Source organism: Telmatherina bonti, assembly GCF_933228915.1.
Source record: "Telmatherina bonti genome assembly, chromosome: 14".
NCBI lineage: Eukaryota > Metazoa > Chordata > Actinopteri > Atheriniformes > Telmatherinidae > Telmatherina > Telmatherina bonti.
In genome coordinates this window covers 10,926,133-10,998,221 of record NC_136612.1, presented here as the reverse complement: position 1 = coordinate 10,998,221, position 72,089 = coordinate 10,926,133, and the positions used below count along the sequence as shown (strand labels likewise).

The window sequence follows — 72,089 nt, the reverse complement described above, 5'->3', positions numbered from 1 at the left end:
GAGTTGCAGTAATTCAGACTGGAAGCAACAAAGGCATGGACTAGTATTTTTGCATCTCTCTGAGACAGGATGTCCCTCATGTTTGCATGATTACATCGGTGGAAGAAGGTTTTAGAAACAGGAAGTAATTAGACTGAACTGGGTTACGAGGAAAAGCTAGAATAATCAATCAGAAACTGTGAGGAAGGTCCGGGAGGGGGGGGGGGGGGGGGGGGGGGGGCACTGCTGCTAGGGTGAGATTGACTGAGAGCCTGGTGTTCAAAGTAAATATAACTAATCTCAGGTCTAAGTGATTGTGATTGGTTGTCTTCTTTAAGTTATTCATGTGCACGAGAAGAAAGCTGCGTACACCCGACTTCAGTGCTCAGTGGGAGGCAGAAGAGGCTGCTGGCATGTTTTCATGTCGTACGTAATGCTTCTTCAGCTCTGAAGAAAGATTTATTTGTTCTATTCTCCTCATGAAGCAATGACTAGATGGAGTTTGTTTTTGGAAGCTAGCCAAAGTGTTGCAATAACATTTTAATTTGGGACTGGCAGTGAATACTGCTGGATAAACAAGGCCAGCATGACGGGGATTTACTACCAGCGGTTTGCTGAAAGGAGGGTTTGTTCCTATAAAGGACCACGTTTCCCATCCTGAGACACAAGCGCTAAGTAAAACCGAAGTTCCCAAAAAATGTTAGTTTTTGTTACAACCCCTGTGGCGTCTAGGGGTAAAAAGGGGGTGGCAACATAAAACAGGACAGGTAACTAAAAGTTCACCAATAAATTTATTTACAAATAAGTGATTTCACCAGAAACAATAAGGGACAACTCAAAACTTCCCACGATGGGAGAGATAACTTTGTTTCTTCATACATTCATTATCCTAACCAATTAATCCAATTCAGGGTTGCATGGAAGCTGGAGCCTATCCCAGCGGTCTTTGGGCGAAAAGCAGAGTACACCCTGGACAGCTCGCCAGTCCATCGCAGGGCCACACAGAGACAAACAACTACTCACACTCACTCCTAGTTGCAATCTTTAGAGTGGTCTATTAACCTAACATGCATGTCTTTGGACGGTGAGAGGAAGCCGGAAACCTGGAGAGAACCCACGCATACACGGGGAGAACATGCAGACTCCACATAGAAAGGCAACTGTCCAAACCAGCGACCTTCTTGCTGTGAGGCCACAGTGCTAACCAGTATGCCACTGTGCAGCCCAACTTTGTTTCTGAACAAACCAAACTCTGTGATCACAGACAGGGTCCACACAAGGACAATACCGAAAGGAAATCCAACACTACAGGCTCTGTAAGTCTACAGCAATCTAAAGTCCCAGAAGCCACAACCACAGACAATCGCACACGAGTGGCAAACTGTGTCACACTCAGACACAGCTGCCCTGAATGAGGGTGATGATGTCTCTTAGATAAATTGGCGGGGGAGGTAGCCAATGAGCTTTGGTCCTGGAAGTCCTCCACCAATCCTGAGGCACTGATGGTAGAGATGAGGAAGACCAAGTCGTGAACTTGTGCAGGTGCTGGAAACATCCTCCTCCACATTCCAGCCGGCTTGGGCCGTGAAGGTTTTGTTTTGATCAGGCTGAAAACAGCCAGTGATGAGCTATGTGAAAAGCGAGTTTTACCAGATATTCCCTGATGGATCCGTTGCTGAGCTGTTCACTCTCACTTTTGTGGTTTGCTTCAGGCTCGAACATGTACAGCTGTGTGTTTAGTGTTGACATTATTTCGAGAGCAACTACTTTATTTATTTATTTTTTTTTTTTTTACTATTTCTTCCTGTGTTTCTACAGAGAAAACAGCAGATGTGCATGCTCCCAACAAATACTCACAGCAGTTGACCAATCAGGTGCAGGGAAAGGCAGAGCTCAGGGCGGAGCTTTCTCTGTTCGCTTGTTTTGCTTGGCAGAAGCATTGTCACGAAAGCAGTGGAGATGTGGTGTGGACCCAAACGCGGAGACGAGGGAGCAGGGATGCAGGTTCAAGACTGATTTATTTTTAACCCAGGAAACTAAGAACAGACAAACTAACTGAGGTACAAAATGATCCAGCAAACAATGAGTGAACATGAGTGGTATAAATACACAGGAAAAACCGAACGAGAAACAGGTGAAACAAATGAACTAAATGAACCCAGGTGAACCAAATCAATGAACAGGAAATCTAAGAAGCTAACCAAGAACCAAGACAGGAAAAACTACAAAATAAAACAGGAAGCCTAAAAACAAAGCACAGAAAAACCCAAATCATGACAAGCATATCTTAGAGCCTACATTAGATCTCTTTAAATCTGACCTTTTTCATCAAACATATACAAACTGATATTATTCCCGTTCTCCAAGGTCTAAACAAACTAACTATATCAGTTATTTTGGTCCTGGACCTTGGCTATGCCTGCCTCATGAGCCATGTAGTTTTATTGTAGACGTTTTTCAAAAACAATGCAAAATTTGGGACATTATGTCCTTGTTTTCATTGTAGCTTCCCAGAGGTTGATGCTGTAGCACTGAAAGTTGTACCAAATGAAAGCTAATAAAACGTTCTTGCATATGGTTGTAAACACATTAACAACAGTGTAAATTTGAACTCATATTATTTTGGTGTCAGCAAGAGTAGTGAGCCAGTCACATTTCACTTCAAGAGCATCCAACAAAGTGAGACTCTGGGGCTACCAGGTCTGTAGCTGTGTTGAGGACAGGAGGTCCTCAACAGGAGGTTCATAAGCTGGAGGTCATGGATAGTTGTGTCAGCAGACAGCTGCGTCAGTTGTGATGGTTACACAGTGGCCGGTGGAGAATAGTTTGTTTAGACCTTGGAGAATGGGAATAATGTCAGTTTGCATATGTTTGATGAAAAAAGTAAAATTTGAAGAGGTCTAAGCCTACATGTCAAACTCAGGCCTGATATCTGGCCTGCAAGAGGATTATAAATATGTGTTATGTCTGATCCGCCAATCCATTATACAGCACACGTACCACTAATGCTACAAATCCCACAATCCTGTCTTGGCGAGCTAGACTCCGGATCGGAAAACGCCCCCACCTCGTTGCGCTCAATCTGCAGCTTCGGGGGCGCATGCACATCATCACTACTATAATGTTGGAGGGCTTTTAGAACAAAGTTAGGCTTGTGGGAGAAGCAGATGCAGTGAGGAAACCTGGCTCATTTGTTGTGCTGCCAAGTCATGAAAGAGCAGACCTGTACCGCCGTGTTGCCTTTTGCAGAGTTTGCTGAAAAACTCAGTCTACTTAGCAATGAATTTACCAAACAATTTGCCGACTTTGAAGCCAAAAAATGTAGATTTGAACTTTTTAGCAACCTGTTTGCGGTTGACGTGAAAAGCGCACCAACCAATCTCCAAATGGAGCTTATTGAGCTACAGTTGAATACAGCACTGTATCTCAAAGATACAGACATAAATAATAGCTGTGACTTTATGAATAAAAACTGAGTTTGGCCCCCTTCTTTGTTCCTCTTTTCAATTCTGGCCCTCTGTGAATTTGAGTTTGACACCCCTGTCTTAGAGGATCAATGCAAAATGAATGGAGGGGTTTGTGAAAAAGGCTTGATTATTTCCTGCCTTTCTGGATTTGCATATTAAAAGAAATGAGCCTGAAATATGTAAAATAAAACCACTTATAGCGACTGATGATATTCCAAGATTTAAGAGCTGATGTGTGTGGGATGAGCGCTGTGGGTCCTAATTAGATCAGGTTTTCCTCAGAAGGTATTTGGATTATCTGTAAAGGCCGCAGCATGTTCTGGGCTCCACCAGGACGACCAGCAGTGGAAGGAACGCTTCATCGCTGATGGATTCGTCAGGGTCCGGAGAAAACTATGGAGCCTCTCATGGTTCTGTCAAAGACTGCGGTGAAGCCAGTCTCGTCTCACATAACGGCCCACGTTGTATTTCAACCGGTGTTTAATCTCAGCTTTTTGGTAAAGACAACCACCTCTGATTATTACTTCTGGATTTTGAAATAAAGCGTTTGTCTCTCTGTCTGTTTGTCCGCCTTGTGTCGCAACCCCTTCCGAAGAGAAGCAGCACGTTTTGTCAACGTCATATGAAATAAAAAAAGAACTTAAATAAAACCAGTTTTGTCCATAAGTCCCTGAAAACATGCTACTAGACTTAGTACTTAATATATTACTTGCACAAATGCTATAAAGCACTTTTACTGTGTGCTTTTCTAGTAATCCATTAGCATTTGGAAAAGTATTATATGAAGTACTAAGTCCTACTGCACAGGTTTTATGGACTATTTATGGAAGAAAATGATTTTATTGTGCTTTAGTCGGGGTCAAACGGACAAAGAGTTGGAGCTTATTCCAGCAGTTATCAGGCAAGAAGCAGGATACACCTTTGTTGCCATCTGTTGATCTGTGTGCCAAAACAAACGCCCATGCATCCCAGAGAGAATTTAGAAACACTGCCTCACGTAGCATGCAGGCTTTCTGGTGGTGGTGGTGGTGTTGGGGGGTTGGAACCAGGAAAATCAAACAATATGGCCAACCTTCACCCGGAAATAAATTTCTTGTTTATAAAAGAAAAAAAAAGAAGAATATACCAGAACATTTAAGTGTACGAACCCATCTGTTTATCCAAGAAGGGAATATTCAGTACTTCCACAGTACTTCCTTGTTGGATTAGACAAGATCCGTGAAAAAGAAAACTCCGTTGTGAGTTAAACATGGAGACAAATCTATGGCTGTTTTGGGTTTTTATTGTGTCTTATTTAAGTATACTGCAGAAATACACTGCAATGATGGACGCAGTATGAACACCAGATGATGCAGAGGACTCTTTGCTATTCATTTACCCACAATGCAATGCTAAGTCAAATGCAGGTAGTGACTTTTCATAGTCCGCTTGGAACGGGTCGAGACCTGCGTTTGTAGGCGGACCGAGTCACTTCTTTGATCCGAATCAGATTTCGTTTGGTGCATCCACATTTCCCCAAACGAAGTGGACTTTCTGAGCAAACAGACTCGGATTCGAATAAAAAAAGGCTGATGTGAACGCGTCCTTAGTGATACAGAAGCTCACCATGGAAACCCAACCATCAAGCTGTCTAGGCACTGCTGTGGATCTAATCTGAAGACCACACAAAGTTTGGTCTGAAGCGATCAAAAGTTGGCGACCTCTGCACACTATGCACCTCAGCGCCCGCTGACCTGTTCTGTCATTTTTCATGGCGGCTACTTCCTGGCTGAGCTGCTTTGTTATACATCTCCCGACAGCTGACTGTGGAGGAAAGTTCACTTCTGGGCTTGTTGAACCGGTGAGCATCCTGGCACGGTACCGTGGTTGAATTCACTGAGCTCCTAAAATCGACCCGTTTGTAGAGGCAGTCTGCACGGCGAGGTGCTGGATTTCACACACATGTGGCCTTGAAAGGGATTGAAACACCTGAATTCTATTATTTGGATGTTTGAGTGAATACTTCTGGCATCATATGGACCTTTTCCATCATTATCAGCTTGTCTCAACTTAACTCGCCTCGGCTTGGTTTGTAGGGTTTTCCACTCGGCTTTTGTACCCGTTAACCAGTATTTTTGTAACTCCTCAGCCCAGGTTCTAAGCGAGCTGAGTAGGGTTGTGTGTGACATCACCAGACTGCTATTGGTCAGGGGCGCGGCCAATCAGAGTTCAGGGACTGATATCACTGGAAGAGTGACTCCAACTCGCAAGTTGTTTACAATACTTGACAAGTAATGGTGCAACAAGTCTGTTCCGTGGTCCAACATGGAGGTGGAGACGTTTCTTTGCTTGGTTGCTGAGGAACGGATACAGAGGGAACTAGATGGAACGACACAAAATGAAAAAATCTATCAGGAGATTTTCGACTCAATGTCTACGGCTAGCAACGGAGTTTCCAGCAGCGTCGAGAGAAGCTGAAAAAGCTCCAAAGTGACTATCGGCAGGTCAAGGACCACAATGGTCGGAGAGGATCAAACAGACCAGACTGGAAGTGGTTCCAACAAATGGATACGATTTATGGTCAGCGACCGGGGAGCTGCAGACCAAGTAGCAGATTGGCTCTGCGTCCTGTGTTGTCATAGAGCTTGTCGTCCACAACGCTGACGTCACAGCGATTACACACAAACCCCGCCCATTTTAGACCTGGTACTAAACTGTAATGGAAAAGAAACGGGACCAAGCTGAGACGAGTTGAGGCGAGTTAAGTTGAGACAAGCGGATACTAATGGAAAAGAGGCAATAGAGCAGATTTCCCATGAGCCTTTGCTGTCTTCACACAGTTGGCTCTGTGCATTTGTGACTCTGGAGAAAACAGGGTGTCATTAGAAAACTCAAGCAAAGTCAAACTTTATTGTGGAAAACTAGTCTCAGATTGGTCCAGAACTTCAGATATGTTTCAGCACCGTGTGTTTGTTTTGTACGTGTAAACATGGATTCTAAGATGTAAATGTGCATTGCAATAATGTAGATATGATATAATATTCCTTTGCTCTTCCCAGCCACCGTAGATCTGCCTCTGAGACCCAACATTGATGACAAGCCATGACCCAAATTGATTAAAAAGTTTAACTTCCCATCCATATCATCTTTGAATTTCAGATTATAGAGAATTAATGGTGCTTACATGCACATTTATTCATTCATTATCCGAACCTCTTAGTTTGATTATGGTTGTAGGGCAGCTGGAGCAACTTCAGGCTCAAGGCAGGGTACACCCTGGACAGATTGCCAGTCCATCGCAGGTTTACATGCACAAACATGGAATAAAAAAGTGCAACTAAAAAGTAGTTTAAAAAAAACCTCTCCACTCCACTTGTTTAATGTGTAACAATCTCTGTACTAGTAAACTATTCAGTAAATCAATCTTTAAGCATCAGGCTGCCATAATGTATGTCTGTCAGAGCCTTGTTTAATAGTTTTAGGTGGTGTTTTTCTGCAGAAGGCACGACATAAAAAATGCAACTGAGGAGTAAATAAAACCTTGTTTTTATTCCGTCTTTAATTATGAACTGAAATAAGAATAGTCTGAATCTTTGACGACTAACAGCAGATTTTAACCACGAACTCCAAATAGATTAAAAAAAATTAAAGTTTACAAAGTTGTGGTTTTCTGATTATCTTGAACACATTGTCATTTCCAGATAATGGTGTTGGCGTTAATGTTGACATCATAGATCCTCTCCTCTTACCTGAACAGGGTAAACCTGGACTCCTCAGACCACATGACCACCTTCATATTGCTCCAGTATCCAAATGTTTTTGCTCCCCAGTAAACCGAAGCTATTTTCTCTGGTCAGCTTTGCTGATTAATGGTTTTCTGATGGCAACATAGCTGTTCAGTCCCAACCCATTCAGCTCTCTTCACATTATTTATGTTGAAACTACTATTAAACATAGGAGGAGTTCTACGACTGTTTTTCTTCCATCTGATTCTACCAAATGTTTAACTGATCACCAATCATCATCGTCATCACGGTTTTTTCCTCCTTAGGTGTTTTCTCAGCTTGAAGCCAATGACGTAACATCTCTTTCAACGTGGTTGTTTTGGGGAAAAAGCAGAAGCTCATTGGATTAGTTGGAATTAAATAACTTCCTGCCTGCTGAGATGACATCAGTCATACAGAAACTTTCCAAAAAAAGAAACCTGCTTTTTTGCTTAGTTAGATCCAGATGTTGTCCCTTTTATTGGCTAGTCAGTGTAAACCCACATCTGTCTGTTTTTAAAACCATATGTGGCACAAACAGAAGAAAGAAAATACACTCTTTTAAAAGTTAAATGTTTTTTGTTTTGTTTTTTTTAGCACAAACACATATTCCTCTTTTAATCTGCAACTTGAATCCTTATTTCCTAAATGGAAAAAAACACAAGTGACATAACACAATGGTAAACATATAACTTGACTTTTATTCACATACAGAAGTAACATTGAAATACAATCAAAGATTATTACATCTCTCTTTTCCAAACAAATATAAATGTAGTTTGTTTTTTTTTTTTTAAAAAAGAAACCAGTCTCCCTATCTACAGCGTTATAACCTTAATTCCTTGCGATCATCTTTGCCTTTAAGCTTATGTCCATGTTATTGGCTTTCATACACAAACAATAAGAAGTCATTTTGATTAGATTATATATGCATCAGCCTGCAACTGTAACATGTAAATGCTGGCTACAATCAGGGTCTGAATTACACAGGAACTTCTGGGGGGCTCATTTTCAAGTACAGCAACGTCACAAATCCCATGCACATGTACATGTATTAGAGCTTAGGAGCGTGGTGAGAAACTGTCACACACTGCTGTATGCTGATGACACGATCAGAAACATCCCATTTGGGCGCACATAAATTCTGGTAACAACCACTAAAAACAGCTAAGGACGTGGTCGCTGCACTCAGCATGCAAGACAAACAAACGCTGCCCGATGACGAAAGGAACGAAAGTGTCACGTCATTCAGTAAGTTTTAATGAATTCTAAACCAAAGACATGCGTGTTAGCTTGTTTGGTCACTAAATTCTCCCTCAGCTTGAGCATGAGCGGTTGTTTGCCCTGGTTGTTGGTCCTGTAAGGGACTGGCCTGTCTACAGAGCACCCTGCCGCTACACAGCTAACTGCTGGAATAGATTTCAGCTTCCTGGCAGAAATAAGGTTTGGGATGTACTTGCTGTTAGAAACTGGGGCTGTAATGATACATCAGTCTACATCAATATTGTGATGGGCCCGCCATCTTAGTTTTGTTTGTGACGATTGGGGATTAGTGGAGAATGTGCAGACTCACTCCGTTTTCTCTTGCGGGCCAGCCATTATCTCCACATCACAGTAATTAGGATTTGTTAAGCTTTTGGCTTTGCCTCTTTTTACAACATTGCACACACTGTTACACAACCATTCATAGCATTTAACCACTGATACTTAACATGTCCTGACCCCACCATAAGTTTATTTTGGTTAAGTTCTTTTGATAAAGTAAATGGTCATAACGCTTTTCCAACGTTGGTTGGTAACAACATCTTAATATGGTGAATGAGCCAATAATGTTGATCCAAAATGCAAACATAAAGTCAAGACAATAACCATTCATCAAATGGACTTTTATTTTGAAAATGGTTTAGCTTTGACTTCCTGTGGCACATCATTTCTGTTTAGTACCAGTCTTTCTATGTTATAAGAACAAATATTTTAATTTAAATAAATTAATTTACATAGCTGAGTTCAGGGAATCCTTTTAAATGATACTCTAGTTGCTTTTTGGGATTTAGACATGAATGGTAATAACTGTGTTCAGTTATCTGCGTAGTAGTTTCACATCACTAGGTGAATCTTCAGGGGAAATAAATTAAAATCTGCATTTGAGATTTCTTCAAACATTGAATCACTATCATGATCAAACTGGTGATTTGTGTTCCTATCAGCAAAATGTTTGCATATATATTGCAGCTATGACATGTTGCTAGCAACGAGAGGCCATTAGCGTTGATGCAAGCTAACATGTGGCGAGTGTGATTTTCAATACTGACTTAAATGCAAGGAGCATTATTGTGAACGAGAGCATGAACGGGGTGGTTAGTTAAAAGATTATGGTTATAATGATGTTTTAGAGTAAAACGCGATCCCAAGTCTGCATAACTATTTTTTTTCTCAATAATCGACCAGATCGACTGGTTTTCTTTGACACATTTCCTGCCTGAAAGATTTGCTATGCTCTCAACCAGTGATCCTCACTGTTAATTTAACAAGAGCCAAACTCAGTATACTCAGACAAGAGGAGAGTCACCATCCCTCCAAAAAGGGGTTTTTCAGATGTGTCTATATATATATATATATATATATATATATATATATATATATATATATATATATACACACACACACACACACACATATATATATATATATATATACATATACACACACACACACATATATATATATATATATATATATATATATATATATATATATATATATATATATATATATATATATATATATGTGTGTGTGTATATATATATATATATATATATATATATATATATATATATATATATATATATATATATATATATATATATATATATACACACACACACATATATATATATATATATATATATATATATATATATATATATATATATATATATATATATATATATATATATATATATATATATATATATATATATATATGTGTGTATATATATATACCAGATGGCAGCTGGAAGTGGCACCAGAGTCACTACGATGATTACAAGAGATTATATCAAACAGTTGACTTGTGTTGCAGGGCTCCGTTGGGGCTGAGACATTCATAGGTCACTGTCCCATTGGAATTTAGGCTTGTAGCTTCACAAAGCTGCAATCAAAGAGAAGAGAGAGAGGGGGGCGAGTTAATGTCTTGCAGCTTCATGTCTTACTGTACATACGGTGTCGGGCTGCCATGAGTTTCACTCAGCTCCTCTTTTGATCAGTACGTTGATTGTCAGACAATGAGGTTTTGATGAAAACCACTCGCTTTTTCCGTTCTGCTCGGCAAGATTGAGTCCACTTTTTAAGTGCAGTGAAAAGTTTGGATAAATGTACCAATCATTCAGCATGAGGTGCTCACGTCCAGTCCCAAGAGCTACGTTTTGGCCATCTGCCTACACCACAATGCTGAGACAGTAAAAAGCAAAAGTTTGGCTGTGTCACAAGGTTTTAGGTGGATAAAACCATAAAGATGTGAAAAGGACCTCCAGAGTGAAACTTTCCTGCTACGTAAGATGAGTTCAGTCAGAGAAAACTGGAACTGGAATCTTTGGACACACACTACTTTCAACTTGTCGTCTGCAAAGTGCAACAATCAGTTGGTGGTCTCTTAACAAATAACTAGTTGGATGAGGTCAAATTCCACTAGAACACCTGAAAATACTCATCAAATCAGCAGAAGTTGGTTTAGGAATCATTAATGTGACATTATTTACTGAACTTAAAGATCACACATCATTATTTATCAAGCATTGTCTAAGTTTCTCTGACTGGTTGGTTCCAACCATGTGGTTAAAAGGGGCGCTCTCCACAAACAAGCTGTCGGATGTGAGCACGTCACCTGGCTGATGCCCCGTGGGAGAACATGCAGACTCCACATAGAAAGGCAACTGTCCAAACCAGCGACCTTCTTGCTGTGAGGCCACAGTGCTAACCAGTATGCCACTGTGCAGCCCAACTTTGTTTCTGAACAAACCAAACTCTGTGATCACAGACAGGGTCCACACAAGGACAATACCGAAAGGAAATCCAACACTACAGGCTCTGTAAGTCTACAGCAATCTAAAGTCCCAGAAGCCACAACCACAGACAATCGCACACGAGTGGCAAACTGTGCCACACTCAGACACAGCTGCCCTGAATGAGGGTGATGATGTCTCTTAGATAAATTAGCGGGGGAGGTAGCCAATGAGCTTTGGTCCTGGAAGTCCTCCACCAATCCTGAGGCACTGATGGTAGAGATGAGGAAGACCAAGTCGTGAACTTGTGCAGGTGCTGGAAACATCCTCCTCCACATTCCAGCCGGCTTGGGCCGTGAAGGTTTTGTTTTGATCAGGCTGAAAACAGCCAGTGATGAGCTATGTGAAAAGCGAGTTTTACCAGATATTCCCTGATGGATCCGTTGCTGAGCTGTTCACTCTCACTTTTGTGGTTTGCTTCAGGCTCGAACATGTACAGCTGTGTGTTTAGTGTTGACATTATTTCGAGAGTAACTACTTTTTTTTTTTTTTTTTTTTTTTTACTATTTCTTCCTGTGTTTCTACAGAGAAAACAGCAGATGTGCATGCTCCCAACAAATACTCACAGCAGTTGACCAATCAGGTGCAGGGAAAGGCAGAGCTCAGGGCGGAGCTTTCTCTGTTCGCTTGTTTTGCTTGGCAGAAGCATTGTCACGAAAGCAGTGGAGATGTGGTGTGGACCCAAACGCGGAGACGAGGGAGCAGGGATGCAGGTTCAAGACTGATTTATTTTTAACCCAGGAAACTAAGAACAGACAAACTAACTGAGGTACAAAATGATCCAGCAAACAATGAGTGAACATGAGTGGTATAAATACACAGGAAAAACCGAACGAGAAACAGATGAAACAAATGAACTAAATGAACCCAGGTGAACCAAATCAATGAACAGGAAATCTAAGAAGCTAACCAAGAACCAAGACAGGAAAAACTACAAAATAAAACAGGAAGCCTAAAAACAAAGCACAGAAAAACCCAAATCATGACAAGCATATCTTAGAGCCTACATTAGATCTCTTCAAATCTGACCTTTTTCATCAAACATATACAAACTGATATTATTCCCGTTCTCCAAGGTCTAAACAAACTAGATATATCAGTTATTTTGGTCCTGGACCTTGTCTATGCCTGCCTCATGAGCCATGTAGTTTTATTGTAGACGTTTTTCAAAAACAATGCAAAATTCGGGACATTATGTCCTTGTTTTCATTGTAGCTTCCCAGAGGCTGATGCTGTAGCACTGAAAGTTGTACCAAATGAAAGCTAATAAAACGTTCTTGCATATGGTTGTAAACACATAAACAACAGTGTAAATTTGAACTCATATTATTTAGGTGTCAGCAAGAGTAGTGAGCCAGTCACATTTCACTTCAAGAGCATAAAACAGAAAGTGAGACTCTGGGGCTACCAGGTCTGTAGCTGTGTTGAGGACAGGAGGTCCTCAACAGGAGGTTCATAAGCTGGAGGTCATGGACAGTTGTGTCAGCAGATAGCTGCGTCAGTTGTGATGGTTACACAGTGGCCGGTGGAGAATAGCTTTCATTTGGTACAACTTTCAGTGCTACAGCATCAGCCTCTGGGAAGCTACAATGTAAACAAGGACATAATGTCCCGAATTTTGCATTGTTTTTGAAAAAACGTCTACAATAAAACTACATGGCTCATGAGGCAGGCATAGACAAGGTCCAGGACCAAAATAACTGATATATTTAGTTTGTTTAGACCTTGGAGAATGGGAATAATGTCAGTTTGCATATGTTTGATGAAAAAAGTAAAATTTGAAGAGGTCTAAGCCTACATGTCAAACTCAGGCCTGATATCTGGCCTGCAAGAGGATTATAAATATGTGTTATGTCTGATCCGCCAATCCATTATACAGCACACGTACCACTAATGCTACAAATCCCACAATCCTGTCTTGGCGAGCTAGACTCCGGATCGGAAAACGCCCCCACCTCGTTGCGCTCAATCTGCAGCTTTGGGGGCGCATGCACATCATCACTACTATAATGTTGGAGGGCTTTTAGAACCAAGTTAGGCTTGTGGGAGAAGCAGATGCAGTGAGGAAACCTGGCTCATTTGTTGTGCTGCCAAGTCATGAAAGAGCAGACCTGTACCGCCGTGTTGCCTTTTGCAGAGTTTGCTGAAAAACTCGGTCTACTTAGCAATGAATTTACCAAACAATTTGCCGACTTTGAAGCCAAAAAATGTAGATTTGAACTTTTTAGCAACCTGTTTGCGGTTGACGTGAAAAGCGCACCAACCAATCTCCAAATGGAGCTTATTGAGCTACAGTTGAATACAGCACTGTATCTCAAAGATACAGACATAAATAATAGCTGTGACTTTATGAATAAAAACTGAGTTTGGCCCCCTTCTTTGTTCCTCTTTTCAATTTTGGCCCTCTGTGAATTTGAGTTTGACACCCCTGTCTTAGAGGATCAATGCAAAATGAATGGAGGGGTTTGTGAAAAAGGCTTGATTATTTCCTGCCTTTCTGGATTTGCATATTAAAAGAAATGAGCCTGAAATATGTAAAATAAAACCACTTATAGCGACTGATGATATTCCAAGATTTAAGAGCTGATGTGTGTGGGATGAGCGCTGTGGGTCCTAATTAGATCAGGTTTTCCTCAGAAGGTATTTGGATTATCTGTAAAGGCCGCATCATGTTCTGGGCACCACCAGGACGACCAGCAGTGGAAGGAACGCTTCATCGCTGATGGATTCGTCAGGGTCCGGAGAAAACTATGGAGCCGCTCATGGTTCTGTCAAAGACTGCGGTGAAGCCAGTCTCGTCTCACATAACGGCCCACGTTGTATTTCAACCGGTGTTTAATCTCAGCTTTTTGGTAAAGACAACCACCTCTGATTATTACTTCTGGATTTTGAAATAAAGCGTTTGTCTCTCTGTCTGTTTGTCCGCCTTGTGTCGCAACCCCTTCCGAAGAGAAGCAGCACGTTTTGTCAACGTCATATGAAATAAAAAAAGAACTTAAATAAAACCAGTTTTGTCCATAAGTCCCTGAAAACATGCTACTAGACTTAGTACTTAATATATTACTTGCACAAATGCTATAAAGCACTTTTACTGTGTGCTTTTCTAGTAATCCATTAGCATTTGGAAAAGTATTATATGAAGTACTAAGTCCTACTGCACAGGTTTTATGGACTATTTATGGAAGAAAATGATTTTATTGTGCTTTAGTCGGGGTCAAACGGACAAAGAGTTGGAGCTTATTCCAGCAGTTATCAGGCAAGAAGCAGGATACACCTTTGTTGCCATCTGTTGATCTGTGTGCCAAAACAAACGCCCATGCATCCCAGAGAGAATTTAGAAACACTGCCTCACGTAGCATGCAGGCTTTCTGGTGGTGGTGGTGTTGGGGGGTTGGAACCAGGAAAATCAAACAATATGGCCAACCTTCACCCGGAAATAAATTTCTTGTTTATAAAAGAAAAAAAAAGAAGAATATACCAGAACATTTAAGTGTACGAACCCATCTGTTTATCCAAGAAGGGAATATTCAGTACTTCCACAGTACTTCCTTGTTGGATTAGACAAGATCCGTGAAAAAGAAAACTCCGTTGTGAGTTAAACATGGAGACAAATCTATGGCTGTTTTGGGTTTTTATTGTGTCTTATTTAAGTATACTGCAGAAATACACTGCAATGATGGACGCAGTATGAACACCAGATGATGCAGAGGACTCTTTGCTATTCATTTACCCACAATGCAATGCTAAGTCAAATGCAGGTAGTGACTTTTCATAGTCCGCTTGGAACGGGTCGAGACCTGCGTTTGTAGGCGGACCGAGTCACTTCTTTGATCCGAATCAGATTTCGTTTGGTGCATCCACATTTCCCCAAACGAAGTGGACTTTCTGAGCAAACAGACTCGGATTCGAATAAAAAAAGGCTGATGTGAACGCGTCCTTAGTGATACAGAAGCTCACCATGGAAACCCAACCATCAAGCTGTCTAGGCACTGCTGTGGATCTAATCTGAAGACCACACAAAGTTTGGTCTGAAGCGATCAAAAGTTGGCGACCTCTGCACACTATGCACCTCAGCGCCCGCTGACCTGTTCTGTCATTTTTCATGGCGGCTACTTCCTGGCTGAGCTGCTTTGTTATACATCTCCCGACAGCTGACTGTGGAGGAAAGTTCACTTCTGGGCTTGTTGAACCGGTGAGCATCCTGGCACGGTACCGTGGTTGAATTCACTGAGCTCCTAAAATCGACCCGTTTGTAGAGGCAGTCTGCACGGCGAGGTGCTGGATTTCACACACATGTGGCCTTGAAAGGGATTGAAACACCTGAATTCTATTATTTGGATGTTTGAGTGAATACTTCTGGCATCATATGGACCTTTTCCATCATTATCAGCTTGTCTCAACTTAACTCGCCTCGGCTTGGTTTGTAGGGTTTTCCACTCGGCTTTTGTACCCGTTAACCAGTATTTTTGTAACTCCTCAGCCCAGGTTCTAAGCGAGCTGAGTAGGGTTGTGTGTGACATCACCAGACTGCTATTGGTCAGGGGCGCGGCCAATCAGAGATCAGGGACTGATATCACTGGAAGAGTGACTCCAACTCGCAAGTTGTTTACAATACTTGACAAGTAATGGTGCAACAAGTCTGTTCCGTGGTCCAACATGGAGGTGGAGACGTTTCTTTGCTTGGTTGCTGAGGAACGGATACAGAGGGAACTAGATGGAACGACACAAAATGAAAAAATCTATCAGGAGATTTTCGACTCAATGTCTACGGCTAGCAACGGAGTTTCCAGCAGCGTCGAGAGAAGCTGAAAAAGCTCCAAAGTGACTATCGGCAGGTCAAGGACCACAATGGTCGGAGAGGATCAAACAGACCAGACTGGAAGTGGTTCCAACAAATGGATATGATTTATGGTCAGCGACCGGGGAGCTGCAGACCAAGTAGCAGATTGGCTCTGCGTCCTGTGTTGTCATAGAGCTTGTCGTCCACAACGCTGACGTCACAGCGATTACACACAAACCCCGCCCATTTACTAAACTGTAATGGAAAAGAAACGGGACCAAGCTGAGACGAGTTGAGGCGAGTTAAGTTGAGACAAGCGGATACTAATGGAAAAGAGGCAATAGAGCAGATTTCCCATGAGCCTTTGCTGTCTTCACACAGTTGGCTCTGTGCATTTGTGACTCTGGAGAAAACAGGGTGTCATTAGAAAACTCAAGCAAAGTCAAACTTTATTGTGGAAAACTAGTCTCAGATTGGTCCAGAACTTCAGATATGTTTCAGCACCGTGTGTTTGTTTTGTACGTGTAAACATGGATTCTAAGATGTAAATGTGCATTGCAATAATGTAGATATGATATAATATTCCTTTGCTCTTCCCAGCCACCGTAGATCTGCCTCTGAGACCCAACATTGATGACAAGCCATGACCCAAATTGATTAAAAAGTTTAACTTCCCATCCATATCATCTTTGAATTTCAGATTATAGAGAATTAATGGTGCTTACATGCACATTTATTCATTCATTATCCGAACCTCTTAGTTTGATTATGGTTGTAGGGCAGCTGGAGCAACTTCAGGCTCAAGGCAGGGTACACCCTGGACAGATTGCCAGTCCATCGCAGGTTTACATGCACAAGCATGGAATAAAAAAGTGCAACTAAAAAGTAGTTTAAAAAAAACCTCTCCACTCCACTTGTTTAATGTGTAACAATCTCTGTACTAGTAAACTATTCAGTAAATCAATCTTTAAGCATCAGGCTGCCATAATGTATGTCTGTCAGAGCCTTGTTTAATAGTTTTAGGTGGTGTTTTTCTGCAGAAGGCACGACATAAAAAATGCAACTGAGGAGTAAATAAAACCTTGTTTTTATTCCGTCTTTAATTATGAACTGAAATAAGAATAGTCTGAATCTTTGACGACTAACAGCAGATTTTAACCACGAACTCCAAATAGATTAAAAAAAATTAAAGTTTACAAAGTTGTGGTTTTCTGATTATCTTGAACACATTGTCATTTCCAGATAATGGTGTTGGCGTTAATGTTGACATCATAGATCCTCTCCTCTTACCTGAACAGGGTAAACCTGGACTCCTCAGACCACATGACCACCTTCATATTGCTCCAGTATCCAAATGTTTTTGCTCCCCAGTAAACCGAAGCTATTTTCTCTGGTCAGCTTTGCTGATTAATGGTTTTCTGATGGCAACATAGCTGTTCAGTCCCAACCCATTCAGCTCTCTTCACATTATTTATGTTGAAACTACTATTAAACATAGGAGGAGTTCTACGACTGTTTTTCTTCCATCTGATTCTACCAAATGTTTAACTGATCACCAATCATCATCGTCATCACGGTTTTTTCCTCCTTAGGTGTTTTTTCTCAGCTTGAAGCCAATGACGTAACATCTCTTTCAACGTGGTTGTTTTGGGGAAAAAGCAGAAGCTCATTGGATTAGTTGGAATTAAATAACTTCCTGCCTGCTGAGATGACATCAGTCATACAGAAACTTTCCAAAAAAAGAAACCTGCTTTTTTGCTTAGTTAGATCCAGATGTTGTCCCTTTTATTGGCTAGTCAGTGTAAACCCACATCTGTCTGTTTTTAAAACCATATGTGGCACAAACAGAAGAAAGAAAATACACTCTTTTAAAAGTTAAATGTTTTTTTTGTTTTTTTTTTTAGCACAAACATATATTCCTCTTTTAATCTGCAACTTGAATCCTTATTTCCTAAATGGAAAAAAACACAAGTGACATAACACAATGGTAAACATATAACTTGACTTTTATTCACATACAGAAGTAACATTGAAATACAATCAAAGATTATTACATCTCTCTTTTCCAAACAAATATAAATGTAGTTTGTTTTTTTTTTAAAAAAAGAAACCAGTCTCCCTATCTACAGCGTTATAACCTTAATTCCTTGCGATCATCTTTGCCTTTAAGCTTATGTCCATGTTATTGGCTTTCATACACAAACAATAAGAAGTCATTTTGATTAGATTATATATGCATCAGCCTGCAACTGTAACGTAAATGCTGGCTACAATCAGGGTCTGAATTACACAGGAACTTCTGGGGGGCTCATTTTCAAGTACAGCAACGTCACAAATCCCATGCACATGTACATGTATTAGAGCTTAGGAGCGTGGTGAGAAACTGTCACACATTGCTGTATGCTGATGACACGATCAGAAACATCCCATTTGGGCGCACATAAATTCTGGTAACAACCACTAAAAACAGCTAAGGACGTGGTCGCTGCACTCAGCATGCAAGACAAACAAACGCTGCCCGATGACGAAAGGAACGAAAGTGTCACGTCATTCAGTAAGTTTTAATGAATTCTAAACCAAAGACATGCGTGTTAGCTTGTTTGGTCACTAAATTCTCCCTCAGCTTGAGCATGAGCGGTTGTTTGCCCTGGTTGTTGGTCCTGTAAGGGACTGGCCTGTCTACAGAGCACCCTGCCGCTACACAGCTAACTGCTGGAATAGATTTCAGCTTCCTGGCAGAAATAAGGTTTGGGATGTACTTGCTGTTAGAAACTGGGGCTGTAATGATACATCAGTCTACATCAATATTGTGATGGGCCCGCCATCTTAGTTTTGTTTGTGACGATTGGGGATTAGTGGAGAATGTGCAGACTCACTCCGTTTTCTCTTGCGGGCCAGCCATTATCTCCACATCACAGTAATTAGGATTTGTTAAGCTTTTGGCTTTGCCTCTTTTTACAACATTGCACACACTGTTACACAACCATTCATAGCATTTAACCACTGATACTTAACATGTCCTGACCCCACCATAAGTTTATTTTGGTTAAGTTCTTTTGATAAAGTAAATGGTCATAACGCTTTTCCAACGTTGGTTGGTAACAACATCTTAATATGGTGAATGAGCCAATAATGTTGATCCAAAATGCAAACATAAAGTCAAGACAATAACCATTCATCAAATGGACTTTTATTTTGAAAATGGTTTAGCTTTGACTTCCTGTGGCACATCATTTCTGTTTAGTACCAGTCTTTCTATGTTATAAGAACAAATATTTTAATTTAAATAAATTAATTTACATAGCTGAGTTCAGGGAATCCTTTTAAATGATACTCTAGTTGCTTTTTGGGATTTAGACATGAATGGTAATAACTGTGTTCAGTTATCTGCGTAGTAGTTTCACATCACTAGGTGAATCTTCAGGGGAAATAAATTAAAATCTGCATTTGAGATTTCTTCAAACATTGAATCACTATCATGATCAAACTGGTGATTTGTGTTCCTATCAGCAAAATGTTTGCATATATATTGCAGCTATGACATGTTGCTAGCAACGAGAGGCCATTAGCGTTGATGCAAGCTAACATGTGGCGAGTGTGATTTTCAATACTGACTTAAATGCAAGGAGCATTATTATGAACGAGAGCATGAACGGGGTGGTTAGTTAAAAGATTATGGTTATAATGATGTTTTAGAGTAAAACGCGATCCCAAGTCTGCATAACTATTTTTTTTCTCAATAATCGACCAGATCGACTGGTTTTCTTTGACACATTTCCTGCCTGAAAGATTTGCTATGCTCTCAACCAGTGATCCTCACTGTTAATTTAACAAGAGCCAAACTCAGTATACTCAGACAAGAGGAGAGTCACCATCCCTCCAAAAAGGGGTTTTTCAGATGTGTCTATATATATATATATATATATATATATATATATATATATGTATATATATATATATATATATATATATATATATACATATACACACACACACACACATATATATATATATATACACACACACACACACATATATATATATATATATATATATATATATATATATATATATATATATATATATATATATATATATATATATATATATGTGTGTGTGTGTGTATATACATATATATATATATATATATATATATATATATATATATATATATATATATGTGTGTATATATATATACCAGATGGCAGCTGGAAGTGGCACCAGAGTCACTACGATGATTACAAGAGATTATATCAAACAGTTGACTTGTGTTGCAGGGCTCCGTTGGGGCTGAGACATTCATAGGTCACTGTCCCATTGGAATTTAGGCTTGTAGCTTCACAAAGCTGCAATCAAAGAGAAGAGAGAGAGGGGGGCGAGTTAATGTCTTGCAGCTTCATGTCTTACTGTACATACGGTGTCGGGCTGCCATGAGTTTCACTCAGCTCCTCTTTTGATCAGTACGTTGATTGTCAGACAATGAGGTTTTGATGAAAACCACTCGCTTTTTCCGTTCTGCTCGGCAAGATTGAGTCCACTTTTTAAGTGCAGTGAAAAGTTTGGATAAATGTACCAATCATTCAGCATGAGGTGCTCACGTCCAGTCCCAAGAGCTACGTTTTGGCCATCTGCCTACACCACAATGCTGAGACAGTAAAAAGCAAAAGTTTGGCTGTGTCACAAGGTTTTAGGTGGATAAAACCATAAAGATGTGAAAAGGACCTCCAGAGTGAAACTTTCCTGCTACGTAAGATGAGTTCAGTCAGAGAAAACTGGAACTGGAATCTTTGGACACACACTACTTTCAACTTGTCGTCTGCAAAGTGCAACAATCAGTTGGTGGTCTCTTAACAAATAACTAGTTGGATGAGGTCAAATTCCACTAGAACACCTGAAAATACTCATCAAATCAGCAGAAGTTGGTTTAGGAATCATTAATGTGACATTATTTACTGAACTTAAAGATCACACATCATTATTTATCAAGCATTGTCTAAGTTTCTCTGACTGGTTGGTTCCAACCATGTGGTTAAAAGGGGCGCTCTCCACAAACAAGCTGTCGGATGTGAGCATGTCACCTGGCTGATGCCCCGTCTGATCGCCCGAGTAAAAGCTCCGCCCACCCGGCTGGCAGAAAGATCATAAGGGTGGTAAATGGAGCGGACCCACTGTCTTAAACGGGCAATAATTCTTTATTTACACATTACATCTAAAATATATATATAATAGCAAGCAACAAGATAAAAAAATAATTTACAATAAATGTTTTTCTAACTTCAGAAGCTTTTCCAAAAGTTTCTGCTACTCATTGATGACATGCAGCGTAAATTCCAGCAGAAACAGCAGAACTGCTGCAGATTTGATTTGTGTTGTGGTTAAATGCGCATTGTTGTGGTTTGCTCAGTCATGTTGTGTTAAAAAGCAAAGCAGGAAAGGAATCAGTCAGAGAAACAAGTGTGAGTAGAAAGCATGAAGTAAACAGAAACAAAGCAGGAAACTTCTCCAAAACAAGAGTAAACAGAAAACTAAGAACCAAAGAAAAGAAAATGGCTAAATTAAGTAGAAGTAATAAATTTGCAACTAAAAAAAAAGCAAAACTTCACAACTTAGGACATATAACTTTCAGATAAATGAAAAACAGGAGTTTCTAATGGAAAAAAGAAAGTCAGCTAAAACCTCAATGACATCTTGATCCCAAAAATTACATATTTTATGTAACTTGATGCAAACTCTCCCCATGAGGCTTGGACACATTCCCAGTCGCTGCGCCGTACTTGTTCTCACTAAATTTACTGGAATTAAGCAACTCATTAAAGGTATGTACTGCCATAGTTGCCAGGACAGAGGTTGGAACCAATCCAACAAGCATCTGCAGGGAGAGGATCACGTTAAACTGCAAGAACGTCTTCTTGAAAAAGTCTGTTTTTCTGCCTTCTGTCTGGCAGCACAAAGTTTGTCCTTACAAGTGCTGAGTGCATGACATGTGGGACTGCTACAAAAGAGTCAGAATTAAGATCTGTGTTACTGTGTCAAAGTAAACTCAGCTGGAACACAGTAGAAAATGTCAATGTTGTCTCTGTCTGAAGGAAAACCAGTGAACAGGAACCCAGTTCGTCTAGGAATGAGTAAAATGATGCCTCCTGCTGAACAGAAGTTAAAAATGTGAACTGAGCAGTTATACTGCGGTTTTAACGGAGGTGATACACAGATAAATCTCTCAGAAACCCATCAGCTGTCAGGAGAATCCAGGGATGACCCTGAAATTCAGCTTAAAAGCCCCATGAGGATCCAGAAATGAGTGAAGCCCAAGAGAAAACATGACAGAAAGAGAAGATACTTCACTATAACCTCCGTGGAAACTCGAGTGAGGAATGATATAAACATGACAGCTTCAGTACAGTTAAAGCCACTGTTTTGCTTGGCTCTTCTGCACCTGCTGCAGATTCAGGCCTTGACATAGCAGGTATCTCACAAAACAAAGCTACTTTTCTCCAATTTGGCCCGTCAGCCACACAAAAACACAGATTTATGCAATCAAAAACAATTCTTTAAAAAAACCCTCAGATCAAAGTGAAGGTTTGCGAATGCTGTTTCCACGTCTGCATGTGGACATATATAACTGAGCTTTTCGGTTTTGATAAGTCATCGTCTGCGACAAAAAATACCATGATGTCACATGTACGACCTTTGTCTTCATCAGCATAGACGTCTTCAGAACTGTGTTGGCGTTATCTGTTGTCTAGGCGCTTTGTGTTTGTTTGCTTCTGTACAGCTCCACAGCTGACCAAAGGCGAAGGACAAGATTATGGACAGTTATTTTACGCCATCTAACGAGGCGTGTTTTGTGTTTTGTGGAAGTGACGTCATGAGGTAGACAAGGCATTAATGCACGGGCTTACCTGGGCTGAAAGCCCAGGGGCCCACGGAGTTTAGGGGACTATTATTTTTGGAACAAAACTCCCTAAAAAGTCTAATTGTTATGTAACTTATGAGTTCTGCTATCAATCAGCATCTTATGCACATCTGAGAGTGCTGATTGATCCAAATCAAACTTTATTTGTATAGCACTTTTCGTGCTTAAAAACAATACAAAGTGCTTTACATTATAAAACAATTTACATCAAATAGATAAAACACTAACACACATACACTCATGGTCCCCTTTCATCCACCCACAACCACCCTTTCTCATGCCCTATTAGCCCCTATAACAGTTAAAAGAAGATGAATGGCCAGGTGCATTTGTACCAGATGTGCACCAGATAAGGAAACTATATCCTCAGGGAGCCTCTACACAAAGGGCTACCCCCACCCAAGACCCCCCAGGCCATCACCATGGGGGCCACCCGGGTCCGGGCAGACAGGACCCACGCCACGACCCTAAGGCTGCAGCGCCGGATCCCGACCCACCAGACAGGGACCACAGCAACACCCATGCAGTCAGAGCAGGGGCAGCCCTTGGTGAAGAGGACCCCAATGAGGAGAGAGCTGGAGTGATAACTAAACAAAAGTAAAATCCATTTAAAAAATAATAAAATAATAATTCATTCATTCATTCATTTTCCGAACCGCTTATTCCAATTCAGGGTCGCGGGGAAGCTGGAGCCTATCCCAGCTGGCTTTGGGCGACAGGCAGGGTACACCCTGGACAGCTCGCCAGTCCATCGCAGGGCCACACAGAGAGACGAACAACCACACTCAAGCTCACACTCATTCCTAGGGGCAATTCAGAGTGACCAATTAACCTAACATGCATGTCTTTGGATGGTGGGAGGAAGCTGGAGTACCCAGAGAGAACCCACGCATACACGGGGAGAACATGCAAACTCCACACAGAAAGGCCACTGACCAAACCAGCCAAGGATCGAACCAGCGACCTTCTTGCTGTGAGGCCACAGTGCTAACCACTGTGCCACCGTGCAGCCCATAAAATAATAAAATTTATACTAATATGTAAATAAATATATAAAATAAATAAATCAAATTAACTAAAAAGATGTAAATAACTACATAAAAAATATAAATAAATCAAATTAACTAAAAGAAGAATAAATATGGGTTAATATAAGAATGTTAAAACTTAGTTATAAGCTAAACTAAAAAGGTAGGTCTTGAGCGTTTTTTTTAAAAACATCAACAGTCTCTGCAGCCCTGAGGTCCTCAGGCAGGCTGTTCCATAGGCGAGGCCCGTAATACTGAAATGTGGATAAAATCCTGTCTTTGTAACATTTCTGATATGTGGAATAAAATTCAGCTCAGAGTCAAAAATAACACCCAGATTTCGTACACACTGGGAGGATTTAAAACTCTGCAGTTTGCATGAAATGATCTCTCTCTTGTCTTCAGGACCGATGATTAAAACTTCAGTCTTGTCCTGGTTGAGCTGTAAGAAGTTCTCTGCCATCCATGACTTTATATCTAAAATACAGTTTAAAAGGGTGTTGACTGGCTCCAGGCCATCAGGAGACACGGCGATGTAAAGCTGTGTATCATCAGCATAGCTGTGAAAATCAATGCCGTGTCTCCTGATGACATCCCCAAGTGGCAACATATACAGGTTAAAAAGTAATGGGCCTAAAATGGATCCTTGGGGAACCCCACATTTTATTTTATGAGTCTTTGAGGAGCATGTATCCATACTTATAAAAAAAACTGTCAATCTGTGAGATAGGAATAAAACCATTTTAAAACAGTACCTCAGAGGCCCATCTGACATCTGAGTCTGTTTAATAAAATCTGGTGGTCTACTGTATGGAAAGCGTTACTGAGATCCAGCAGCACCAGGACAGAAAGTTTGTGTTTATCCAGATTGCATCTGGATAAGGGCCGTCTTGGTACTGTGGTTTGTCCTAAAACCAGACTGACACTTTTCTAAGATATTATTCCTGTTTAAAAACTCATTTAGCTGAATAAAAACAACTTTTTATATCATTTTACTAAGAAACGGCAAGTTGGATACAGGTCTGTAGTTATCAAGAATGTTGGGATCCAGATTACTCTTCTTCAGAAGGGGCTTCACCACCGTTGTTTTAAAGGCAGTGGGGAAGACACCTGTCTGAAGAGAGGAATTTATTATAAGTAGAAACTCAGACTCAAAGAAGCCATAAAATTTCTTGAACAGTGATGTGGGTATGGGGTCTAAAAGGCAGGTTGTTGGGTTCAGCTGGGAGAAAACTCGACCAAGCATCTTTGTATCAACCAGGACAAAACTCTCCAGCTTCTCCTCGGGTAAAAACAATGCTTCAGATCTGTTAAAATCAACACTGCATTTAGATAAAAGACCGGATCTGATAGCATTGATCTTACTTCTGAAGTGGTCTGCAAAGTCCTCACATGCTGTTTGTGATGGTAGCATGGAGGACTTATTAAAACCAGTGTTTATTAAAATATCAATAGTTTTGAAAAGGAACTTTGGATTGCTTTTGTTGACAGTTATGAGTTATGAGAAGTGATCAGTTCTTGCCTGTTTTATTGTGTTATTACAGATTCTTAGGTGATCACGCAGGATTTCATAGTGCACTACAAGTTTAGTTTTTCTCCATCTTCTTTCTTCTCCTCTGCATTTTTGTTTCAGCTCTTTTATTTCTTCAGTTCTCCACGGTGGCTTCAGTTTGGTTTTAACAGTTTTTAATACAAGTGGAGCTGCTGTATCAATTGCTGATTTTAATCTATCATTAAACTGATTAACAACTGAATCGCAGGAAGCAGGTAAGATCTCAGAAGGTGTTTGGTATAAAATTTCAATAAAATTCTCAGCCACTTCAGAAGTAATACATCGTTTCCTAATGGTTCTCACTGGGGCCCCTCGCTGGTTAAAACTGGTGACGTTAAAAAACACACAGTAGTGGTCTGATATGGCTAAATCCACGATAGAAGACACACTAACTGACAAGCTATAACTAATAATTAAATCCAATGTATGTCCTCGGTTGTGAGCCGGCTGTTTAGTATGTTGTGTAAAGTTAAAACAATCTAATAGACTTAAAAACCCTTTTGTCATTGAATCAGAGGGATTGTCCATGTGTATGTTAAAATCACCAGATATGATGATAAGATTGTGGGCGGCATGTATTGCTGATAAAAGTTTGGAAAATTCACTGATAAAAGCAGCATCATGTTTGGGTGGTCTGTAAACAGTGATGTAGAGGATTGGGGGACTGTTAAAAACAAAAGCATGATGCTCAAAGGTGGTGTACTGATCTAAAAGTATTTGTCTATTATTTAGGAGCTTATTTGTTATTGATGCAGTACCACCACCTTTCTTGTGACTTCTAAAGGAGAATAAAAAAGTAAAATTTGGTGGTGAGGCCTCAGTGAGAATAACTGGTGCATCTGTACCCAGCCATGTTTCAGTTAAAAATAAGCAATCAACCTTATTATCTAAAATCAGGTCATTGATAATGAAAGACTTGTTAAAAAGGAAACGTACATTTAAAAGTGCTATGTTTACAGTGACAGGTGACTTATGGACTGTAGGGTTGAATTGTTGATGCTTTGGAGGAGTTCTGAGATTATTAAGGTTAGCAGAGGAACTATGATGGAATCTGGTTTTATATCTTTGAGTAATGATTACAGGGATTGGATGATTAAGAATAAGAACAGAAGATCCAAGTCCAGGATTATATGTGCCAGAGGTGGAACTAAAAACATAGGAACAGGGACCTGGGGGACATCAATCGGTGTGGGACGGGTTAGTTGGTGCAGGTGTGGGAAGATGAGCGGAACGTGCATGCTGTAATCCATAGGCCAGGTTGGCGGACAAAACGCGGGTGCCAGCTCGGTTCAGGTGGAGGCCATGTGCACCAAAAAGATGTTGCCTTTCCCAGAAAACGTTGAAGTTGTCTATAAAGTTGACGTTGTGGGTGCTGCAGGCAGAGGAGAGCCAGGTGTTCAGGCTGAGCAACCTGCTGAAGCGGCCCACTCCTCTGCCGCAGGTGGGGGTGGGGCCGGAGATGAAAACGTTCCGCTGGAGTGATGGCAGTTTATTAAAAAGCTCAGTGAAATCACGCTTTAAAAGCTCAGATTGCTGCCTGGAGGTGTCGTTGGTGCCCACGTGGATGATGACACGTTTTACCTGAGGGTTGGAATCCAGCACGTCTGGGAGTTTCTCCGCCACGTCTGACACGGTGGCGCCGGGAAACACCAGGGTGAGAGCTCCCCTCAGACGGACGTTCCAGAAGATGGAGTCTCCGATGACGAGCGTGGCGGCTTGTTGTCGGATGGTTGTTGCTGCAGGTTCAGTCCTCCCGTCACCACCCACCCGTGAACCCGCTGCCACCACGCCAAATCCCACCCCCCCACGTGCAAACTCAGAATGCGAAGCCCAGCTCTTTGACATGGATGCGCAATGGCTCATGTAGTCACACGGGCACAGCGAAAGCCGGATCTGTTATGTTCCCAATCTTTGTGTGCAATCTAGAATTTTCTGTGGGTCTGACCCACAGTTTGCGGGTGATTTAGTGATTGTGTAAATGAGAGGCAGGTCCAAACGTGTTACAGACTCTAAATAAAGGTTTGCGCAATGTGGTTCACAGCTTTGTGTTGACACACAAATAATGGTTGTATGGGAGCAAATTTATGAAAAAGTTGATGATGACGGTTAAATGCAAACGGGATGAATTAAAAAGACGGAATAAAGACATTAGAAAGTGAATAAAATAAAAAATAAATCCAGCAACTGGGGAAAAAAATCTTTTTGGTTTCAGTAAATGACTGAAACCAGTAACCCTAAGCATCACATCAGACCCTGGACAGCACATCTGGGGGATCCAAGTTGCAACACGCAATATCTTTCATCTGCCCAGGTGTGTGTGTGTGTGTTTGTGTGTCTACTCTCCACATTCAGCTCCAAAATGCTGAATAAGCCATTTTTTTTTAGGATTGTTATCTCAATCATCCCATAAATCTTCACAAGAGGGAACAACAGGTTCTCTGCGTCTCCTTTGTTTCCATGTCTCCTTCTTTACACACCCTCCATGCGTGCTGTTAATAGATCTGCTTGGAATGTTTTTACTTGCATGTGCAATTACTTTGCACACGTCTCAGTACATGCAAGCCTTTAGTAGATCCGGGCACAAGAGTTTTTACTGTATGTGCGTTTTTATAGAAAAATCTGCAGTCTATAGCTTTATGACCGTTTGCTATTCATTTTAACAAAGAAAGTTGTGTGTGTGGCGTAAACTGTGAATGGTGTTACATCAAGTCAGATCCATCTTGACACTTAAAACAAGCAGTTATCATACTTTTCAAGCATGTGTTCATTTTCATTAGAACGGGCCTCTGGGGGATGACGTAGACTGGTTCAGTACGAACTTACTATCGGCAAAAAATGAGACTGATGGATTGTCAATAATAAAAGTCTGTCTGCATTGGAGCACATAAACCACAGAAACTGTCTTAGATCATATTTCATTCTCAAACTGGGAACATAGTCAGTAAATCCTTACACTTATGATCAGTGACATTCTTCATAATCTGGATTTTAAGGACATAATCGGAGCTTTGTGTGCAGCAGAGACCAGAAGAAAGCGCTTCCTTTCAGTGCAGTGTTTAGTGAAAGTATCTGCAGGTTTTCTCATGTTGTGGCTGCAGTGTCTGAAAAGTCATGTTGATAAGATGTTTCTGTTCAGGAAGCTTCACGGGGTTGTTTGATCTGCTGCTGCTGTTATTTATTCATTCATTATTTTATTCAATATTGTTCAGTACGATAATGTTATAGATATGTCAACACAACTAAATAAAGAATAAACCTGCATATTATTTTCTACAATGAGACGTGGTACATTTGGAGGACGAGACGGGGCCGACAGTACTTCCCAGCCCAGGGGCCCAACAGGAGTCTCCTGGAGACAGAAGGTTATTCTGATTGGATGGGATTAGCGGCGCTACTGTCGCCTAAAGGTTTTATATGCTTATGAATGTGCTGAACGACGCGGTTATGCAAACAGGTGTGGCAGGATTTGCTTTTGATAAACAAGGTTGTGTGGACTAGTTTTTTTTACTGGCTGGAGATATTTGGTTTTACAAAAACCAGGCTACATGTGTACATGGTCTCTGAGGTTAAACTACAAGGCGACTTGTTCTGTCGACATTTAAAGGGCTGAATGGGGAGCTAGCCTCTTTTTGGCCAACAGCTGAAATAAACCTTGTTTTAAGTGTCACCAGGAAGGTTTTCACTGTCTGGAGAGAAGTTTGGAGAAAGTGGAGATGCAACGTGCTGGTCTGAAGACCTACCGTTGTATTAGCTACCGCGTCATTTAAATCGATGGACATCCTCTGGCGCCTCCTGCTCCATTTCCTCCGCTGGTGGAGACACCAGCCAAGCAGGATGATGTTAACAACCACAGACAACATCAGTAAGATGCCCTGGACGATGTTTGTTGTTTCTGGAGAAACCAGAGGAAAAAAATGACACGATATCAGAGCTTGAAAAGGAAACGCTTAAAAGTTTCATCCTGTTGACCGAAGATCAGCAGCAAAAACTCATTTTTGCCTTTAATCCATCAAGTATCAAAAAGCAGCGTCACAGTGATGCTTTACCTTCTCTTTAATTTGTTTTCTGACTCATTCTTCTCTGCTCATTGAAAATATCTACAAAATATCATATTTACTAAATACGTGTGTTCTATGAAAGCACATCTGTATCAGTTCCTCTTCCACTGAGCCAAACTTGGTATTTACAACGTTTATACATCTATGAAATGTGACGATTTATTGTTTAGTGAGCTGCAGCGTATTGGATGACTTATTAGTGTCCATTGAAGTGGCTGGTTTGGAAACATCTTCATCCATGTTTGTATCAGACCACAGCCGACTGTGCAGGACATCTACATGCAAACAGATTTACATGGATGCAAACGTGCTGTGTGAGAAACAGGTTAAATAAATAAATGACTTGCCTTTATCTTCTTGTTTCCCGGAACTGCGTTCATGTCCATGATGCTCTTTATTCCTTGGGTTTTCATCTGGATGGGACAAAATTAATAGTTATCACCAACAGAAGATTTGTTTTTAACCTGAATTTATTATTATTGTTGTTGTCCTCGTTTTTACTGTTATTACTGTTATAATATCTGACGTATTGTGAGTATTAGGCTTTAATGCTTGTCCAGCGTTAAAGCAGCAGAATGATGGCGACTGGGTTGGACATTTACTTTGTCTTGTTAGTCTGAAGTCTCATTGTATTTGTTTGTTTGTTTATTTTAAATAATTGTATTACAGAGTTTGCATAGTGCTGGACCTGACCGGAGGGATTAGAAGAAGGATGGAAAGAACAGAAGGGAAAGAAAAAGAAAACAAAGAGGAGGCAGAATTACAGCACATTGAAAACACTGCAAGCACAGATTCCAGACAACCTGCTGCCACAGAAAGACAAAGTCAGCGACTGTCCGAAGCACCAGAGAGGTTAAATAGAAACCATGTAGTTCAGCGAAAACCAGAAAGACACAAAGAAAACGGTTGGTGAGTAAACCTGTAGTACGACACGGTGACTGGAGCGTGTTGGAGGAAGAGTCATCATGCCAATGTGACCCTGCATGACCCTACATACAGGTCAGAGGCGGGCCAGGAGGACCGAGAGACCTGGTTGATAGACTGCCACCCCACACCAAAGATAACCCCAGAGCCCCGCCCCTGCAGGTGGCACAGGCCGCAGTAGGTCAGGACCAGTGAACGTGGACTCCACCGAGCACCGGCCACCCAGGGTAGACAGACTGCAGGAGCCCAAAGGCCACTCCCGACCACCCACACACCACCACTGGTGGAGGGTCAACACAGCATCAACAGAGGACCAGGCACGCCCTGAAGTCCACCCAACAGGGACCAGTCCACAACCACGACCACCAGTCTATGCACGAGTGTGGTGTGTGTTCTATGAGAAGTTATTATTGTTTAGTGAGCTGCACTGTAGTGGACGTCTCTGAAGTGGCTCATTTGGAAACATCTTCATCCAGACTGTATACGTGTATGTGCAGAAATGCTGTGAGAAACCATAGACTGTATATAGAAAGATGGACGTAGCCTCCGTGACGTCACCCGTAGGTTTCTGAAGAGCTGAATTGAAGCTTGGTGGGCGGTTCCTACCGTCACCATCTTGGCAAGGGCATGCATGTCGTCTCGGCCGAAAAATACAAATATGGGCAAAGAGGTGGAGCTGAGAGGGGGGCTGTGAGCATCATGGTGGATGATTGACATCGAGCGAACTCCGAGTTATGTGTACCTAGGAGATAACAGGAGCTAACCAGCTAACGGAGGTAAGCGGGCTAAAGCTAAGTCATGTTGTTAACCGGCTAAAAACCGCGGTTGTTCTACATTCTTCTGACTTGAAGCGGGAGATCGGGTACCTGTCAATCAAAAGGACACGCCCCTAAATATGCAGAACTTCGAGATTAAATTACTTTTAAACGGGCGAGTTAGAAAAAAATTCACTCCCCCCACAGTTGTCATGAAGGAAAACCTGAACTATTAAAGAGAAAATTGACTTTTGTACCAGGCTGTAAACATGTTTATTTCTGCTGTGAAGTTGGTTTATTTTTAATATGGGAGTCTATGGGGATTCGCTTTGTTTTGGAGCCCCTAGTGGATGAAGGCGGAACTGCAGTTTTATGCACTTCTGCATAGATTTCACTTTTAACTGCCGGAGGCTTCGTCCATCTTCCATATACGGTCTATGTGAGAAACACATGAAATGAAATAAACTATCACTCACATGTCTTGTCTATACGTTCTCCAAGATGCTTGTCAGTACCTGGGTTTGGTGTGCCTGGTTGGGACGTTGTTGCATTGCTCGGTGTGCCTGGTTGGGACGTTGTTGCATTGCTCGGTGTGCCTGGTTGGGACGTTGTTGCATTGCTCGGTGTGCCTGGTTGGGACGTTGTTGCATTGCTCGGTGTGCCTGGTTGGGACGTTGTTGCATTGCTCGGTGTGCCTGGTTGGGACGTTGTTGCATTGCTCGGTGTGCCTGGTTGGGACGTTGTTGCATTGCTCGGTGTGCCTGGTTGGGACGTTGTTGCATTGCTCGGTGTGCCTGGTTGGGACGTTGTTGCATTGCTTGGTGTGCCTGGTTGGGACGTTGTTGCATTGCTCGGTGTGCCTGGTTGGGACGTTGTTGCATTGCTCGGTGTGCCTGGTTGGGACGTTGTTGCATTGCTTGGTGTGCCTGGTTGGGACGTTGTTGCATTGCTTGGTGTGCCTGGTTGGGACGTTGGTCCTGATGTCATACAAGCCATGTTTGATATTGGTGTTGCCGATGTTTCATCTAAAATGGCAGAAAACTCAGTCCATGAACCTAAGAAAGTAACTTGTGGAGGAACTAAAGGAATAAACCAAAATACTAAACATGCAGTTTATGTCTAAAATGATCCAATGACTTTACGGTGTCCTGCATGGGTCAATAAATAAACTTACAGGTTATTTTTACAGTCTTATACACCGGCTACTTTGTTAGGTACAATACATTTGTTTAGTGTACCTAAGTTCTTTGACACATACACTACCAGTCAAAAGTTTGGACACACTTTTCCATTGCAGCCAATGGGAAAGTGTGTCCAAACTTTTGGTTCAAACCTGGTTCAAATACCGGCACTGTAGGTCCGGCTGAACCAGGTTGTTGGTCTGCTGGTCTACTGGGATTCTAAAGTACTTCCAACAGGATGATGCACCATGTCACAAAGCTCACATCATCTCCACCATGACGATGAGTTCACTGTCCTCCAACGGCCTCCACAGTCACCAGATCTACATCCAGCAGAGCAGCTTTGGGACGTGGTGGAACTGGAGATTCTCATCATGATGTGCAGCAACTGTGTGATGCTTCATGTCAACATGGAGCAGGATCTCTGCGGGAATGTTTCCAACACCTTGTTGGATCTGTGAGACCAAAAATGAAGGCAGTTCTGGAGGAAAACAGGGTCCAACCCAGTACTGGCAAGGTGGACCTGATTAAGTGGTGGCTGAGTGTACATTCTGGTGTTTAGCTGATGGCTTCTCATCACTTTGTTTCTCTGTCTTGTGAAATGAGCAACAAATTTACATTTGTAGCCTACCGATAACAGCTAAAATGTCTAAATTGGGGTTATGGTTTGTCACCGTATGTGCTTCCTGTTTGTGCGTTGTCTTATTGCGCATATTTCACTCGTTCTTATCAGCAGCTGATAAGATCCGTCCATCAGCACCATCAAACCTTTACTGGCTCATTGTGAAACATCATGAAGCTACATCCGGAACAAAGGTTGTTTACATGAGATAACACAATCCTTTATGTCGTTAACTCAGACAACATTAATTGTTTTGAACAACAACGATAAAACAAAGTTAGAGTTCAGGAAATTTATTGCCAGGAAGCAAAGAAAGATCCAGAAGCATGACTGAACTTAGTGCAGTTCTGACTCAAGCGGCAACCTCTAGCGGTTGTGAAGCCTACGTGGAAGTACCAACAGTAGCAGTTCCCCCTTCATCCACTAGGGGCTCCAAAACAGAGCAAATCCCCATAGACTCCCATGTTAAAAAGACCAACTTCACAACAGAAATAAACATGTTTACAGCCTGGTTGAAAAGTCCATTTTCCCTTTAATAGGTCAGGTTTACCTTCATGACAACTGTGGGGGGAGTGAATTTTTTTTTTATACTTAATCTGTTTATGACAAGTTTCATGTCGAAATTCGGCATATTTAGAGGCGTAAGAAGTGAACCAGCATCGTAAAACAGAAAAACCCAGGTTGACCCCGTAGTTACCTTGACAAGACAAACTCCAGCTTTGTTGTAACAGACTTTAGAGCTGGTGTTCAAGCTGCACAGTGCACCATGCACATGTCTAAAGCCCACTTACTGTGCTGTAATACTAGGGGTGGAAAAACTGAATATGAGGATTTTTTGCTTCACAATTTTAAAATTTTAAAAAAAAAAAAAAGTTAAAAAAGTTAAAAAGTTTTTTTGTTTTGTTTTTTTCAAATAAATAAAAAATCAATTATAAAATTTTTGTTATTTTAATTGTTTTTATTGACCTTTTAACTTGTCTTCTTGGGCATTATAGCAGCAGATTGATGTTGTGACTGTGTTGTTTTTTCCTCATTGAAATCAAGAAAAATGACGAGCAAAATAAAGTTTTATACATTTTTTTTTTAATCTACAAAAATCAGCAATATTAAAGAATTGTGAGAATTGCAATTTAAATCGAATTGGCACCCAAAAAATGGGAATCAAATCAAAAGGGGACAAAAGCATATGGTCACAGCCTTATGTAATACTGTCATGTTAAATATATTATATTTCTATAAACTGCTGCTATAACTAAGAGAAAACTGCAGGTGTACAACAGCAGGTCTGTGACATACAAGGAGCATTTCAGAGAGGCAGAGTCTCTCAGACACAACAAAGTTCACCAAGTTGAGAAAACCGGGTCTACAATTGGTGTTTTAACCATCTGTAGAGCAAAATCATAAATGTTATAAAGAATGAGGAGGAATCTCTGTATGCCAGGACGCAAGGCTGAAGGTTGTTTTTTTTTAAAAAGTAAACACAATATTGGCATCAAATTCAAAATGAACTCAGTTTTCATGGTAAAACGTCTCAGTTTTATCAGGTGGTATCTTGTTTATGTTCTGTTCGGGAAATAAATACGTGTTGATGAGATCTGTAAACAACTGCATTCTGTTTTTCTTTATATTTCACACATCTATGAGTCACCATTTTTCCCAGAGGGCTTGTAAATATGCTTTAATATAGTTTAAATGGCAGATTGTCAAACACTCCAAAACATAAAACATAATGTGTTTATATGTATTCATGGATCTTTGAGTGACGATCAATGTGAAATACACAACAGGTGAACGTTTAGGGACTGCAGTTATAACACCAGCAAGCATTATTTTCTAGTATGTAAAATACAAATTCAAGGTCTAATTCAGGGTTCAGAGAGACGCAGGAGTCTCAAAGTGATTGACAGGTGAGAGGCAGGTGCACCTGGACAAGTCGCTCGACCATCGCAGGACCGACACGACGACAAAGACCCACTCGCGCTCACGCCCAGGGAGAACTGAGTGATCATTAACGTGCATGTCTCTGGATGGTGGGAGGAAGATGCATACCACATGCAACCTCCACACAGAAAAGCCGCTGTTTGAACTCCTCCCCAGCCGGGGATCAAACCAGCGGACTTCTTGTTCTGATGCAAGGAAATAAAAAGTGACACTTACGTTGGATGTTTGGGAAGATCGTTAAGTACTGTTTGATGACTTGTCCTAAAACCAAAGCAGAGTCATTAGAAACACAGCAGATGTGGTTGCAGCATTCACGCGTCCCGACACACAGCCGAGTGTGTACTCACCATAGTCGCCACATTCTGCAAGGCAAGAGAGACAGAGAGCTGTGTGACTACAAACCAAACTGTCGTTATGAAAAGTTACAGTAAAATTACATCAATTTTTAACCTGGTGACTGCATATATGGTACCTTGCAAACATCCTGAGAACCCCTCAGATCTTAAATTCAATTTATACAGTTAATTAATAAGCAGTCCGTTGTAGGAATTCATTATGCGCTCACTTTTCTAGCTGCAGGAACAAACGACGCTAACGGCAGCGCAGACATAAATTATACCTCTAACCGACATGGTGATTCCCAAAGAGGAGTTAGATCAGGAGTGTCCAAAGTCGGTCCTCGAGGGCCACTGTCCTGCAGGTTTTCCATGTGTCCCTGCTCCAACACAGCTGGTTCACATTAAATGACGAACAAAGTCCTGCATGATGACGGATTGAGTCAGGTGTGTTGGAGCAGGGATACATGGAAAACCTGCAGGATTGTGGTGGCCTTCCAGGACCGGAGCTGGACACCCCTGAGTTGGATGAAAACTTGGGCTATTTGAAGAAACTTTAAGAAGTTAAGAACAAACAAAGAAGCATCGGACTTAAAGATAAGCACAACGAATGAACAGAGTCCAGCAAAGACATGATGCAGGGTGTGAGATGCATCTGGAGCACGCAGCAACCTCCGGCGGTTAAAAGTGAAACCTACGCGGAAGTACCAACATTTGTGGTTCCCCCCTCATCCACTAGGGGCTGCAAACCAGCAAATCCTCATAGACTACCATGTTAAAAGGACCAACTTCACAGCAGAAATCAAGACATTTTAACAATACCTGGTAATATTTATATAAAGCCATTTACACCTATGTTTTAAACACAGTATGACATGCAGTTTGTGTGAGTGATACCTTTATCAGCTTTGCTGGAATTGAGTTCTTTGGCTAAGATGCATCTTAAGTGAAAAATAGTAATATTGCCGAGTGACTCGTTCGTACAATTTCCAATCGGCGTGTCCTGTGATCAAACAAAAAACTAATTTGTTTTTTAAAGCAAAGTTAAAGCCAAACATCATAAACAAAGGAATTTTAGTTGATCATATTCACCTCATAGCAGTGCGATTCAATGAAGCACAATTCTAGATCTTTAGTGCTGTTTATCCCGTTGCAGTAATTCTTCAGAGAACACCTCACTATGTCCTGCAGGGATCCAGACATACACACACTGTCCAGTTCAAGTCTGTACAATATGCATTTTAGACATATTCAAACACAATCACATTTTTTATCCCTGTTCCACCAACTTACCCCTGGATTTGTGGCATTTTTTAAGGTTATTGTCATATCCTTGATCACCTTTTCCTTCTGGAAAAGAAAACAGGAAATATTCACTGTAAAACTCTCTTTTTTAATATGGGACAAAACTTAGGACAAGATTATCCAGTTATGTAATTAATCTGGATGGCATTAATCTGGCCTCCAGTACCACTGTGAGAAATCTTGGGGTCATTATTGACCAGGACTTGTCTTTTAGCTCACATTTAAAACAGGTTTCTAGAACCGCCTTCTTCCACCTGCGTGATATTGGAAAAATTAGGGGCATCTTGTCTCAGAAAGATGCAGAAAAATTAGTCCATGCCTTTATTACTTCCAGACTGGATTACTGCAATTCCTTATTCATGGGTTGTTCCAAATATGCCCTGAAAACTCTCCAGCTCATGCCTCCAGCCCTGTGGCCACTTCTAACCACTACTCTGGGGTTCCACTCCAATGCAATGGTTTTCTGCTCCAGTGCTCCTTTTCCATGGAAATGAGCCCTGGCTAATTTACCACCAAATGCTCCAAAATTGCCTATATCACCTCCCTCCTCTCTGGACGTGCTCTCCAGAGGCCCGAGGCGATCAAAACGGCGCAGTCACCCAGTCCTGCGCCTGGTTTGTACAGCATTTCTTCTGTACATTGATTCTTCTATACCAGAATTATTCCAGCTACAGCAGGGACGAAGGACCATCACTGAGCATGCTCTAACCTTCCGTAAACTTTCTGCCACTAGTGATTGGAACGAAACAGCATTACTCGCTTTGTTTCGAATTAATTTACAACCTTCGCTCAGCCCTCCTGGATTCCACCTCTTCCAGGCAGCTGGATTGCAAAGAAATTCTTCTTTTTTTAAGCACTAAAAAGATGCCAGAAGAATACATACCCATTTGTCCCAGTTAAGATAGTCCCAACAGCCTCCCTCAGACAGGTTGATGATGCTCAGTAAAACCTAGAAGACACAGCAGCATTAATGAATTATTGCATATAACAATAGCTTATAAAGTTATCTAAAGTTTGTCTTCCAGGGCAGTGGTCCTGAAGCTTTTAGATGCTTCCTGCTGCAGAACATCTGAACCAGATTAATCCTCTGACAATAAATTTTGCAAAGTTGCAACAAGCACCCCAACATATTTGCTCTTAGTGTAACAAAGACAGGTTAGATGTATCAGCAGGGATTACCAAACCTGGTCCTCAAAGACCGGTGTCCTGCAGGTTTTCCTAGTGTCCCAGCTGCAACACACCTGATTCCAATCAATGTGTATTTAGCAGACATGAGTTTCCCAGCAGGGTCCCTTGGAACCAATCAACCAACCAACACAAGTTTAGCTTTTCTTGTAGATGCTGGAATCCATTGTCTGAAGTTGTTGTTTCTCTTTTGGCTTGTCCCTTTGAAGGGGTCACCACAGCGAATTGGGTGCATTGGCAGATGTTTTACACTGAATACCCTTCCTGATGCAACCCTCTGCATTTATCCGGCCCTCAGAGAACAATCATCCTTGGAGGAGCAGGACTCGAACCGCCAACAAGCGGCTCTCCCACCTGAGCCACTGCCACCCCAATCCATTGTCTGAAGTATGGATCTGTTTTATCACCGCAGTCCCATGTCCACTCAGATTTCTCACACCAGTTAGCTATAAGATTGCCTCTACTGAACAAATATATCCATCAACTTCCATAATTATTGATTATTAAATTTGATTCGAATAAAACTTTTTCGAACGCAAAATTGATCGTAAAAGGGTAAAATAACTAAAACAATTCAAGTAAGCAATTAAAATCAACAAAGCTATTTAATTTTAGCTTTTAAAAGCAAGTTACAAATAATGATAAATGATTTATGATGATAAAGCAAGAAGATTTATATTTGTTTCCATGTTATCATCTTCACAAGCTACCAGTTAGAACTGGGTTGGCCGTAGCCCCCCCAGCCCCCCTCTAACATTGCCACTGACTATAAACACGCTGAAAATATGTGCAACAGTGTGGCAACGGCAAGATGCAGTGATGTTTAAAGAAAGTGCAGAACACTGCCAAGTCCCAGTCTTCATGACATGTTGAATGAGTCTTTGTGTTCCTGGAGAGGGAACAGGAATTCCACTGCTCCAAGGAATCCGAGGCCAAACTGGGCCAAGTCCTTCGTGTCCTGCATCACGGAGCTGCTGTATAACAAACACTGAGACAAGGTGTGGAGGAGACAGTCCAGCCTTTTTCTTCTTGGTTGAAGCTGGATTTAATCAGAGTTTAGAGGAAGAATTATGCTCTTTATCAGGGATGAAGACGAGATGATCAGCATAGGATTGGGTGTTGCGTGGTTCACCATCTGGTAATGATCCTGTTTCATCATCTGAGATAAATTCAGCACATGTGGATGTTTTATCTCAGCTTAAATCAAAGCAGCGACAGGTACAGCTGCTTAAGTCACCTCATGAAAGGTGAGAAGCAGCAGAAAAGGCAAGAGAAGCTGGTTCAGGGCTGCAGGAGGAAAACCATAGACTATGTATAAAAGATGGACAGAGCTTCCGTAACGTCACCCGTAGGTTTCTGAAGAACTGAACTGAAGTTCACTGAGCGGTTCCCATGGTTGCCAACTTGCCAGAGACTCCTGTCTCTCCCAGAAAATACAAAAATGGCAAGGAGGTGGAGCTGAGAGGGGGTCTGTAAGAGTGGGGGTGGAGGATTGACATCTAGTGAACTCAGACCTGTCTTTAACAAACAGCTAACTGAGCTAACCCCGAGCTACCAGGTGCTAACCAGTTAACGGAGGTAGACGGACTAAATCACATTTAACCAGCTAAAACTGCGGTTGTGCTAAACTCTACCTTCTTGCAACAACATATCGATTGTTTGCCGAATTTCGACATGAAACCGTCATTAACAGATTAATTATAAAAAAAAAAATTCCCTCCCCCCACAGTTGTCATGAAGGTAAACCAGACTTATTAAACCTGAAATGGATTTTTGTACCAGGCTGTAAACATGTTTATTTCTGCTGTGAAGTTGGTCTTTTTAACATGGGAGTCTATGGGGATTTGCTCTGCACCCTCTAGTGGATGAAGAGGGAACTGCGGTTTTATGCACTACAGCATTGGCTTCACTTTTAACCACCAGAAGTTGAAAGGAATTTACAAAGGGAGCTGGAAATAAGAAGTTCTGAGAACCAGTACAGTTTTGGAGGGTGGTAACACTCGCTGATTTAATTAGTACAAGAATAAAAATACCAAAAAGAGCATTATCCTTTTATTTCTCCCTTCTCAGCTGGCAGAGTGACCTGACACTGATGTGATTTCTGGAAAATCAATGATTTCTGAATATTAACTCCTGCTACTGGAAAATAAATGATTGAAGCTGGAGGTTCTGCCTTTAATGCCAGATGGCAGCGGTTCAGAGAGTGTTTGGAAAGTATACAATGGTAGGAAGAGCCTTCAGCTTTCAGGCCACTTTTTATAGAACCAGCTCCCAGTTCGGGTTCAGGAGGAAGACACCCTCTCTCCTTTAAGATCAAGCTTAAAAACTTTCCTTCTTCCTTTTTGATAATAAATCTTATAGTTATGGGTGCTCTAGCCATCCCGTAGTTATGTTGCCATGGGCTTGGACTGCTGAGAGACGTCCCATGATGCACTGAGCTCTTCCTCTTCATCTCTCTGCTCCTTTTCTGTCATGTAGAAACATATGACAGTATTGGCATCATTAACATGTTTCTCCTCTTTCTGCAGGTGATTCTGGATAAAAGCTGCTTTGCATGTTGGTCTCTCTGACTTGTCGTCTCCACCCCAACCAGTCGAGGCAGACGACCGCCCTCCCTGAGCCGGGTTCTGCTGGAGGTTTTTCCTTCCTGTTAAAGGGGAGTTTTTTCTTTTCATTGTCGCCTCATGAAGCTCAGGATGGAGGATTGGATTGAGGTCAAGATTTGATGCAATCTGTTGGTTTTCTATAGCTAGGCTGTTTCTTATGACTCGGCTGGAATAGATGTGTCTGTAAAGTGTCCTGAGATGACATTGTGAAGTGGCACTGTACAAACAAAGCTGAAGTGAAACAAATGGAAGTGTGAAAGGTGTTCCTGACAATGGGCCCTGCTCCTGCACTGGCTTGGACATGGAGGGAAGTCCAGTTACCCTCTCTGCTCCTCTAACTGTCCTCTGCAGGGCTTTTCTGTCAGACGTACTGCAGCTGGACCACCATGTTGAGATGGAAAGTGTCAGGATGCTCTGAAGAAAGTCCTGAAAGTTTCTCTGCTGGAACCGTTTGACGATGACACTGAGGTGTTCTTGTTCCAGACCAGGTCCTGCGAGATCTGCACTCTGAGGAACTTAGTGGTCTCCTCTCTGTGGATTTCTTATTGTCAAGGTAGCGGACACTGGAGGGCAGGAGTGATGGCATGGCTGGTTTTAGGAGTTAGCTGTTAGTGTAGCGTGGAGCCCACCTCTCTGTACCCTCCTTTGTTAACGCTTCCACCGCTTCTGCTTCTTCCTCTCTGGCAGCTGCCGATGTAGGAGGCCGCTGGAGGACAGTGAACTCATCGTCATGGTGGAGATGATGTGAGCTTTGTGACATGGTGCATCATCCTGCTGGAAGTTTCCATCAGAAGATGCTACACTGTGCTCATGAAGAGATGGACATGGTCAGCAGGTGGGCTGTGCTGGTTAAACCATGTCATGCTGGTACTAAGAGGCCAGACTAGGACAAGAAACTCTCCCTCCACCATCGCACCACCACCAGCCTGAAGCATTGATCCTGACGGCAGGATGGATCCATGTTGTCATGATGTTTCCAGCAGATTCTGATCCTACCATGTGAACGTGGAGCTGAACTGGAGACTCATCAGACCAGTTTCTCCATCTTCTATTGTCCAGTTCTGGTGAGTCTGTGTGAATTGTAGCCTCAGTTTCCTGTTCTTACTGACAGGAATGGCACCGGCTCGGCTGGAGCCAGTACTTATCTGACTTCCTGTTGTCTTTCTATCATGTCCAACCAGTTTGTGCGTTCTCCTCTGACACGTGAGAATCCCAGTAAATTATCCGTCTCTGAAATACTCAGACCAACAGCCTTGTCAGGTTTAAAGTCACTCAATCTTCTTTTTTCCTCATCCTGATGCTGAGTTTGAACTCCGACATGTCTACACGACCAGATGCATTGTATTGCCGCCTTGTGATTGGCTGTATGTAATAAGGACGCTATGTTACTTAAATTCATTTCTGATGAGCTTATCAAACAAAAACGTGTGTGAGATGCAAGATGGACACTTACACAGAGCATGAGGATATGCTTTGGTTGAAGTGATGTCATGCTGTCACAATAAACCTCCGGTTTACTTTGGGACGAGTCTGAAAGGAAGGGAAAGCCATTATGAGAGGGAGATCTTAGATCAAACAAAAACATTATTCTCGTATGACAGCACCCATTTCAATTTGCAAATCTCACATGAACACTGTAAATAACATATCAGGCCATGAAACGAAAACATTTTGACATTTCATGGAAATTATCAGCTCAGATTCAATTTATTGTCTTCAATACATTAAAAGAAAGTTGGAACTGGGGCACCAAAAGTCTGGACAAGTGACTGGTACTAAAAACTGGATGGAAAAGGGTCCTAGGCCAAAAGTCAAACCCAGGGCCTCATTTATAAACAGAACATACACACAGAAATGTGTGTAATGTGTGTGTGTATGAGCCTCCTCATGTAACATTTAACAACCTGTACGTCAGAAAATGTGCAAATTAAAGAACAATTCCTTCCATCTGCATTCACAAAGCTGGTGGCAGAACAGAGATCTGGCATCGTTGTTCAGGCGTCACAGTGATCTAACAGAAGGTGCGTTTCTATCACACCTGGAATTACGCAAAAACTAAATATCGCAATAAAAAAAACCGCAAATGGAAACACCTGTTTTGAAAAAAGTCTCAAATATCACTGAAAAGGATTTACACTCTCATATATAAAAATATTGCAAACAGGTAATTGAAACTTTTTTTTTTTTTTGCATTTACATGTCCCCGGACGTGACGTGGGGGGTCATGACCAGATCATGGTAGAGATGCCGCAGTGTGGAACAAACAACGCTGAATTTCAGAGTTTTAGAAATAAAAAGAGGGAGAAAAGCTTGGAAAAGTCGCTCCAGATTCTCCGCAGCAAGAAAAAAAATTTAAAAAATAACGCCACGTGGCTAATTTGCATCAGCCGAAATTCTCGTAATATCTCGCGAGAGGAATGAGATTTTACGAGACTTGAGGCTAATGCGCTAAACACTGTCCAATGGAAACTTCTGCAAATCGCAGTTGTTTGTCAAAACTTACAAATATCGCTTTTATTTTGCAAAAAAATGTAATGGAAACGCAGCTCGAGACACCGCCTCAATGTTCAGGCGTCACGTATCTCAGCCTCCAGATTCTTTATTTGGTCTAAATATTAATAACTCAAAAAGTACATTTATTTCAATTCAATTCAACTTTATTTATATAGCGTCAAATCACGGCAATGCCATCTCAAGACGCTTTACAGACAGAGAAGTAAAAACATAATGGAAGCCAATTCATAATAGTTTATATAAGGAAACCAACAGATTGATAGAAAACATTGGTAGAGCTCAACTGGCCGGTGGCAGACAGGTGGGAACTGATCACCACTGGCTTAAAGTTATCGAACAACATTCGGTTTGGCTGTGAGGTCATCAGTCAGCTGATCGGACTGCGGACGTCTTTTCTGACCCGAACCTGCTTCTTGGTTTAGGATCTGTCTTACAAAGTCCTCTTAACCCTTTATGGGGCAAGTCACTATTTTTGATCACTTTGTTTTCTTTCATATTCGGCATGAAACTGTTTTTGTTTTTGTTGTTGTTGTTAACATAACAGAATGAAGGTCTTGCTACATACCAGAAGGACAATTTTAGGTTATAATGTCTAATTTCAAAGTATTTCATTGAGTTCCCTATAAAGGGTTAACGACTGCAGATCCCGGTGGTTTGATGTCACCTGAACTGCATTTCACCATCCGTGCTGGATCTAAAGAACAAGAGGAACACGTGTGTTCAGAACTCAAACCAGATGAAAAAGAGCTGCGGTGATCCTGGACGTGTGAAAGTAACGTCATAGCAAGTCTCCTTCGTCTCTACAAAACGCAGCCAACCAGCCAAGCTTTAGCGTGGAAGATCTTCAGCTTCAGATATGACTCGGCTGTATGCATCACCGCTTTCTAAAACTGTTTCCTCAGATTCTTTTTATAGTTTGATATCAGATCATTTAATCATTAAATCAAAAATATGTTTAGAAACTGAGAGGAATCTCTGATCCTGAATCATTTCCTGCTCTTTCTGTCTTTCTGCAGCGTTTATTTATGACCTCCGGCGAGGAGGTTGTGTTTTTGCCAGCATTTATCCGTCCGTCTGTCAGCAACAAAACCTGCAGGTTCGGGAGTGATCTGGCTCACCGTGTGGATCCAGGGATTCTTTGCGAGATAGGACTCAGAGAGGACCATGGTCTGGAAGTTCCAAACTGGTTTTACAGGATATCAAACATAGATCTGGATCCCTGGAACATTCTGGATGCTACCATCCAGAACAGGAAAAATAGGGATCTTTGGGATTTTTATCACTATAAGAGAAACGATTAATATTAGTGCTGTGACGATATGCTTTTGTCTCGATTCGATTCCATTCCGATTTTTTTGGGTGCCAATTCGATTTAAATTGTGATTCTCACAATTCTTTGATATTGCTAATTTTTGTAGATTAAAAAAAAGTATAAAATTTTTATTTTGCTACTCATTTTTTCTTGAAGACAACACAGTTGCCAGACCATCATTTCGCTGCTATGACGCCCAAGATGACAAGCAAAAAGATCAATAAAAACAATAAAAATGACCAAAATTTTGTGATGGATTATATTTATTTATTTGAAAAAAAAATAATAATAATTTAACAAAAAAAAAAATTTGATTTTTTTCTGGGTGCCAGAAGGTGAAGCTCTTGATTTACCAGTCGATCTACGTTCCTACCCTCACCTATGGTCATGAGCTGTGGGTCGTGACCGAAAGAACGAGATCTTGTATACAGGCAGCTGAAATGAGTTTCCTCCGCAGGGTGGCCGGGCTCTATGGAGCTAAATCAGGGCCAATTTGTTTGTTTATTTGAAAAAAATATTTGAAACTGATTAAAATTCATTTGAAAATGAAAGTCAAATTTTTACGGTGAACTTTGAAAAACAGGTAATTGTATACAAAATAAAACAAAGTGAATCCAATGTTAGTATCAAATTTAATTCCAAAGGGGTTATATAATTTATTTTTGAAACACATTTTTTCTAAAAATTAATTTTCAATATTAGATTATTTTGCGAGTTTGAGATTTTATTTACTCAGTTTTAGAATCTAGCGATTCAAATTTAGATTTTTTTTTTCTGTCATTTTCAAAACCTCATTCACAGTTTCACATTTTTATTTCACTTTGCTCTTTTTATATTTAACTTTCAGATTCCTGTTTTTCAGTTTCAAACTTGTGGCCCTGATGTGGCGTGTGGGCGGGGCTAAAGATAACGGGAATGATTGACAGCACAGCGCAGGAGGCTGACCGTGTTCCCTTCATCATGTTGCCTTCAGGAACCGTAGAAATTGCCATGATTTTTTTTAAACACCTGCTGCACAAACTATTATTCTTCAGTAAATCGAAAATACATCCCGTGGAACCAAAAAAGATAAGCTATTAAAGTTGTTTCAGTCATTACTTTATACAATTACGCTGCAAGAGTGTTAAATTATGAGCATTTCTCACAACCACGTCACGGGTGACATTTCCCACGCTCCTCAAACTAACGCGACCGTATCTCATGGGAAGATGGCGGCCTCTTCAGGTAACGCAGTCGGCACTAACGATCAGGTAAGTGTTTTTCTTTTTTTTTTTAATAACTGCACCTACTCCTGATTGTTTGCATCTGTGTTGGTGAAAGGAGAAATTCAAATACTTGTTGCGTTTGCCGCTGCTTGTTCATGCCATTGTTTGGGTTAATTGCCATATAACATGTTAAATAGCTGCCATTAGGCAGGCTAGCTACCGGTTGCTCTCGTCAGCAGACATCAGCGCGAGTTCGTGGATTGATTGATAATGGACAGGCAGCCTTTGAATGCTAACACTAACATAATCCTAATTTTATAGGTGGGGGTGTATAGGGTGCTGACCATCCCCCACAGATATGCAAAGTTTTTGAAATGACTTGATTACAAATATTTAAATTTATGATTAACATCGTTAACGTTTTGGTGACCCATTAGCTCATTTGAAACCATCAGTATTTTTCGAGCAGCTCATAGCAGCGAAGTCTTTCTCTGATCATACTACACAACACAAAACTGCCGAAAACTGTTAGAAGGCTACATCTGTCTTTTTTTATTTTTACTTTTTAAGAGGACATGAACAGAAAAAAACGACAAAAAAGTCCCATAATGATTAAAACGTGAGTCTCTCACAGATCTTTGTTTATGCAGTATTCATTATAATGCTTCTGCTAATTTATTTTAGTTATACAGGCCTCATAATTGTTTCTCCTGTTTTCTCTACATGTGGATTGTCTTGGCTGGTATGTTTGTCAGAATGCCAACCACAGTTCAGCAGTGGCAGCAGCCGCACAGAACCTTATTACTGTGCTCACTCAAAACCTTTCTCAGGGACACCACCAGCCAGCACAAGCAGGAAGGCAGGAACAGCAACCTTCTACTGTAGATCAGGAGATGACAAGGTTTCAGAAAATACAGAAAGTTTTTTTCAAGAACAGTTTTTAAATGCTTTTTTACAAGTTTGTGTTGTTATTTTAACTGTGCCTCCATCTTACTCACTTTTCTCATTGTATTCAGATCTTTCCCAGGAATTTTTGTAAATAAAAGTTATCTTGGAAAACGAAAGATATTTAATGCAAAGATTCATGGGATACCATCTTTAAAGACATGGAAGCCTTTCAGTTTCTATGTTTACCTGTTGAACTGCAATGCGGAAACGACACCAACTTCCTCTGAAGAGTTTGAGCTTGCCCAGGCAGGACTGGGTAAAAGACATCTCACAATGTCCAAGGACATGAGCCATGAAGAGGTGAAGCAAAGTTAAATTAATGAATGTATAAATAATTACATTTTGTATGTTTTCTAAGATAATTGCAGGCATTGCAGTATTCTATTTTTTTGCAGTTCTTTGGACTTCTTCAGAATGAATATCCTAAGATGCAAGGGCTAACTGGAGGACGGCTACTGTACAAAGCTACAGGTAGGGATAAAAACAATGGATGTAAAACTATACTAAATTCGCATCAATGTGCAAATAATTTAGTTTTATCTGCACACTATTTATTTTAGGTGGTCAGGGTAAACGGAAACTGACACTGGTTCCTCCTGATTGTGGAGGATACGCTGGGACCCTTATACGTTCTGTGACTGGAGCTGGGAAAAATTTGTTATATATAGTTCCTTTACAACAAGAATTTGACCTTTCTCCATTATCTCCTGATGCAGTGGAATTCAGAAACATGCCGAAAGCACAATGCCAAACATGCAAAGTGAGTCTGCCTTTGCAAATTTTGGCTCTTCATGTGCAAGAGTGCAGAGAGTCAGCATCTTCAGCTGAGGATACTGAGGTAGGTATACCTTAGAACAGTATATGCATTTGTATTATGTAATTGCATTATGTTTTTATTCTTAATTGTTGACCATTGTAACTTGTCTGTTATTTGGTTCAGGCATGTCAAAGCAAGGCTCAAATAGTTTCTGTGACACCTCCCCCAGAGCACACTGACACAGATGAATTGGATGAAGAGGTAAATATCTTAATGGTAATTATTATAGTGCATTATTATCACTACATTTAAGCTCTTATTAATATTTGAATGTATATGTGTATTGTAGAAGCTTCTGTGTCCTATCTGTAACTTTAAATTTGCACCACACCTCCTCGAAATCCATGCAAGCACATGTGGAGAAAGGTACCGTATTTGATAGTGTGGCTCTTCAAATGACGTTCCAGAACGTAAATACTGTTCTTTGTAAATGAAACATTTATACACTGAATACATCCGTTGTACATTCATTAGAAGCAAAGATGATCTCATGATGGATGAAGTTAAGAAGAACAAAAAAGAAGAGGAGCATATTAAAAGGTAAATACTTAAACACAGGGAACTACTCATTGTCTAACTGAACAAAAGAAATACATTCTGTTACCTATGGTTTCTCATCAGTATCAATGAAGTACAGGTGCCATTAGTCAAAGAGTTGATGTGGAGAAACAGTACAACATCCACATTTCAATAATGGCTGCATTATTCAGTTATCATTCGTCAGTCTTAAATTTTACTTTTCTTGTTCAAAATGCAAAAATTTTTTAAAGATCTCATTTTAAATCAGCTCTTATCTTATCCTACCAGAAACACCAGAGCATCTAGATGATGAAAGTGGCCCAAGATCCATTCCACCTGCCAGGTTTCTGCAGTGGATCACCGGTCAGGGTCATATTCCGCTCCTTCCCTCAGAGAAGAAAGACTTTGCTGTGGTGATCAAGTTTAACCATGACTGTGGTGCAGACTATGGGAATCACAGCATCTGCTATCCTGTTGTATCTGCCTGTGCTAAGACCATCGTGCTGCCTGTAAAGCATATGAAGTCCTACGATCAATTTAAGATGGTTCTGATGGAGGCTTTTCATCTTGGCCAGGAATTTAACAATGTTTAAATTGCTTTCATTGACTTCCATTGGTTTACGTTAAACCTCAAAACCCAACTGTTAAGTAAACTATTGTTAAAGTTAAAGAAGCACCTTTCTAAGTTGTAGATTAACAACTAAAGCGTTCTGACTGGATAAAATACATAGACAATTTACAGTTCAAAAGTTTGTCAATTTTATTTCACAGGAAAAAAGGCTGTTTGGAATGAGATGATTGTGTTTTTCTGAGCCATTCCATTTTCCATGTTGCATCACAACAAATAAATGTTAAAACTTCCCTAACCTGCTGGGTTGAAAGGAAAAATTAAGTGTTTTGATTTATGAAATATGATTAAGCACAAAGTTCAATACATCCAAATAAATCTCTCGTCCCTGTGACTGAGATGGCCTTGTAACATCAATAGTCTCTCTTAGTCTTGCCATGTCCTGCTCAGAGAGAGGACATTCAACAGATGGAAGAACTATTCCAGCACTGGTCCCGTCCAACTCGCTGATGTCAACCTCTGGATCCTCTATCTCCTATGATGAAGAAAACAAAAATGTAGAGCCATGGAGCTGAACATTTTAACACTGTAGAAAAGACATAAGACTGACACTATGATAGTGTGGAAATGTTTATGCAGAGAAGTCAAACAAAATGCAGAGTGTATGGACTAAATAAGTGATGTGCACATTAAGCTGGTTATTGACCCAGCTTGAGGGAGACATTTTTATTTCAGAATGAGGCTACACAAAGAGGTTTTAGTAAAATGGAAAATGGCTGCTGATGCTAAATAAAGATGAAGCACCATGGAAGAAAACTGCTTCCTGAGTCAATGTGGAAATTTGATCCTCTTTTCAGATATTTAACTTTATTAAAACTGGAACATAAGTTGAAATGTTGGTGGAAAGAATAAAAGCTGTTATATTTAGATTCAATTCCAATAGAGGAGACATACTGTATGTGCAGGAAACAAAGTTAGTTTAAATAAATCTTTTAGTGAGGTGTTGTAGTCTATCATGATTAGACATCTTCTGCTTTTATTTCATTGGCTTGTAAATATTTAGTGGCTATTTTTACATTTAGAACTTGAAACCGTATACGTATGTTTTAACACTTTCAGTAAATGTTCTCTCATCTAATATGACTTGAGAGGGCCTGTATCACAGTGTCCTGATCTAAGTGAGACTTTAACCACAGCTGAAAACGCTGCTGTTGGAATTGTCACTACTCAGATTTTGCCACATTAGGTTCTTTAAAATATACTGAAGCAGAATGATCTCCTTCACTGGAGGAGGAGGAGGAAGAATGCCAGCATGGTGGTGTAGTAGTTGGCACTGTGGCCTCATAGCAAGAAGGTCTCACTGTGCTTGTGTAGGTTCTCTCAGGCTCTTCTTCCCACACACAAGACATGCACGTTAGGTTAATTACTATGGTCAATTGATCACTTAGTGCATGTAAGTCACTTTGGGAAAAAGCGTCTGCCTAATGACAATATGAAAAGGATGGTGAGGAGACATCGTCTGCTTGGATCCAGAGAGACCAACAGTAGATTTCTATCATCACACATTTATGAAAGGATTTCAGACATGTGACGACATTCCCAATGACTCCAGATACCGTTGTACTTCTCAATGCTTTGTGTTACCAGTGATGTTTAAGAAAAGTTGCATTTACAAATGGAGTTCTTCACAAAGTACAAATCCTGCTGTGAAGTCATCTTATATAGACGGTTCATGTCGGATATCTATGGCCAGAGCATCAGAGTAAGTGCAGAATGGTGCTGATTGATAAGCCATTGATAAAGAAATCCTATTCCAACAAATATTCTAAAAAAATCTTCTTTTACGTAAATAATTGTGTATTAATTCAACAGATAAATCTCTGGAGTCGTGTTGCTACAAACAGCTAATTCAGCAAAAAAAATCTACCTGTAGAGTTTCTTCATGGTAAATATGCCTGCAATGAGGTTAGCATACTCAGAGTTTAAACATAACCCACTATCTAGAACAGAACCCCCAGATCACCAGTGTTCATTTGTACAGGTGAACTACTCACATGTATCGTGAGTGGCATCACTAAGCCAAGTTTTGTGTTTGCCAAGAGTGTCTCAATCAAGAGTGAGCTGCAGTTGCATTAGGACCCAAGTTACAACATAAGTAATATGTATGTGAACGACCAGAAACACTTGTACACCATACACATCCATCCACACCTCCACCTGAATCATATGTGAAATAAAGTAAAGTGAAGGGGGAAAAAATCACTTAGGCTTCTTATTCATTTCTTGTCTCTCATTCTGAACGGTCCAAAGGAGTGATCTAGCTTAGCATTTCTCAATTCTGGTCCTCTGAGACCATTGCCCTGCATGTTTTAGTTCCTTCCAACTCCAGCACACCTGGTTCAGATTGCCTTGCAATCTGAACCATTGTTAAAAATCAATAACATATTCCAGTATTTAGAAATATCATCGGACATTTACAAATTGTAGGTAAACATCATCCTACCTTATAAGTTTATGATTTGTGTCAATATGTACCAAGTGAAGAGGACCTTGAACAGAATATGTCCTGCGGGCTACACATCCCAGCCTTGTCATTCTTGAAGCAGAGTCCACCCGATGCATTGATGAGGACACCCTCTTCCACTGGACACGGTGACCCATGGCGTGAAGTATTCCTTTCATCATCCTGTATCCGACATGTGGTTTTCTTGCCTTGACTGATCTAACTAAACTGTCCAGCTCTTCATCAGTCAGTGTACTGTAGCACTGCTTGATGGAAATGCCATATTCCTGCAAGCGCCGTTTTACTGTCCTGACAGATATTCCCAGAAGTTCTGCAATTTGGGGCACTGATAAGGCCATTTCTGTTAGTGCCTGTAGTTGATGAGGAGACACATCATATTTAGGTCGTCCGAGCTCTCCTTCCAACACTGGCACTTGAGATGGGGTCGAGTCGATATGCTCCATACTGACAAGGGTTGACAACTCCATCAAGGCATTCATAACATCTTGAGGGATCTCAGCATGGTTGGACAAAGATCTTAAAAGCATCGTCTCGTGGTTGACAACAAAATGCAGATAGTCCTCATCAAGGGGCTTTCTGTGCAAGACTTGGGAAACTTTATTCAGAAGTCGCTGAAGAAGCTCTCTTTTCAGCTGCTCCTACGTTAAATGGATATAATGTTACATTACTTCACTTGTTAATACAAACTACACATTTCCACGTGTGTTATGCACACAAATTTGTTAAGTGGAAAATCTTTTGTAGTGGTTCCCACTGCTTAGCTTGCCTAAACTAAATTAAACTACTGCTGACTGGCAAACTGAAAACAGTGGTCGTTAGCATCGTCATGATGGACAAACTGTCTTCTCCCTTTGCTCATCTCTGTGTAACACAGATGCAAACAATCAGGACTAGGTGCAGTTATTTAAAAAAAAACAACACTTACCTGATCGTTAGTGCCGACTGCGTTACCTGAAGAGGCCGCCATCTTCCCATGAGATAACGGTCGCGTTAGTTTGAGGAGCGTGGGAAATGTCACCGGTGACGTGGTTGTGAGAAATGCTCATAATTTAACACTCTTGCAGCGTAATTGTATAAAGTAATGACTGAAACAACTTTAATAGCTTATCTTTATTGGTTCCACGGGATGTATTTTCGATTTACTGAAGAATAATAGTTTGTGCAGCAGGTGTTTAAAAAAAATCATGGCAATTTCTACGGTTCCTGAAGGCAACATGATGAAGGGAACACGGTCAGCCTCCTGCGCTGTGCTGTCAATCATTCCCGTTATCTTTAGCCCCGCCCACACGCCACATCAGGGCCAAAAGTTTGAAACTGAAAAACAGGAATCTGAAAGTTAAATATCAAAAGAGCAAAGTGAAATAAAAATGTGAAACTGTGAATGAGGTTTTGAAAATGACAGAAAAAAAATCTAAATTTGAATCGCTAGATTCTAAAACTGAGTAAATAAAATCTCAAACTCGCAAAATAATCTAATATTGAAAATTAATTTTTAGAAAAAATGTGTTTCAAAAATAAATTATATAACCCCTTTGGAATTAAATTTGATACTAACATTGGATTCACTTTGTTTTATTTTGTATACAATTACCTGTTTTTCAAAGTTCACCGTAAAAATTTGACTTTCATTTTCAAATGAATTTTAATCAGTTTCAAATATTTTTTTCAAATAAACAAACAAATTGGCCCTGGTTTAGCTCCATAGGGCTCTCCCTTAGAGATAGGGTGAGAAGCTCGGTCATCCGGGAGGGGCTCAGAGTAGAGCCGCTGCTCCTCCGCATCGAGAGGAACCAGTTGAGGTGGCTCGGGCATCTGGTCAGGATGCCTCCTGGACCTCCCTGGTGAGGTGTTCCAGGCACGTCCCTCTGGGAGGAGACCCCGGGGAAGACCCAGGACACGCTGGAGGGATTATATCTCTCGGCTGGCCTGGGAACGCCTCGGGATCCCCCCCGCAGAGTTGGCAAATGTGGCTGGGGAGAGGGAAGTCTGGGCTTCCCTGCTTAGGCTGCTGCCCCCGCGACCCGACCCCAGATAAGCGGCAGAAGATGAAGATGAAGATGAAAATCGATTTTAAAATTGTGAAGCAAAAACATCCCAATTTTCGATTTTTCGATTCGATTTTCCCACCCCTAATTAATATGTAAACATGCAACAAACAGCACAATATAGCCGAGAGACGCTGTGGATTCATCATCAGTGGATCTGGAATCTGATAGATCCGCCCAGGAGGAATGTGGGTCTGAACAGCTGGAAATCATCATAGCAGCTGCTTGGCGGAGGTCTGCGCTCTCCGCATGATTTGTTCGTCTTTTTATCGTTTCAGAATGTGAAATAACATTTATCTCCAACACTTAAAACTTATGCAAGCCAGCTTCAGATGTAGTTATGAATAAACGTCCGCTGAACTGTGAACATAGCTTTGATTTGTTTCAGACTCGGCAGAAATGTTTTCTTTCATATCTCCATCATTCTGCAGAGAAAGACGAGGGAATCATGCAAAACCTCGCGCTCGCATGCCTGGCAGACACCCAGCCTGTCCAGGAAGCTCCTAATGAATTTGTTGCTATTAATATCTGACCACGTCCTCTTTTGATCATGGAAATCACACTGTGCTGCTCCCAGCAGAGCATACCTTTAAACAGTTCCCGTGGTAAAGCCGTGCAGTTCACAAGCACTTAAACATAGAAGTTAACTGAGCAACAAACCCTAACCCTCCCCGGACGAAGGGGGAGTAATAAAAACTATACGTACTGAAGCATTCCACGCTCCAGAAACTTCAAATCACTGACGAACATGAAGAATTTTGATTAAAAATCAACTTTCTTGTCAATAATCCACCAACCTTTCTGTCATTTATCTCCTCAGTGGCACCAGTGGGGTAAAGATATGTCACGGGGAGAGCGAAGCCCCCACAGCAAGGTAGCGAGCATGCTCAGAACGACCGGAGTTAACTTAGAGCGGGATGAAGGTTTACATGACAGAGGAATTAAATAGTTCGGTGTTAAAATGCGAATAAACCAGACACTTACATCGGAATTAAGTTTAATTCAGACTTTTCCATTAGGAATCAGGTGTTTAGGGTCGTTTCTAGTCTGTTTGAAGCAGAATGAACTTTTATTCTGATTTAAACTGGAACTAAAATGCTCATGTAAACGTAGAAACTGTTTAATTCCTCTGTTCCTCTGTAAACCTTCATTCCACTCTGAGGAATTCCTAGTCCAGACCAGAGTCCAGACCAGAGTCCAGACCAGAGTCCAGACCAGAGACCAGACCAGAGTCCAGACCAGAGACCAGACCAGAGTCCAGATCAGAGTCCAGACCAGAGTCCAGACCAGAGTCCAGACCAGAGTCCAGACCAGAGTCCAGACCAGAGACCAGACCAGAGTCCAGACCAGAGTCCAGACCAGAGACCAGACCAGAGTCCAGACCAGAGTCCAGACCAGAGTCCAGACCAGAGACCAGACCAGAGACCAGACCAGAGTCCAGACCAGAGTCCAGACCAGAGACCAGACCAGAGTCCAGACCAGAGTCCAGACCAGAGACCAGACCAGAGTCCAGACCAGAGACCAGACCAGAGTCCAGACCAGAGTCCAGACCAGAGTCCAGACCAGAGACCAGATCAGAGTCCAGACCAGAGTCCAGACCAGAGTCCAGACCAGAGTCCAGACCAGAGACCAGACCAGAGTCCAGACCAGAGTCCAGACCAGAGTCCAGACCAGAGACCAGATCAGAGTCCAGACCAGAGACCAGACCAGAGTCCAGACCAGAGTCCAGACCAGAGTCCAGACCAGAGACCAGATCAGAGTCCAGACCAGAGTCCAGACCAGAGACCAGACCAGAGTCCAGACCAGAGACCAGACCAGAGTCCAGACCAGAGTCCAGACCAGAGTCCAGACCAGAGACCAGATCAGAGTCCAGACCAGAGTCCAGACCAGAGTCCAGACCAGAGACCAGACCAGAGACCAGACCAGAGTCCAGACCAGAGACCAGACCAGAGACCAGATCAGAGTCCAGACCAGAGTCCAGACCAGAGTCCAGACCAGAGACCAGACCAGAGTCCAGACCAGAGTCCAGACCAGACCAGAGACCAGACCAGAGTCCAGACCAGAGTCCAGACCAGAGACCAGATCAGAGTCCAGACCAGAGTCCAGACCAGAGTCCAGACCAGAGACCAGACCAGAGACCAGACCAGAGTCCAGACCAGAGACCAGACCAGAGACCAGATCAGAGTCCAGACCAGAGTCCAGACCAGAGACCAGACCAGAGTCCAGATCAGAGTCCAGACCAGAGTCCAGACCAGACCAGAGTCCAGACCAGAGTCCAGACCAGAGTCCAGACCAGAGTCCAGATCAGAGTCCAGACCAGAGACCAGACCAGAGACCAGACCAGAGACCAGACCAGAGACCAGACCAGAGTCCAGACCAGAGACCAGACCAGAGTCCAGACCAGACCAGAGTCCAGACCAGAGTCCAGACCAGAGACCAGACCAGAGTCCAGACCAGAGACCAGACCAGAGTCCAGACCAGAGTCCAGACCAGAGACCAGACCAGAGTCCAGACCAGAGACCAGATCAGAGTCCAGACCAGAGTCCAGACCAGAGACCAGACCAGAGTCCAGACCAGAGACCAGACCAGAGACCAGACCAGAGTCCAGACCAGAGACCAGACCAGAGTCCAGACCAGAGTCCAGACCAGAGACCAGACCAGAGTCCAGACCAGAGTCCAGACCAGAGTCCAGATCAGAGACCAGACCAGAGTCCAGACCAGAGTCCAGACCAGAGACCAGACCAGAGACCAGAGACCAGAGACCAGACCAGAGAGACCATACACCAGACCAGAGACCATGCGAAAGTCCAGACCAGATTAGAGCCTCAGCACATGGAGACACTTTTACATCCAGGTTAAAAACATTTTTTTTACTCATCTACGTATAAAATCTGTTCAGTAACGTTTAATTGATCTTGTTTTAAATAATCTTCATGATATTATTGTGATGTATCACTATTATCGCTATTTTTGTTGTCTTTCGTGCTTTCTTACACCATCTGTGATGCTTTTACTGTAAAGTGCTTTGAACACAAAAGGTGCCATACAAGGTTCTTGTTTTGCCTTAAAACTGTGCTAAAAGCACCTTAAAGCCAACAACATAAATAACAAACATCTGTTTGATCAGACACTCCTCCCAACATCCTTGTCTTCAACCATCAGAGAGTTAGTAGAGCTTATAATCCTGAATGACTCACAACAAGTTCCAACCGTGTCCATTAAATGGTTCTAGTTAATTTGGTCATAATTCTACTGTTCTACATTAATTACTGACATTATAACCGACTGTTAAACTTTAAATGTTCTGGAAGACACTGAAATATTGGACACTTTTGTCATGAAGTGTTTGAAATGAAATTAAATGAAAGATACTTTATTAATCTCAAGGGGAAATTCAATAATTTGGTGATAATTTGGTGATGATGAAGTGATGATGATGCAGATTTCCATGAAACAAAGAAGCTTCAAACTTCCCCATAACCTCATAAAATCTGAGGTTCGTCCCTATCTGGGGGACTTTGAGAACTGACAGCGCCAAACTCCTTCAAAATGGCCGTCTCGGAGGCCTCTCCTCAACCATATGTACTAAATTGTCTCACTTCTTGTTCTGCTTCACTCTGTCGGAGTTGTCCTTTGCGGAGATGAAGTCCACATGCTGTTCTGTGGTTTGGAGCTGCAGCTGATTCATTCCAAAGACATTTAGCTTTCATAAAACTAGCCCTGAACCCCCTGGAGCCCGGACTTCATGGCCGAAGGGCACGCTCTGGTTCGGGTTTTCTAGGCGGATGTATGGTTCTCTCTGTTCTGGGCTGGTCGGGAATTCAGCTGGCATCTTGTCGCCTGTGCCTTCTCATGGTCTGCCTCTGTTCTCTGTTCTTTGCAGGTGCCCGTTGGCAACTATATGTATATATATATATATATATATATATATATATATATATATATATATATATATATATATATATATATATACATTTTTTTTTTTCATTTTATGGAATTTTTATTACAGTGTTTATTTATTAAGTATATAAATTTAGTGTACATGAGTAAAAGTATTCATAAAGTATGACATAAATTTGTGCAATGCAAATACAAATGCAATTTAAAAATCATTGTACCATTAAATACATAAATGAATTACTGAAAACTGCATATTAGTCATTTAGTTTTTGTTTATTTTATGGATTATTTCTTCATTTCAGTATTTATGAATAAAACTGTTTTCCAAAGAAAGGAAGGGAGACGAATGTGAGGAACTTCCACCAGATGTACCTGATCCTGGTTTTCCTGCATCTCTGGATGATCCAGTTATGGATCTGACTTACACACACACACACACACACACACACACACCACCAAAGCAGCGCGCGGACTGCACACACCCACCTTTTTCTTCTTCTTCTTGTCTTTCTTCTGCTTAATAAAGCAAACAAATCCCAAAACGTTCCGTATGTGCTTGCAGGTGTCTGCACATCAGACCCGCGCAGCTCCGTTGTCACCGAGTCCACCGACAAGAAAACGACGTTTGCTTCTGCTGCGCGTGCTTCTGCTGCTGTCTCCCCCCCCCCTCTCTCTTTCATATACTTTCACTTTCAGCTTGAATTCGGCCCTCCCTCCTTATTTAGCACCATGACCTCATTGCGGGTTTTTCCACGAAGAGATTCAACAATTAACTTCAAATGAAATGAAGTTCGTGCAACAAAACCTGGTGGGAAGTTTGGGGGACATCCCTGCTTCTAAATGGAGACAAATCTTATTCTCAGTGGAAAACAATTCAGATTACACTGGAAGTTTATGTATTTCTTTACTTCTGTATTTCCCCTGCATGGAGGCGTTTAGGGATGAAAAAGAAAACAGACTGATGGAGAACTTGTCCAGAAGCTTCCATCAGCTCCGTTTCCACGCACGACATAAACTCTCCCATGGTTTCTGAAGGTGTCAGGGTTATTTAAGCGGTCCTGTATAATAATCTCACATGCCTTATCGCATCTTTCAGAGAAAATCCACGTTGGTGAAGAGATAATAAACGGCGCTGCGTGGAAAAGCACGATCCACGCAGAAGTCGTGGATCTGTCTCCGTGACGTCACCCATAGGTTTCTGAAGAGCTGAACTGAAGCTGGGTGGGGGGGGGGGCTGCGCAAGATGGCGGCGGGAAATGTCGGTTACTTCGAGCTCTCAGCACCTAACTCTAATTTCAGGCACTTTTAACGCAACTAACTCAATTTTCATTGGATAAGCGAAAGCAAATCCTTTGTTTGCCTTTTCTGACGCTTGAGAGTAAACCAAAATGCCGAAGTCTGGTAGAAGAAGTGAATCTTCCAAAGAGGGAAAAACTCCTTTAGCCCGCTTGCTAAAGACCATGACTATAATTGCAGTAGGATGGACTGTAACTCGCAAGCAACGACAGAAGAGGAATTCCCTCCTCTACCTGTGACTCCGAATAAGCCTCCTCTTGCCAAAAAACCCAATCTGTCCCATTCACTAAGCTTGGATGATGCTTTTCATACGCTGTCCAACCTGATAAACTCCAGAAGTGACACACTGGAAAAGATGGTGAACACGGTTCGCGCCGAAATTACACTCCTAAATGAAAAGCTAGCACAGATGGAAAAACGTGTGGATAAAAGTGAGGAATCAACTCTGAGATGCATGGTTCGTGTGGCTGATCTGGAACGTTATGATCGTCGGTGGAATCTAAGGCTGTATGGCGTTCCTGAGGCTGAGAAAGAAAATGTACGTGAGGACGTGATCAGCATTTGCCAGAAAGAAAAGCTGCCGGATGCCATTGATGTCGCTCATCGGTTGGGGAGAAAGCGCCAGGATGAGAGGCCCCGCGGTGTCATCATCAGCTTCATCTCCCGACGTCTGAGAGAGGAGGTCTGGAAAGCTGCCAAAAACAACGCTTTTCTCAAATCGAAAAAGCTACGCTTCTCTGAGGACTTGACAATGGAGGACAGGGATAACCGTCAGAAACTGTAGCATAAAATAAAACAAGCGCGTGAAGAAGGAAAGGTTGCTTACGCTGTCGGCGGTCGAGGTTTTGTCAATGGGTCAGAGATTCACCCATAAAGGTATCCAACTACATCTGCGAGATGGAACCATACCACCCCTCTTTCCTTAGGTGTTTATGTTTAGCTTTTTTTCTTTCTTTTTCCCCTCTCTCTGTTTTTCTTTCTGATTGTTTAATTCTGATATTTTTTTTCTTCTCAGGTGTTGCTGATCAGTGTTTGACCAAGTTGTTTTTTTAAGAAGAAAGGTTAAATAGGGGAGAGAGGGGAAAGTGGGTTGAAGGAAAAGAGGAAGAAGGGGAAAAAAAGACTTGTTCATTCATTCTAAAGTGAATAACATAATTCGTCTTGATGTGGATGGAATTATTACTGAAGATTTCAGACTCATCTCTCAGTACTGTAGCGATTTCTACAAAAAGCTGTATACCTCTAAATTCTGTCAGGCATCCGCAGACACTTTCTTAAATTCCTTAACAGTCAAAACTATCACTAAAAATGAAAAAGAAAGGTGTGACAGTTCAGTCACTCTCACTGAAGTGACGGAAGCCATCCAACAATTAAAGATTAACAAATGGCCAGGGACAGATGGTTTGACTTCTGAATTCTATAAAACGTTCGCTGATGAACTTTCTCCATTCTTAGTTGAAGTATTTTTGGAAAGTGTGGATAAAGAAAAGCTGCCAACAACTCTGACCCAAGGCCTAACTACCCTGATTCTAAAATCAGACAAAGATGAATTATTTTTAGATAACTGGCGACCAATTTCATTGCTTAATAATGACTACAACATCTTTGCTACCATTTTAGCAAAAAGACTTAAATTTGTACTGGACTCGATAATTGTGGAGACCCAATCTGGTTTTATGTCCAGGACACACATTATAAATAATATCAGGCTAGTTTTGGACATACTGGAATACTCAGAAATGATAGAGGACAAAAGTTTCATATTATTTCTCAACTTTTATAAAGCATTTGATACGGTGGAGCATCAATTCATTTTACAATCCCTTAAGAAATTTGGCTTTGGCGATTACGTTTATTCAGCTATTAGCACACTTTACAAGAACAGTAACGGCTCTATTAAATTAGCTGGTGGTACATCTCCTAGATTCAGTTTATCAAGAGGCATCAGGCAAGGCTGCCCTGCCTCTCCTTACCTTTTCCTCTTAGTTGCTCAACTCTTCAATCTAGTGCACTGAGAGGTATCTCTCTACTTGATAGAAGATTACTTATTACTCAGCTAGCGGATGACACAACACTTTTTCTACAAAATGAAAACCAAATCCCTGTTGCTTTTGATGTTATCAATGTTTTTTCAAAGGCGTCCGGCCTCTGCCTGAATATAAACAAGTGTGAGCTTATGGCAGTCAAAGATTGTGCTACTTCTGCACTGTATGACATTCCTGTCAAAACTGAGGTGCGATATTTAGGTGTTCTATTGTCCAAAGACCAACACTCAAGATGTTCCCGTAATTTTATTCCTCTCATAGAAAAAACACAAAAAAACCTAAATCAGTGGCTCATGAGGGACTTGACTTTAAGAGGAACTCACTAAGGAGGGCATCTCTCGTCTAACATATGCAGCTTTGGCCCTGCATGTTGATGATAAATTACTAAAGGAGATTGATAAAAGGCTTTTTGATTTCATTTGGAAAAACAGAGCGCATTACTTAAAGAAAAGTGTCCTTATGAATTCCTATGAAAAGGGTGGTCTCAATTTCCTTGATTTCTATTCCTTGAACAATACATTCAAAATAAATTGGCTGAAACCACTTTTTTTAAACCCCAACTCAATCTGGAACACCATTCCGCTGCATATGTTATCAAAAATTGGTGGTGTCGATTTTTTCTTAAGGTGTAATTATGATGTTCATAAGGTCCCAATCAAACTGTCAGATTTTCATGGCTAGGCCTTCTTATCATGGTCACTTATCTACAAACATAATTTTTCAACTCACAAATATTATATCTGGAATAACAAGGACATCTTATATAAACACAAATCTCTCTTTATAGAAAAATGGCTTCACGAGAATATTATACTTGTAGATCAGCTATTTAACAACAGCGGCCTTCTCTTAACATACCACGAATTTCTTTCTAAATTTAATATTCCTGTAACACCTATGGAGTATGCCAAAGTGTTTGGAGCTATACCCTCTGGAGTTTGTATGCTCTTTAAACATCAACAGGATTGGCATCCAGAATACACCTCTGCAATCCCTTCTTAACACCCCTGTTGGGAAGGTCTGTCTGTCCAGTTATTCCAGAAACAGTAACAGATCTGTCAGAGCTTTATTTCAAATGGACATTGTATCACAACCAAGTGCTATTAGTCACTGGAATAGGTTTGTAGATGATGTCCCATGGAAGAGGGTTTGGCTACTCCCTAATAAATTTCTGATCACAAATAAAATGAAAGAAGTATCCTTTAAGCTTCTCCACAGGATTTATCCAGCTAAAGTCTACATTCATAATAGATTCAAGTTAAATATTGATACTCTCTGTAGTTTCTGCATGAACTCCCCTGAAACAATTGTACATTTATTTTGGTATTGCCCAGCTGTGAAAATATTCCGGCAAAGGTTTTGTAATCTGATTCATGATAAAAATTAATGTAAACTTTGTTTTATTCCGGAGGGATGCACTGCTTGGTCTCATAGCAAAGGACTCTCATGACAATTCTAGTATGTATTTGATAAATCTCCTCCTTATTATGGCTAAGTCCCATATTCATAACTGTAAATTCACAAATAAAAAAAACAATGTTTCTCAGCGTTTGTAGGAGAGTTCAAGTTATACATCTCTATCCTTCATTCTAAAAAGCAAAAATCAATTAAAACTATATCTGCCTGTAATATGTTTAAGCTGTTATAACCCCTTAGATTAAGTTTTACTATTATTTATTTTACTTTTTTTTTCTCTACATATCTTATTTATTATTATTGTTATTTTTTTCCTTTTCCTTTTTCTCTTTGTCCTGCTGTTATGTACTTTGTTTAAATCAACTGCTCTGTATGGATAACCTATTTGTACTACCTGCCACTGTTTAAATAAAGTTCATTTAAAAAAAAAAAAAAAAAAAAATTGAAGCTCGGTGAGCGGTTCCTACCGTCGCCATGTTGGCAGCGTCATGCACGTCGTCTCGCCCGGAAAATACAAATATGGGCAAAGTGGTGGAGCTGAGAGGGGGACTGTGAGCGTCATGGCGGATGATTGACATCGAGCGAACTCCGAGCTTTCTGTAGCTTAATTTTAAGCTAACCCGGAGATAACAGGAGCTAACCAGCTAACGGAGGTAAGCGGGCTAAAGCTAAGTCACGTTGTTAACCGGCTAAAAACCGCGGTTGTTCTACGTTCTTCTTACTTGAAGTGGGAGATCGGGTACCTGTCAATCAAAAGGACACGCCCCCAAATATGCCGAACTTCGAGATTAAATTACTTTAAAACGGGCGAGTTAGGAAAAAAAAAAAAAAAAAACTCCCCCCACAGTTGTCATGAAGGTAAACCTGACCTATTAAACCTAAAATGGATTTTTGAACCAGGCTGTAAACATGTTTATTTCTGCTGTAAACATGTTTATTTCTGCTGTGAAGTTGGTCTTTTTAACATGGGAGTCAATGGGGATTTGCTCTGTTTTGCAGCCCCTAGTGGATGAAGAGGGAACTGCAGTTTTATGCACTTCTGCATAGGATTAACTTTTTACAGCCGGAGGTGGCCGCTTGATCTGCATCCCTTTCTGTCACTGACATTACTTCTCCTGCACAAAACCTGACATTTTAAGTGATGACCCTGCACTGTGGCCAAGAGTACCATCTGACGGTGCACGCTGTCAAATTGTGAGAAAAGGACCGGTATAAGCACCAAATATTGAATTTCCTCAGAATTCTGAGAATACCCTGAGCAGCTTCACAAAAGAGAGCAGAGGGAGAACAACGAAAAATGGGGAACTTTTGTGATTTCATTATAATTTTAAGAGTAAACTGCACTTTATTTTAGGTCATCATGTTTGTAGTCTAATTTTTTTTTTTAACAAAGGCTCCAATATAAACGTTCCTTTGTGTGCAGTTTATACCATGTATGTAAGCAGCACCTGCACTGACAGGAAATTAAAAGAAAGTTTGAGTTTTCTTAAACAGCATTCCTGCAGTGGTTCCTGTAGGGTTTAGATTGGTAAGACACTTTTGTAGGGTGAGGAGGGGGGGGCCTCCAGGTCTGCTTTGCCTGGGGCCCCCAAATGTCTTGAAACTGTCCTGCAAGTGTGACACAAAATGCAAATAAATGATGAAGAAACAGACAAGGTGGCAAACCAACATGGATCTACGTCACGGCGATCTGATGCTGCAAAACAAAAAAGATGACGCGTGTTTAGTCCAGGAGAGGACTACATTTCATCTGCTGTCGTTTGATGCCAGATCAGTAAAAAACAAGAAGGATTTGCTAAAGTCACTGTTGACAGACTTGATGGACTCTTTTAATCGTATTCAGTCACACCAGTGTATTAACATGGTTATACTGGTTTTATCATGTTTTCTGTCTCTAGTGTGGAAATAGTTTTTCTCTCTGACCAAGTCCAGTGTTTTTTCATTTTATTCTTACTAAATCTGTAAAACTGCATCGCTGTCTGGTGCTGCCGGACCCTGAACTGTTAGAATAGAACAGAGTAATATAGAAAAGCATAGAATAGAGTAACATAGAATAGAATAGAACAGAGTAATATAGAATACAAAAATAAATAACACAATAGAATAATGTAGAATATAATAATCTAAAATAGAGGATTTAGAATAGAATAATACACAATAGAATAACTTAGAATAAAGTAATATAGAATATAATATAAAAGAGAATAGAATAGAGCAATATAGATAAACAGAGAATAGAATAATTTAGAACAGAGTAATATAGAGAATATAAATAGAATAATACATAATAGAATAATTTAGAATATAGAAATATAGAATATAATATAAAATAGCATAGAATAATATAAAATAGAATCAAGTAATATAGATAAGCATAGAAAAGAATAAAACAGAACAGAGTAATATAGAATAATATATAATAGAATAGAATAATGTAGAATATATAGAAAAGAAAGCATAGAATAGAATAATACATAATAGAATAGAATAATACATGATAGTCGGCAATACATGGTCTCTGAATTTCCCCCCGGAGAGGAATAAAGTATCTTTGATTTGATTTGATAGAATAATTTAGAAAATAATTAATGTAGAATAGAATCAAGTAATATAGAATAGAATATAGAACAGCATAGAGTAGAATTTAGAATAGCATATAACAGAATAATAGAGATATTGAATAATGTGGAATAGCATAGAATAAAATAATATAGAATAGCATATAATAGAATAGAATAAAATATGGTTATAGCAGGCAGGTGAAGGGGATTAGCTTCCTCTGAGCCACATTCCTTTCAGCAACCAGACTCATCTGGATGATGAGTTGTGGATCGATGTAAAAAAAGATCTACAATCATTCTTCAGACAAAAATCCTCCATTTAGACCAGTTTGATATCTTCTACTGAAATTCACAGAATTTAAGCCAAACTTGTTCAGGAACACACTTATCTCTTTGTTCGGAGGTTTATATCTGGGTCTCCAACTCCGGTCCTCATGAGCTACCATCCTGCAGGTTTTAGTGTTTCCCTGCTGCAACACACCTGACCCAAATCAGTGGCTCATTAACAGGCAGGTGCAGAAGAAGACAACAAGTTGTTGCTGGAGAACCTTTTCATTTGAGTCAAGTCCTTTTAGCCTCCTGTTGTCCACAAACATCCTGGTGTCTAAGATCCTTTACATGGGAATCAAACACTTGACATAATGATCAAACACCTTCTGAACACGAGGAGTGAGACTGTTGACGAGGTGTCGTACTGAGTCCGGCCCTCTGCTGCTCTTAGTGGTGATGTGGTTCTTCAGCCACACAGAAGAAGTGCATTTTAAAGCGACAGGATGATAAATCGCTCAGCAGACCTCTGAAAAGGGATTTCCATGTTATAAATAATCAGTTAATCAGAACAATTAACCCAACATGTGCATGTCGTGGCTGGGAGGAAGCGCTCACCAGTACGCCACCGGGCTTTGTGGCCCCTCACTCCTGACATGATGGTTACGCCCCTGCATGAGGACGTTTAGAAAAGGATTTTCTAATGTTGCATAAATCAGGAGAAGCAGCTGTTGACCTGTCGTGCTTTTACCTGGCGTTGGTGTTAAATGTTCTGCAGTAAACCTGGATGGTTTCCTGACTAAATGACGCGGTCGCGTTTTGATGCAGGTAGAGAAAACTGGACCAGTGGTTTGGACTTTTATGTGTATGCTGGTCTTTGAGCACAGGTGTCAAACTCCAGTCCTTGAGGCCAGTATCCTGCAGGTTTCTGTTGTCTCCCTGCTCCAACACACCTGACTGAAGTGCATGGCGAGGAGCTGTTGGATCCATTTGAGTTGAATCAGGTGTGTTGGTGCATGGAAATCCTTGTGACGTCCCGGGGGATAAGGTTCGGTGATTGGTTACCTTCTACTGGTTAACAAGGGCATGTACAAATACATCAGGCGGGTGGAAAACGTGGGATAAAGTTATTTCCAACGATGGCTGGTGAGTTTACCAAAGAGAGACATCCTGCTGCATTCGTTGCTGTTTTCCACTTCGTTTTCAGGCTCTGATTCAGGTTCCAACATGTAGGGCTGTATGCTATGTGTTGACATTGTAGTTTGTGTTTTTTATTGAGTTCATATTAGTCTAATCCTTCTGTTTATGAGACGTTACAATGACGGTGAAAGCAGGTGCGGTGCGCGCTCCCGATGTAGTGCAGTGGCGGGAGGCGGGGCTTAATGCGGAAGAGTCTCAATCCACTCGTTTTGCCCGCAGGCTGATCTGACAGCCTACGGAGAGGGTCGGTCTGAAGTAAATAAAGCCATTTGTGACAATAACTCGATCAATCCCAGCCCTTCTGGTCTCAGAAATAAAAATAAATTAGCCTGAAATGCACATAATAGTTCCACTTTAAACATGATGTGGTCCCGCTTCCACCATCTGTCCTTCCAAAGTTACTCCAAAAGGAAAAGAGGCTCCTGGCGACTCAAACAACCAAGCAACAGACCGCTTACAGAAGCTCCGCCACGTCAGTAAAAGTTTTATTTTACACACTTTATTTCTGAAAAGCTTCACAAAGTCCACTGAAAATTTAAATAAAATGAAACTAAAGCACAAAAGAACAGTAATATAAGCACATTTCACACATCAGTAAACATCAGGAGTCAACATAGCAGCCTGGGAATAAACAAACATATTACAGGAAACACGCATGACGTTATTTCAGTAGTTTAAAAACCGCTGCTCAAGTTGTTTCAGAAGACTTTGTTAAAACCTGAAGACACAACTGTAACAGCAATGAGTCGGCAGTAAAACGCTGCTCAGTGAGGAAAACGAGGCACGACCGGTGCGAAGATGTCACATCGTAAACATCGCTTCAAAAGGACAAACATCCAGAACTTTAATAGAAAATATTCCCGTCCTGTTCTGCAGGGAAGTCGAAATAAAACCATCCATGGTCGCCGCACACGAATAAAAGGAGAAAAATGATTTATTAAATAAGAGAATTCAATCTCTTCATGCCTTCGACTACTCAGTATTATTTATAATTATTTTCTTTTATTAATTTATCACTTTTTTTTCCTGGTGTTTATTCAGTTTTTATAAAACTGTAACTCAGTTTGCGCATTAAAAGGTTAAAACAGACGTGTCTCAAAATACAATAAAACATTTAATTCCCTCAACAATCCAAACAAACTGAGCGAATTAAACAAAAAAGATCATTTAATCTCTTCATGCATACTGTCAGAATTTTTTCAGTTTTATTGATTTTTTTTTTTTAAAGGTTTTTGTTTATTGTTAGTTTGTTATTAATCTATTTACCAGTTTTCTTTATTCCAGTCCCTCTTTTTGTTTTTATACTGTATTTATTTAGTTCAGTCTGTAACTAGGGATTAGAAGCGAAGTACGTCCCTACATGTCTAAAGTACAAACATAAAGCAGAGAGGTAGAGAAGCTGCAGCTGTCAAAAACACACATCTGTAGATCCCTGCAGATCTACAGATGTGTGTAGATCAGATCCCTGCAGATCTACAGATGTGTGTAGATCAGATCCCTGCAGATCTACAGATGTGTGTGTAGATCAGATCCCTGCAGATCTACAGATGTGTGTGTAGATCAGATCACTGCAGATCTACAGATGTGTGTGTAGATCAGATGTGTGCGGACAGGATCGTATAACTAGCACCAGACTAACGCAGGAAAACGTCTGAGTTACGACAGAAAAGTCGCAGGTTTGTAGTAAAAACCTGCTGCAGCTGTACGATAATTCATCTCCAGGAAAAATCTCACATGAAACCTAAAAGTTTCCGACAGCGACACATTTCTACGGAAGCCCGGTTGCGCCAAAAACATGCGTCAAAACACCTTCAAAATGCGCCTTTAACACCCTGAAGGACTGGAGTTAGACCAGTCCTATAATAGTAAGCTATTATAATATTTAATTATTATTATTATTAAGTGGTTTGCATTTCATAAAAATAATATTATAATAGCTTTCTAATAAAATCCACTGGTGACAACCAACAACTGGTGAAGCAGCCCCAATGACTTTTAATGAAATGGTTTAGCCCCTCCACCAATGGATGTTAAGGCGCTCTGAGCGTTCTCCACGCGTTCAGAACGCCTTAATGTGCTCTGAACGCGTTGAGAACGCGCATTTTGACGCACATTTTTGGCGCAACCAGGCTTCCATACATTTCTGAGCTCCACATGTCAGGAGAAACTGAGCCGCTGCATTCCTCCTACAGACCCGGAGCGGTCCGTCGCCACATGTCGGGAGATTTCTGCTGAAGTTGCGTCGATCAGGATGTTTGTCGTGGATCAGCACGGAGTAAAGGCTTCAGATTCAGGCACGAGTGTTTAAATGTCTCATTATTACCGTCAGACGGAGGAAATCTGCAGATTCTTAACCAGCCAGGTCTTTTTTCTTTAGTTTACAGACTTAAAGTTGCTTTGATCACATGATCTCAAGTTCCAGTTGGACCTGAACGTCCCGTTTCTCTCCTGTCACGCCGTCTGTTAACTGCTCTGTCCCAGAGGCACTGGGACGAAGCTCTTCCCAGCAGAGACTGGTTCCTACCCGTCCTGCAGCATCCAGAGGCTGACAGCAGCTGCAGTACCAACATGACCCGCTCAGTTTGCGTTTTCCAACCGCACACAGTTACCACAGTTCTTTTTGTTTCGGCTTTACCGTGGCGCCATCGGCGGGTTTCGTACTGGGTCCAGTGTAACTAACTGGACCCAGTAAAGAGAACAAAAACTGGACCAGTGGAGGAATAAAAAACCACAGTAAGAGTTGAGAAATGAGCGGATTGAAGTGATGAAAAGTACAAATAAAGTTTGATTTGATTTGATGTTATGTTGTTTCCAGCAGCTGTTTGCTACTTTTCTGACCACGTCTGAAAACGAGGGGAAAATTCCAGACTTTGGATCCCAGAATGCTGAGTAAGTAACTAGAGAGACGATGGTCGCATCATCCCATGAAGGATTCAGTAAAGAAACACTTCAGTCTGCAGTAATACGGCTGGAAACAAGCCGAAGCTTTAAACACCTAAACTCTTCATCTCTTCTCTCCTCTACGACGAGTCAAAGTTCGGACCTCGTCCTGCAGAACTGAATCCGTCGACCTGCAGGACGCCAAACGTAGCGTCTTTTCTCGGCTGCATCGGTGCATCCAACGTCTCCAGGTCGGACTTTTACGTGTCTGAAGGATGCTGTAAATAAAAAAAGCCGGGATAAGGAGGGTCCTCGGCTCTGATTGGCTCAGGCCAGCAGCTTGAATCCTGTTGGTGTGAAGTGCGAGCGGCGCGTATTAAACACCCGGTACCATGGAAACGGACACGACGAGTTGTAGGGTTAAAGTGAAAACAATGGATGCAGATGGAGGGACGCTACAAACAGAAAGCAAGCAAACCAAACAGAACCGTGGCGCCGCAGTCGGAGTCCGATCCTGGCGACAACGTTTTCTCCTGACATGATTGACCGAGTTTCTCCGGTTGGTTCATAAGCTCTGCAGCTGTTTCTATGACGACGACAGCTGGTGTGTGCGCTCCCGGGAGCTGACCAATCAGAGGCGCCTGCATCCTTTCTGATGCGACGACCTGCAGTGAAGTTCGGCGGGACGTAAATAAACCGCTTTGAGAAAAATGCTTTATTAACTTGCTGCTGTGCAAAGTAAGTCCCCGTTAAAACCCGCCGAGTCCAGAGTCCAGAGTCCAGTTTGGGTTTGTTTCATGGCTCCTGGTCTCTGAGCTGCTGGTTTCCTGCTTCTGTTTTTAGCTCCATGTGGGCAGAAACATCTGGAAGGTTTCCCACACCGACTCTTTTCCCGGTTCCAGCCGGCCGGCGAGCAGCTGGAGCGGCTTTCTGCTTCTTCGTGCAGAAAACTGGAAAGTGGCGAACATGGAGGCGAAAGAAACAAAACGAGGCCCAAACGAGACGCGTTCAGCTGGGAGGATAAACACTGGTCCAGAAACAGCTGCATGTCGACACCTTCATCATCATCATCATCATCAGTGTGTTTGATGCATTAAAAGAAATTTAGATAAAAATATGAATGAAAAATTTCCCTTCTTTACAAGCGGCTTCATTAATTTTAACCCTTTACAGTAACGACTCCTCATCGTTCCATGTTTAGCGTCTTTCAGACACGTTTATCTAAACCTAAACGTCGTCTTCCTCCCGAAGGCCGCCGCCGCCGCCGCCATGAAGCGGTGAAAGCGTCACCAGGCTGCTGTAAGGGCTGTGGTCTGTTAGTTACACGTGAGGAAGAGGAGGGTCTGGATTGTTGACATCCGTCAGCTGGATTCACAGGACCTTCTTGGACTTGGAAGAGGAAGAGGAAGAGGAGGTTTTGGGATCAGCTGACAGGAGACTCATGACGTCTTGGAGCGCCTTTTTGATTTGAGCTCCAAATCTGTGAGAGTCCTGAAAGCAGAAGAAGAGAAGAAGGTTTTACTGGCGGACCGAGTGGAACTTTTCCTGTTAGTGTCCCTCATTTGTCCACCAGCAACCCTCCCAGCGGCGCCGGCGTCCAGCTCACGCCGCCAGCTGGACGTGTGAGAGAACAGGGAAGCGAGAGCAGGCTCAGATATGTCGTCACACTCTGCGGTTAAATGACGACTGAGTAAAACAGACGAAGAAAAAAATCTAGCAAACAGAAGTTGAGACAGTCGAAACAAGATACACACACACACACACACACACACACACACACACACACACACACACACACACGAGTGACTGAGACAGAGAGAAGTGGTGATAAACAGCAGCTGCTTTCCAGCTGCACGGCGCTGATCTCATGTCAGGCAGCGTTTCTCTCAGATAGGAGATAAAATCTGATGAAAAGCTGCAACGAAGGTCACAAAGGGAAGGATGAGAAGTTACAAACTACTTTCCTGTCTCTAAACTCTTTGTAGCTTCTTACAGAATCACTTCAGGAGAAACAAACGCTGATTAAAACATAAAAACATCTCCTACGTTCACCTGCCGCTTTATTAGATACGCAGATATATCTAGTAGTGGCGGGAAAATCATATCTAGTAATAAATAATATGGATTTTTTTGCGTCACAATTTAAAATTTTTTTTTTGTTTTGTTTTAAAAAATGGATTAAAAAAAAAAGTAATTTTTATTGTTTTTATTGATCTCTTTACTTCTTCTGGGGCGTTACAGCAGCAGAATGATGGTCTGACTGCTGTGGAGTTTTTATCTCATTTAATTCTAGAAAAATGACGAGTAAAAAAAGAAGTTTTATACATTTTTTATGTATTTTTAATCTACAAAAATCAGCAATATCAAAAAATTATGAGAATCTCAATAAAAAAAAAACAAAAACTGAATCGAATCGGGACAAAAGCACATTGGCTACGATGCAGCCAATCACACGGCAGCACATGTAGACATGGAGAAGAGCGCAGTGTAGCGTCTTCTGATGGAAACTTCCAGCAGGATGATGCACCATGTCACAAAGCTCACATCATCTCCACCATGACGATGAGTTCACTGTCCTCCAACGGCTCCACAGTCACCAGACCTCAGTCCAGCAGAGCAGCTTTGGGACGTGGTGGAACGGGAGATTCTCATCATGATGTGCAGCAACTGTGTGATGCTTCATGTCAACATGGAGGAAACCTCTGAGGAACGTTTCCAACGCCTTACTGGATCTGTGACACCAAGGATTCCAGCAGTTCTGACCCGGTACGATAAAACGGCCGATGAGTGTAGCGCTACATCCTCAGTTAGGACTGTTGCGGTTTCTAACGGCAGCCTTCCTGCGGTGTGTGAAAACCTCGGAGGAGTTTTCTAGAAAATACTCACAGTTTCACCGCAGGAATATTTGGATGAAACATGGAAGTTGATCATATCTTCCCCCACGATGATGTAGGAAACTCCGTAACCGTCATCCGCCACCTGAGATAACAGGAGTACAATGTTAAACCTGCAACACACACACACACACACACGCTGTGTTAATGCTACTCACCGGTCCGAATCCTCCACCGAGCGAAATGAAGTCCGGGTGGTTCTTCAGGTCGAACAGCTCCATCTGCTGAACTGGAGTCTGACTGGTGGAGAGGCGCCACGGCTCGGACAGAACCTGCACCGGAACGGGGAGCGAGATAAGAACCACCAGCAGGTGAAGCTGCTGATGATCGTTTCTGTGGATTCATGCAGCAGCTCCACAGCCGTCATGTCTGACAACAATCTGAGGCTTTCTAAAGCGGTTCTGCTCTGTTGGGAAGGACGGTTTGCTGTCAGAGCTGCTTCAGTCTTTGGCCATTCAGACATCAGATTGGAACGAACCAAACCAGTATAAACTGGGTTCAGTAAGAGTCCTCATGCTGGAGGCTTTGTAAAACATAAAAAACCAGTTAAACTGACACACACATCCAAGATAATATGCTGGGATGTGCAGAGTTTAATTGTTTAATCTAATGAAACATAAATGTCTCTGTGCCTTAAATCTGTGTTTGCTTTTCATCTCTGAGCTGCATTTTTATCCATAATGTCAGAGTCCATCCATCTCCTTCGTCTGCCAGTACAGCGGTGATGTCACCCTTATTCCCAG

At 41.4% G+C, this 72,089-nt stretch overlaps 2 protein-coding genes across 2 annotated transcripts in view; both read right to left on the bottom strand.

Moving 5' to 3' along the window:
• Window positions 1-20,253: 20,253 nt before the first annotated feature.
• Window positions 20,254-57,415, bottom strand: LOC306764978 (uncharacterized protein). Its single transcript, XM_079252291.1, has 11 exons — window positions 57,274-57,415; window positions 41,889-41,965; window positions 37,528-37,593; window positions 36,633-36,689; window positions 36,432-36,524; window positions 36,237-36,342; window positions 35,352-35,366; window positions 35,221-35,265; window positions 29,929-29,994; window positions 29,264-29,415; window positions 20,254-20,376 (listed from the first exon to the last, which is right to left on the bottom strand). The coding sequence occupies exons 2-11, from the start codon at window positions 41,925-41,927 to the stop codon at window positions 20,284-20,286; spliced, it is 732 nt and encodes a 243-aa protein (XP_079108417.1). The 5' UTR covers window positions 41,928-41,965; window positions 57,274-57,415; the 3' UTR covers window positions 20,254-20,283.
• A 10,796-nt stretch (window positions 57,416-68,211) lies between these two features.
• cpt1a2b (carnitine palmitoyltransferase 1A2b) overlaps window positions 68,212-72,089 on the bottom strand; it is a 67,774-nt gene continuing 63,896 nt past the window's right edge. Inside the window, exons 17-19 of the mRNA XM_079252689.1 lie at window positions 71,505-71,618; window positions 71,339-71,431; window positions 68,212-69,943 (exon numbers count right to left, since the gene is read on the bottom strand). Coding sequence (XP_079108815.1) covers window positions 69,824-69,943; window positions 71,339-71,431; window positions 71,505-71,618 — 327 coding nt within the window. The 3' untranslated portion in view covers window positions 68,212-69,823. The remainder of the gene's footprint in view (window positions 69,944-71,338; window positions 71,432-71,504; window positions 71,619-72,089) is intronic.

Excerpts from the sequence above, each read along its gene's own strand:
- LOC306764978 (XM_079252291.1), bottom strand. The coding sequence starts at position 41,927 with ATGACATCACTTCAACCAAAGCATATCCTCATGCTCTGT. Across the intron at positions 36,343-36,431 it reads TTGAATCGCACTGCTATGAG|GACACGCCGATTGGAAATTG; the intron begins GTGAATATGATC and ends GTTTGATCACAG. Across the intron at positions 29,416-29,928 it reads CGGGAAACAAGAAGATAAAG|AAACAACAAACATCGTCCAG; the intron begins GCAAGTCATTTA and ends TGGTTTCTCCAG.